Genomic DNA, 51,989 nt, shown 5'->3' with positions numbered 1-51,989 from the left:
CTGTGTCCAGACACCCGCAGTTGCAAAATTCACCTTGCTGGTATCTATTGCCCTAGCGTTGCTGGCCTGTCACTTGACAAAAGCAAGTTGCTCTTTCCCTCCCCTGGCCTGTTGACTTTAAAGAACTTGCTTTAACTACTCAGTGCCTTGCTTGTCTTAGAGGCCTCCAGAGGAAAAATAAAATTCACTTTTTGATGTTCAGAGCTAGAAACCTCTTTACTCTCTTAGTCTGTGTGAGGTAAAAATAAGAAAGAATGAAAAATAAGTAAAGAGTGAAAATCTGTCTCGTGGCAGGTCGTTGCTGTCAGATCTTTGCATTGTTGGTGCAATACAATGGCAGGAGCACTGGATCATTACATGGGAGCTCTGTGGCTTTTCACTAGACATTTATACAGTTAAGTGAGGCTGTAGGGCCCAGAATAATTTTTACCCTTTGTGCAACATAATTTGAGGGAAAATTTTCCTTCTCCTGGTTATGAGTAGTATTTCCTTCTTGGTGCTGTGTACAGAAGGGCATCTATTGCATTAATGCTTCTGTTCTGCAATGCAGTATTGTATTCAAGAGTTAGTGCTCAGGTGAGATGGAGGCAGTATCTGCTGCTCTCTTCTCCACTCTCTGCCTTAATGTCACTCTGAAATGGGACATGTCCTGCTGCTCTGGGAATGTCCTGTCTGGGATGTTGGTCAAAGCCAGGGTGAGAGGAAGTAACAAATCATGGTATTTGCTGGCTCTCTCATCTATTGATCAACTGTGACTTTTATCAGGGACCTGCATCTCTAATTTCTCTGATAGTGAATGCAGCCTGTGAGCCTGAGGCAGGCTGTCTGCATCTCCTGTCTTTAAGATGCTCTGCAAGTGCCTCTGTACAGAGCTAAGTGAGCCCATGTCCTGTGGTGTGACCTGGCCTACAGCACATCCCAGGTTTCTGGTCGGGGGTGGGGAAGGACCATGTGTCTGCACTGTGTTTCTTCTGAACAACTGCATTGGGAAGGGCTGGCATCCAACAGTTACAGCATCAGAATCTATTCACATGGGATGGCACAGGTTAAATCAGGAGCTGATACCTCAGCATATATGGCATACATGCCATACAGCATGTACATGTCTGCATTTGTTATGGGATATCCCAAAACCACAGATGGTTTAGCAGCTGGGATTGTTCCCTGAATTCTAATCCTGGAGGGGAGGCAGGATGCAGTAAAGAACAATATGAGGATAAACTAATTTCCTGTGGGCATTGAAAAAGACAGGTTCTTTTGGAGAACTATGTATCTGTAGAGGGAGAAGGAGTTTCAAGGGAGAGACAAGGACATAGTACTCCCACAGCAACCTTTTTAATCAGGTTCCCTAAGCAGGAGATGAACACGGACCTGAGCTGTGTGACGTATTCCTATGTGTCTGTGTTGGGGCCAAAAAGGAGCTGGTACCTGAGAGGCAGGGCAGAGGCTGTTCTTGCCACCTCTCCAAGATGCAGCAAAGCATGAAGGCAGGCAGAATTGTATGCTCTAACTTTGATCAGCAGTGGCCCTTCAAGGCAGAGCAAGGCATGCAGTGTGGACACTGCCCAGTCCAAACCCAGCAGCCACGTGAACTCTCCCCAGGTGGGCAGTGCCAGGCTGGCACAGCAAGGCCTCCTCACCCTCCCCAATGACAGAGGGAGTCTGATTGAACTTGCTGGCTCCCACTCACTCTGCCCCAATTTTCCTCAGGACAAATGAGAAGAACCTGTCTCCAAGTGCAAGATTTTGGGAATATGTGTCAGAGATGCCTGTCAGTAAAACATCCGTCTTGCCCTAATTTCTGCATGGAGTGCTGCAATGTCGAGTGAAATAACCTTCCAAGCTGGCTCTGGTGCAGAGGTATTTTGGCTTATGTTATTGCTGAGAGCTTTCTTTCTGATGAGCTCTTTCTGCCTCTCTGTGTTTCTGATGTCTCACTCTCTTCACTCTTCTTTTTCCCTTGGGCTGGGATGTGTGCTGTTTGCAATGCATCAGGAAGTAATACGCAATGAGAAAACTCTCATCATCTGTGCATCAGGGAGAGAATTACTGACTGAGTGCTGAGCAGTCAAGTTATTGATTCAAACCAAAGCCCAGTCTCTCTGTCTGCTGGGCTGGTTACATCCTGCTGGTTCATTGCATTTAATCGGATTCCCTGAGCTGCCACGCAGAGGGGGTGAGTTAGAACCAGATCCATCTATAATGTTTGCTTCAAAATCCAGTTCTGTCTCCCCTTCTCCGTCCATGGAACAGGCAGACTCGGATGCTCTGGACATCAGCACCAAAGTGCAGCTGTACGGTGTGCTCTGGAAGAGACCCTTTGGGAGGCAGTCAGCCAAATGGTCCAGGAGGTAAGCCACAGTTGCTGAGGGATGCTTGGGTAAAACACAAAGCCTAAGGGTCTGGGATAAGTTTAGAGACTGAGTGCTTGACTCTTCAAGTGCAGCCAGCCAGGCAGAGGCTCGGGGTAAAACTTGGGGCATAGCTTCCCTGCTGCTCTGAGTCTGCTTCACACACGTGGCACCCCATTGTGCTCTCTTCTTTATCTGTCCAGACCCTGTGCTATGTGCACTTCAGGGTGGTAATAGAGACTAGCTGCCTCCTGTGAATAATTGTGATAGTTTCATGAAAGGGGAAGAGCCTGTTCATGTATTTTGCCCCTAAACTGCTTGACTTTTTTGTTTTGGCACTCAAAGCTCTTTGAGTCCTGCAGGTGTGAGATGGCAGGGCTGAGCTGACTGCGTGGGGGTCTGTAGTGAGTGTGTGTGGTCTGCAGGGGTCTGTGCACAGCTCCAGTGCTGCTGTGCTGCCTGACAGCGACTGCGTGCTGGGAACAGCACATGCAGACTCTTCCCCGGGGAGAAGGTGGCTCTGAGTTCTCTCCCATCTGGTGTTAGGGGTTTACAAGCTGCTGCGTGTTGTCTGTCAGCAGCCAGAAAGTTTGGAGCTGGAAAGCATTTGCTATAACCTTTAACCAAGGACAGAAGTATGTTCTAGAATACTGAAGTGGTGGATTGGTTTTAAGTTTAGAGTTGCTGTAGTTTCTTTATGCAAATCTCTGGCACTTACCTTTCTTGGGTAAGTACCTTTGCTGCAGTCTGCAGTGTAGATACAAACAATCCATTTCTAAAGCCAGCTTTCCCAGCTTTGCTTTCTGTAGTAACCATAGTGCTGCCCAGTCTGCAAAGATGGCATAGCCTGAAAAAAAACATTACTTGGGAAGCATTTTGTGTTTGTAGCAGTTTTTGACCCGTGTGTGTGTTTTATTCCCTCCCATGCCAGCCTATTTTCACCCAGAAAAGAATTTATGCTGATGCTCCCTACTCAGCTCCCAAATATTGATAAATAAATGAATTATGCCTGGAAACTACTGTGATTGTGTTACAGAAAATAAATGGACAGAATAACAGAGGGGAAGGTAATTTGCCATGGATGAGGCATTCTTAAAAGGCTCTCCCTAATAAAAATATCTTGAAGGCAAATGGCCCATCTCTGTTCCCTCTGTCATTATTTATTTAGTGCTGTTCTATTCCTAGAAATCACCCCATCTTCAGCAAGTGGTGAATGTTTTAGTGATAGCAGCTGGGAACAGAAGGGGAGGTGATGTGGGGCAGGCGTGATGTGGAAGGTTAGTTGCAAGCACAGCAGCTGAGGGTCCTGGGGGACCAGACACAGGTCAGTTAGAGTTGAATACGGAATCTGTAGGGTTTGGAAGGAAGTGAGTACTGGGGTAAAAAGATTTGAACAGGAGGAGCAATGTGTTGTTGGTTTGTTTGTTTTATCATGGGAGAGACTTGCCTTAAAGTAAAACAAACTTGCATGGTATTATAACAAATCATTAGGGGGAGATAAGGAGCAATTCATTCATTTCCTCCTCTTTTTCCCCATGCCCACCAGCACATAGCTGGTCAAGTACATTTTTTTATGAAAAGGAGAAGAGATGTTTTCACTCCGGTTAAATAAAGAAAAAAGACTGACTATATCTGGATGTCACTGAGAACTTGGTCTCTGATAAATGTATGTTTTGTCCTGAAATCTGGGATAACTGTACTACTCTCACTCCCAAGGAAAGTCTTTCCAAGATATGGGAGATAGCCTGTCTTTAAGGGGAGGATTGATCTCATCAGGCCATCAGCCATGAAGAGGGTTTATGTGGGAGGTACATGATATTTACTGGCTTGATCCCATTCATTTGTCTGTAGCAGCAATACTTCTGGAGCAACTGAGAAGAAAAGCAACTGTTTCAGGGAAGGATGGAATCTGACTAGATAGCAGATGAAGGAAAAAGTGTCCAGGCATGGCGTCCAGTACTTTGGTGATGGAAATCCCAGGTTTTGGAATTTCACAGTAGTACAGGCTATGCAGGGAGGAGGAAGGGATAAACAGAGCCTTGTTTTAGTCAGGGCCAAATCTGATGGCACCTGTGGAGACAGCTGAACTTGACCTGGGGCAGCTGTGTGGAGCATTTTCAGTCCTTTCTTTTGCCCATGCAATGGTCTGCTCTGAAGCCCAAATATAATATTTGTGTGCTGCTTCAGGTACTGTCCAAGAGTGGGCTGGATGCTTCTGGACCAGTGTAGCTGTGTTTATCTGCCAGGGCTGACATCTGAGCATGCTGCCTTTCAGAGCTTGATTTTTGAAATGCCATTAGCATCATCCTAATGCCTGTCTCTTAAAGAAAGGGAGGTCTATTCCTAATGTGGATTTTCTTTTCTTGTAAAGTAATATCTATCCAACAGAGAAGCACCTGTCTTCTGAGTTTAGTGCTGCTTTTGAGCAGTCTAAGCTTGGGTCACTGCTGGAGTGGCTTTGGCAAATCATGTTCTCAGTCACTGACTAACAGTCCTCCTCTTCTGAACAACTTCTTCCTCCCAATGCCTAACAAGCAATTTAGCCTCTCCTGCTACAAAAGTTTTACTGATAATGGCACGAGCCTGGCACAGAGGCTGGAGTGAAATGCATCATGTGTGTACCCACCCTGGATATGGCATGAATAGGGCGCTGTAGCTTTCCAGGATGGAAGTGGCATACCCTTCTTTACCATGAATAATCTGAGTCCCATATAGAAATGTCAGGCTCTAAACTGTCACCATCCATGTCTGAGACTTTGGGGTTCAATGGGACAGTGCCAGGAAGGGCCATCTCTTTGGTGGACAACTGAACATCAGAAAAGCAAGGTGAAGCACAAGAAGAGAGAGAACAAAACACAAAATATGCCTGTATGTCTCCATAAATCTGTCAGAGATGACAGGTTGGAAGGAGGGAAACACAGCACAGTTAAGAGAGAATTTTTTGTCTTTTGCACCAGTCCTGTCAGTGGCATTGCAAAGCAGGCACATAACCTTGTTTTCCACAGTGGCTACTTACAGTCACTGTGTGTGGTCACAGGACAGATGGAAAGGATAATTGTTTATGGCTGCTTTCTGCTCAAGAACCCCCGGGAATCACACAGCTGCAGAGCAGCGTGCGTGTGCGGCACAGGGCAGCAGGAGCTGCCAGAGCCTGGGCTTCCCTCCGCTCCTTGTGATCCCCCCCTTGCTGCTTGCGGTCAGGGAGCCTCCTGAGCCTCTCCCCGCTCCTGCAGGCTGGGCGTGCTCCGGCTGCCGGGGCAGGGGAGCTGGAGCTGACAGGGGAGCGAGGGCGAGGGGCAGAGCAGCGAGCTCTGATCTTCATGCTGATAACGATCATTCGCCCATCAGTTTCCTGAGCTGTCCCTGGGGACGGGGTACTGGGCTGATCTAGTAAATGGGATTTGCCCCCTGTGCTCCTGGCCCAGAGAAACACCATCTGAATAAAGGACCAGGGAGACCGCTGCAGTTTTATAGTGTAACTACTTCATCTGGGCCATTGTCATGTCAAAAACTTGTACAAAGAGTAGCTAATTAATTTCATTAGCTCTCTGTAATACAAAAAGCACTTATTCCACAGAGATCAGGTGTCTCAATTTGTCCAGTACAGAGCTGTTGTTTCTGCCTTACATCAGAGTCACTCAAATTGTTACCATTCCTCTGCTATTCTGGTTTAATTATACTGTGGTTTCAGTGGTTCCTCAGAGCAGGATCCAGCAGCAGGGATGGGTGACCAGAGCAGCTGACCACATGAATGGCCCTTGCATTACCTGTGCTGCCTGTAGAGTGTGGCTGTGCCAGCCTGCCTCATCTAGCACACCTTTGCTGGTGTTCTCCCAGGTTTTGAGCTCTGCTCTGTTTTTAAATTGCTTCTTTTTTGGGTTCTTGTTTGTATTCAAAATCTTGCCCTGCCTTTACAGCACTTCCTTTTCTCCTGCTGCCGCATCTGTGCCTAATTCAGACACATGTTCAGTGTCTCCAGTCCTCCAATCACAGTCCTAACTGGGTGTCTCTCCCCATTCTCCCTTGACCATCTTTTCCCTTTCTGCTCTTACTAAACTGGCTGCTGCTTTAGTCTTCAACCTGCTCTTGAGTCTTGTAATTGTCTCCTCTGTTATTTTTCTTCATCCCTCTTTTCACCATGCTGCATCAACTGCCCCTGGATTGCTGCACGGAGACTTTGGCCTGAAGGTCATTTAAAGTAATGGTCTTAGTTGCTCTGGTGTTGCTTTCCAGGTAAAGGTAGATGAGGGAATATGATCTGAGCATAAATACATTATGTGCACAAGCTAACCAGATTTTCAATGTTTTTCCTTCATTGCTTATAGTGAGATTTTGTTCTTATTTTTTAAACTCTTATTTTGTATATTTTCATTCCAAATCCCCATATTTTCTCTCCACATCTGTGAAATCAGGGATCTAAAAGTTTATTTATCTGTGAGAGGCATATTGTTTTTCAGAGGTTTGTGCTACGTTTTGTTCTTATTTTTGCTTTGATTTTGGATTCCATAGAAGCATAATCTATAATATGAGGATTATCAGCACTGAGCAATAAAAAGTATGCAACAAACTAAACTCTCACTTTAACTGGGGGATAACATTTAGATTAAAAAATCACACAGTTCAAGATCAATATCTTTACTTGTTTGGCAAATGTTTTTTTATATTAGTCAGACTGAAAAGAGTGTTGAAAGTGATGATTTAACTTTCTCTGTTTCATGTGGTGTGTTGACTTTTGGCATCTCTAGATTCATATTTGTGCCCACAGTATCTGGTTCCCTGTGACTCACTGGACCAAGCACAGGCCATTGGGCAGGCAGGTTTGTTCTTTTAAGAGGTTATTTCTGTATTTATTGTGCAGATAAGGCAACATTTCTCTCTAAAAAATGAAGTCCTCCTTGAACTAAGCATAGAGTTGGAGAAAACAGAAAGATGCAGCTACTCAAAGGAAAACTTTCTTATAGAGTTAAAGGCCAGAGATGTGAGGAAAAATTAATCCAGAAGGCACAAGGCTGCTGTTCACAGAAGTGATGTGGACAGGAGAAACCAGGAACAAGCTTTGTCTGCTCTCTGGAGGTCTCTGATGTCAGCCTTGGCAAAGTCCCTGCTTCTCCCCACCTCTGATGCCAACATGAACAGGTATAGATGAGAGGGAAGGAGAAGAAAAAAATTGGGGAACAATAACTGCTGCTGGTGTTTGTATGGATGTAAATATGCACCTGCTCAATGACTGTCACTTTCTAACACTTTGGAGAAGGTACAAAGTGATCCAGAGCTTGAGTTTGCTGCCGACATTGAAAAGTTTAGCTCTGTTCTTTTATTGCCCCAAGAGCCTGTGGTCTCTGTTCCCATGGCATTTGGCAATTTCATCTGTGTTCCCAGAGCCATAGCAGAAGAGAAAGAGAAAGAAGCTGATGGAAGCAGTAAAGTTTTCACCTGAGTAAAATAATGATATTAATAATAATAATAATAATAATAACAATAATAATTATTATTATTATTATTATTATTATTATTATTATTATTATTATTATTATTATTATTATTATTATTATTATTATTATTATTATTATTATTATTATTATTCTCTGTCAGCTTCAACGTCTTCCTTTAGCTTTTGGAACTAAACTGGTACCAGATTGCTGTACTGAAGGCAGAACTTGGCTCCACCTGGCAGCCCATCCACTTCAGGAGAGGCCTGGGGGGGGATGGGGGCGCATGAAGGCATTAGCATTGTCCTTGTGGATCAGCCCCCTTGTCCTCTAGCCCATTACTAAACTAAATGTGGCTCCAAGGAAAGGTGCAGCAATGCCCAGGCTGCACAAGTGGCCAGCGCTGCCTGTAGAGGTCTTCTCTTATTCCCTCCCAGAAACAGGAGGGTTTCTTGGGAATGTTCTTATTATTCACAGAAATGTCTTATCCTTTCCAGTTTTCTCATGATCTCTTGTCTTCAGCACCATATGAAAGTGATTTACACAGCTGTGTTTTGTGGAGTGTAAAAAGGCATTTTTGAATAATTTTCACCTTCTTGCCTTTCACTTTCTTTCCAAATCCCTCTTTCTCGTGTCAGAAAATATGTACAGAACAGAACAATACATTTTCTTTGTCATTTGCTCTTTTGAAACCTCCCTATTACACTTGTCCCCATTTTTTTTCAGCTGCTCTTCGTAATTCTTGAGTGCTGCAGAGATTTAGACCAAATTGAAACTAAGTCAGGTATTTCTCCCCTGTACCACTGCCTGCAGAATACGTGCAACCTCAATTTTTGAAGGGAGGAGGAACCCTCCCAGGGGCATTTAAAAATCCAAATAAGTTAAAGGTGGCACTCCTTTAATCATAATTTTGAGGACACACTCCAGTAAGTTAGAGGCTTGGCTTGCAGAAGCTGTGATATTTTGTGGTTACTACACAATGATCACCAGAGCATACCTAAGGCTAAGTGAGCAGAACAAGGCCTATTTTAATATTACACGTATGAGAAAAAAAATATTCAATTTCCTTTGGAGTTGTGAAGGTCAGTGACAGGAGAGTTTGCCAGGTGCTCTGCTTAAAAATATCTCTCAAATTTATTTCTGCTCCTGAGTGCTTTGGTGGCCAATTTTTGCCTCAAGAGTCACTTGGGGATGCTAGGCTGTGATTCTCTTAGACTGGAAACATTTCCCTCTGGCTGTGCTGGGATGGAAGGGAAGAGGGTCACAGGCAGCATGTTGCACAATAAGCATTTAGTTGGGCTTAGCCCATGCAAGAAACCCTTGAATAAAAGAGCAGCTCTCTCCAGTAGGTTGAATTCAACCTGTGAGCGAGAGAGAGCACACACGTAGAGGTGCCAAAAGTCTGTGGTCCTGCCTGGGGCACAGAGTGCTGTCCCAGTGCCCTGAGAGCCTGTGGCTTGCCCTCAGCTCTGGTGGTGCCTGTTGGGTGTCTGCAAGCACAAAGTACCTCAGCTTGGCACTTGCTGTTAAGCACCAGCTCCTGGCTGTGAGCAAAGTGAGGCACCTCACCTTAGTCTTAGGTGGGAGTGGTGAACTCTCGTGATCAGAAAGCAGCTTTAGTTAGGTGGGGATTTTCTAGTGCTGTGAACCACAACCTCCATTTCACCAGAATGTATTTCCCTTCTCTGTCTTAAAGGTTCTTCATCATTAAGGAAAGCTTCCTGCTGTACTATGCTGAGAGTGAGAAGAAGAGTTTTGAAAGCAATAAATACTTCAATATCCATCCGAAGGTGAGCAGTGTTTGCACAAGGAGGGAGTTATTTTCTTTCTAGCATTCCCTCCCCCTTCCTCCATGGGCCCAGCAGATGATGAAGAGGTAAGTTCCAGTAAGCCCAAGACATCTCACAGGTTCAGGAAAGCCTCAAAAGAGAGGCTTTTCAGGATATTTCATGATTCAGTGGGCATATGACTTCTATTTTTTTTTTTTACCTGATAGTAGATATATTCCTTTATTTTCATGATCTAATCAACTAATCATCTGGCTATAAAAATAATGTTGGCAAAGCCAGTGGTAGGGCTAAGAGCTCCATATGGCTCTTGTTTCTAACCTGTTCTTGCACTTGGCAGCAGCTGATGGCCCACCTGCCCTCAGCACCTGAGAGCCCTCTGTAGTTCTGCTGCCTGGAGCTCCAGGGGACCCTGTGCTCTGAGCTGCTTTTGTCCTCTGTAGTCACTGCAGGTTGATGTAGCCCATGAGCTCCTGAAGGTGCTGATTCCACCCATCCTGGTTGTCACAGCCAGCTGCCTGCCTGCCCTGCACAGCACTGTGGGGTTTGACTGCTGTCAGTGACTGCAATGGATGCACAGCCTCTCTCATGATACCACACTGAATCTGCAACATTTGCCCCTCTTGGGAGATCACTTCCTCCTTGATGAAACAGTTTCTGCTTCCATGTTCTAACAGCTTCCCTCCATGCTGAAGGCAGGACTGCCATCCTTACCCCTTCCAGATACTGGCTGGGGGTTTCCTGGTGGTGATGAGAGTTCCTCTGCTTTGCAGGAATTGTGTGTCTCCCAAGGTAGACAAGGCAGGGCAGGGGCCAACAAAGTGACTGAAAGTTCAGCTCCTGGTTAGTTGATAGTTATACTTGATTTTTCTGACTGATGAGAGTGCTCTGGTTTATCTCCAGGGTGTCATACCCCTGGGAGGCTGCATTGTGGAGCCCAAAGAAGAGGCCAACATGCCTTATGCCATAAAGATCTCTCATGAAGACTTCCATGTAAGTAGATTCCTTTTCTTCTAAAAACCTCCAAACACCACAGAACAGGTTAATGCTGATGAGCAGAGCTGGACTGGCAGACTTTTCCCTCCCCACCAAGGTATGCCTACCTTCTCTGGACAGACTATCCTGAAGGCAAAGGTGACTTAGGATCCCAAGTCCCCTCAACACAACCAGTAAGGAAACTTGCACTTTCTGACACCAGGTTTTGGGCTACTAGCAGAGCAGTGGACAGATTCTCAGGAGCCCTAGAGCCCATGTTGCCCTATCAGTGTTATTCCTGCTGTTGCTGTTTGCTGTGTGCACACTTCCCAATGTGTGGTAGGCCTAGGTCGTATTTGCTCCCGTGTGATGCTTCCTGGGGAGGTGGAGGGCTATGGTGGGCTCTCCTCCCACCACAGCTGTGTCCAGTTCATGCCAGGGGTGCACAGAGGTGCATAAGGCACCAGCCTCTCTAATCTGGGTTTTTTTCCCCCCTCCCCTCCCCTCTTCCAGGGTAACATTGTTCTAGCAGCCGAATCAGAGTTTGAGCAGGCTCAGTGGCTGGAGATGCTACAGGAGTCTGGAAAAGTGTAAGCTTCTTTCTATTCCTTATTTGCTTTGATCTGCTCTGTAGATGTATAAAGGATAAAGAGGAAGAAGCCTGACTAGAAGGGCTATGGGGAGTCAGACAAGCTCATTAAAACCAGTGATAGCTTTATTTGCCTCCTGGACCCATCCTTACTCTAAAGGGGAGTGCTCTAAAGCTGATGCAAAGCTTCCCACCTTGTAGTGCAGTGTGTCTCTCTGCTCACCACCCCAGGCTGTCATCTGCCAAATGCTGATACGCTGAGTTCCATCTGCTACCCCTCTCTCGTGCCTCAGTGATGTGGGAACCCTCCTGGTCCATTTTGTGTGGGAAGCAAGGTTTGCAAGTTTGATGGAAGTGGAGGTCAGACAACCCCTCCATATGAATTTGGGGTAAAGTAAGAGCAGAACAGGCAAGACATGAAGCTAGTGAGCAGCTGCCATGTGCCTCTATGTCCTGCCATGAGCAGGGACCTCAGCAGCACAGTTCTGATCAATAACAGTAATTGTGATGCACTTCTGTGTCCGTGGGGTGTGATTCCTTCTGCCCAGATCTGCAGGTGCTCAGGCCATGCAGCAGCAGGATTTGGCCTCTCAAAACAGTTTAATTGTGAAATGTGGAGGCAGCCTAAATCCCAGGAGAGGCAGTGTTAGCAAAGCATTTCCAGCCCACCTGCAGGGGTGAGAGAGTTTGATTGCTGTCTGCATTCAGTACTGGTTCACACTCTGCGGAGAATGCTGGACAGAGATTTGCAGTTTGTTGGCCTCCAGCTCTGCAGTCCCCCAGCACCCAGGAGCCTGACAGTGCAATGAGCAGCTGTCCTGCAAAGCCAGAGCAGGCTCCTTCTAAATCTCAGCAGATGCAGGAAGAGATAACACTAAAACAGGGATTTGACTTTCCCAAATGAGATATAGAATCTTCCTGGATTTTAGGGCAGAGCCTACCATTCAGCTCTGAGGCTTAAAGCAATGAGCGTTTTGCTCTGCCCTTCCTGGCTGCATAACATGTGTGGTCTCTTACCACTGCAGGGACAGAAGCTGTTCAACTTGTAATCCCAGTGTGTGCATGTACATGTACATGCTAAGGCAATATCTCAGTTAATTTCAATGTTGTGAGGCCCAAAATGTAGATTTATAATAATGGGAACCTAATGTTATGGTGGATCAGTGCAAGCCAAGCTCTGTGCTTGGCTGTGGTGCTGGGGCGAGCTGTTCCCTCTGTGGCAGTGTATGAACTGCCACACGAAGCTGGCCATGAAGATCCTTGGGAGCAGGAGTCCTGTGGGACACAAGACCCAAGGCAGAGATCTGCCATCCCCTGGGCACGAGCAGCCTTGGCCACTGCAGAGGAGAAGTGACAGACACAGAGCAGTTTGGAGATTTTTATTGACTAGCCTAGGTCCACACTTGCCTTTGCCAATGTTTAGATCAACTATTGCCAAGGGCAATAATTTGGGACCAAGTTCATCTTTCAGGTGTGTATGGGAGGGAAGGAGGAGGGCAGAACAACTCAGGATGGGTGTGCACAAGTAAGCCCTGCACTGCTGCATTTGTCACAGAGCCAGCCTTTTCTCTAGCCCACGCTTTAATATTCCAGCAGTAGCATTTAAAACAGAAGCTACAAGTGGCTGCTATCATACAGCAGACTGCCTGCCCCTAGTTGATAATCCACCTGAGACACCTTTCCTCCCCTCTGTGCTTCTGTTCCTGCATCAGAGAGTGGTGCAGCTTCAGTGCCAGTCTCATCAGGGCTGATGGTAACCTACATGTGAAGAAAAGCATGGATTATGTGATTTAACAGGGTCAGGTTGGGAGCTAAACAGCAGTCAGAAAGGCCAGCATGGACCAATAAATTGATCTGCAGTGAATAGAAAAGCTAAAATAATACAGTTGAATTATTCTAGGCAATTATAATGTTCTTTTGTTCCTAGATGGAGATTGCACTGCCAGTGGCACCTGCTGTTTTCATAATTGTTTAAAGTTGGCAAAAAAAACCCCAACAAAAACCCCAAAACTCACAAACAAACAACTTTAAAAAAAAAAAAGGCCAAAAAAGAAAAAGCCCATCCCCAAAACAAACTCCATAGACTGAGATATGGACATAGGCGAAGGGGGAAAATCAAATCCAGGCTGGGAAGTATCATCAGTTCTTTGTTTCAATTTTGTCCTCTGCCTCTTTCCATCTGGGGTGGGTCATGTGTATGGGCCTGCAGAACTGGTTATTGCCTCTACCATCAGTATGCCTGGTGATCCCTTCAGTTCTTCACTCCCTTCCAAGCCTCCTGTCCTGATGGGGAAATGGCTTATTCAACGCAGAGGTGAACTGATGGTATCCCCACACTTCCAAAATGTTGTGGCTTAGACTTACCACACTTGCCAGATTGTGAAAGCTTTTTGCAAATGCACAAAGGCCTCCCAGACTGCCAGACTCTCTTCCCACCCAGAGAGGCTTTGCTGCTGAAAGTGGGAGAGAGGGGCACACATAACCTCTCTCTGTTCACTGCAACATTCCCTGAACTAGTAGAAAGTGAACTTGGTGGGCAATGCAGGAGAAAATAAGTAACATAGAACTTACATCCTGTGGACTATAAAGTGCTGACTGTCTCCAAAAATTGGCTGTGGGTGCTACCAAGAAAGCTTTCACTGCATTTTACCTAAACAGGTATTCCCAGTGCTGCTGAACTGGAACAGACAGTGATTGAGGTGTAGATGTGATGGAGATTCTCTACAGCTTTGGGTTTGTTTTTTCAGGCAGGGGCTTTCTACTTGTCCCATGAGCCTTCCTGGCCCTGTGCTTTCCAATACTTTAAGCAATGTAGCTATTTCTGATGAAAACTCACTTGGCAAGAAATACCAAATAGAAGAAGCTCTTGCTTGCCCCTCAGCTGAGGGTATAGCCTGGTATCTCCCTGTAGCTGTGGTTACACCAGCACTGGTTCCAGCAGATGTAGGAATAAAAGCTTAAATGCTACATGGTGATCCAAGTGCATTTTCAAAGTCACACAGCAGTGGGTGACTTTGCAGCAACCTTTGAGTAATTGACAGGGAAATGTCTTGTTAGTCTGGGAAAGGGAGGGAGCACTGAAAAGGTGACTCTGTAAACAGACACCTTAAAGGCTGCAGATGTTTTGAAACCCTCCATGTAATCATATGATAAACTCTGTCATCCCCCCCCCACACCCATCTTGACCTGTTTGCTTCTCTGGGATCAGATTCATCCTGTAACAGGGAATGTTAGTGAGAAAACACATTCACACCTACATATTCTCACTCAAGATGAAGATGTCTACCTGTGGGCAAAACAGCACCTTTTAAATTAGTGTTCTAATTTTCTCTCTACTTTAGAAATAGCCTCATTAGCTGACAAGAAACACATATATCTCTAAAGAGCCTGGGCTGCTGGAGCTGTGAGCTGCCTGGTCCCTGGGGTGGTGTGTGTTTAATTTATTCATCTGGCTTTTATAAGAGACAAAGTACAGCTTGCCTTGAAATCGGAGATTGCCAAATTAACGGTTTCCAAAAAGCTACAATTTCAAGTTGTTCACAAAGAGGCCTGATACAGGAAGCTTTACAGATATTTAATATTTAGAAGATCCCTTAGGATTTAACAAAGATGGCAGAATTTCTGGGCAACAATTGCTGTTCCTGTATGCACATCTATATAAACATATTGGAATCAATTTTAGGTATGTTTTAATGTTATGCATTTTATATGTGTAGATTTTTTTTCTAATGAAACATGAATGGAGCAGCAAACTCCATTTCTGGTTCTATTTTTGGGTTTTGTGTGTGCTTGTTCTTGATGTTTAATATCTGTACTAAAGCCTAGCCTGTCTGTGAACTCAATCAGTAATGGGTATTTGCTCCACAGGCCCTTTTTTTTAGCTTTGCTTCATGAAGTGTGTAAGAGACCTTGAGATCCTCTGGCCAGTGGCCCTACAATAACACTAGGTGCTCTTTGAATATGCCTGCTGCCTGTAACATTCCCTACTTGCCAGCATCTTGTCTGGCTTTTATCTCTCGCTCTTCATTGTCAGGAAAAAGCACTTGACTCACAGTGCAGGGCCAGACACCAAGTCCTAGTGGCTTACAACTTTAGCAGAGGAGGGTTTGATTACTTCCAGGATGGATGATGGATACCAGAAAGACCGAAGGTAAAAGGCCATAGGAAGGATCCAATAAGTGGTCAAAGGCTCAAGGGGAAGAGTGACTCTAACAACAAAATATTGGAAGGGCTGCAGAAGACAATGTTGCTGGCAGTGGGAAGTTACTAGAGTTAAACCTAAAATCTGGTTCTAAAGTCTGTCATTTAAAGGGTTCCAGGTACATCCTGTTGCAGTTGAAGGCTGTGAATGTGCTGGATTGATCTGGAGAGCCCTCAAAATTAGGTTCAGAATAAAAATCTCCAAAACACTGGGAAAAACATTTGAATAGCTGTGAGGTGTTGACATACAGCCCATGTATTGAAAAAAAAAATACTGAATGCCAGGGAAATTTCTCCAATTCATTTGTGGAGTAAACTTTTAGAGACTCATGATCCCAGCTGATGAGAGTCTGCATGTCTGAATTCCTTGGCAGTTTGCTAGGCTGAGTCCCCTGTCCTAGACCCTTAGCTCTCTCACATTGCCTGCTTTGTGTCTGCTCTCCCTAGGACCTGGAAGAATGCCCAGCTAGGGGAAGCCATGATTGAGAGCCTGGAAGCTCAAGGACTACAGCTGGCCAAGGAGAAACAGGAATATTTAGGTAGGAAACTCTTACTTTGAAAAGCAATAGAGGCCAAAATAGTAACTTTGCTTCTCCTGGAGTTATCACTGTGGTCAAGCCAAGCAGCTATAGGTTTTCTCTGGATGAAGCTTTTGAGCAGTCAGCTGAAATTCAGGTCTGAAGGGAGTCAAAACATGCAAAAGTTAAGGTGGGATCTGGACATCTGTGTGGAGTGTAAAGAAGAAACCTGCTTTGCCCACCATGCTGCAGTCCTCCATGGCTCATCTGTACAAACATTTGCCACCCCTGAGAGGTTTGGATGTGCTGGTTTCAGCTGCTCACAGGCAAACAGACAATACCTTTATCTCCCTCAATTGGACAGGACTGATACTTCTGAGTTTGGTCACAGCTTTTCATACATGAGTTTTATTCACCTAGCTGGTGCTTTTTTTTGTCTTACTCAGCTTGATCTTTGTGTTTGCTGACATTGTTCAGTTTGGAAGTGAGAGCATTTACATGGGCTTGTTTGAGGTATCTAATGACAGTGGCTAATTTGCCGGTGCTCTCTCTGTAGACAGTAGAGAAAGAACAGATGAACCTGAAATAATCTAGATATGAAGAAAGGGGATTATGTAATCCAAATCCCCTATTTAGGAACCAGCCTCTGCATGGCCTGATACCTTGGATGCTCTGACTGCCTTGGCAGGTCCAGTTATCTCTTCCCCTTACTGCCTATAGGAACAGCCAAGGGAGAGCAGCTCTTTTAACCCAGATTCCCTCTAAGTTACGGCATTCCTCAGGTCTCAGAGACCTTGTGACCTGGGGGCTGTGGGTCACAAGTGTGGGCCCAGTGACTTGTCTGGAGAGTTATCTGCTTTAAATAAGACAGCAGAAATTTGGGTGCTTCAGGCTGGTGATGCTGTGAGCAGGGGCTCATGCTATTGACTCCTAATTGTCAAGCCACTGGAGGAATCTTACAGAGCTTTTTGCATTTCTGCAACCACACTGATCAGGGCTGATCTCAGCACATGTAGCAGTGATCATAGCTCAAGTACCAAGGTGTGTTTACTCTGTCCATCTGAACACCATTCACCCATGTGAGGTGATGGATGGGCTCATACATGAGGCAAGCAGGGAGAACTGGTTCCAAACTTGACAAAGGAATAACGGGATGCTGAGAGGAGGACCTGAAGGGAGAAATGGGAGGAAAATTAAAAACAGGAAAGTTCCATCAAAATACTATTTTGCTACCATCAGAGCAAATGAAAGGGCTTTAAAGACTAAAGAACTCTTTAGTATGATAAAAGAAAAGGTAGTGGAGAAATAGAGGAATACACATTCTGTGGCAAACAGGAGATATTTGAAATATAAAATATGTATCTCACCATGTTCTTTGGTCCATGACAAGAACATTCAGAGCTGATCAATTGTCACAGTTGGCTACTTTCTTATGACATGAACTATTTCTATATAAGTGCTAAGGCTTGTGCTTCATTAGCCTTACCTTCAATGATCTGTGTCCATCCTGTAGTCAAGCATTGAGGTCAGGCACTGTTCTGGAGGAACACTTAGAGGAATTTCTCAAATCCACACTGAGTTATCTTCCACCCAGCTGGGATCCAAGTTTCACTATCAGACATGGACATTACAGAAACCCATCAGGTCCAGGGCTTGGGCCCTCCAGGAGGGGCAGCAGAGGGAAGGTGGGAGAGCCTCTGTAATTGCAGTACATCTGTGCTGGGCTCTGGCCAGGAGGAAGAGGGAGAGAGTGGGAAAGCAAGGCAACAGTGGTGCTCAGCAAAGCTTTGGTAATGTAACACTATTTCTCTGGTACCGGGAGCCCTGCTCTGGGCAGGAGGTAGAGGTCTGCATTCCTCCTAGAAGTAGTCATGCTGCCAGCAGCAGCAACCTTGTCAGGTCCTCAGTACCAGGGAAACCAATAGCACCTCACTCACCTCTCAAGAGGAAGACAGAAGTGCTCCAGTCAATCTGCCCCTGCTCCCGTGGCAGCCAGGTGGCAGAGCTGAGAGCTGAACCCGAGGCTTGGCCACGAGAAGTGTTTCTGTCTGGGATCCTGTAAGCTCAGAGCTGCCTGAGGCACAGCCTCTGAGCTTGGAGCTGGCTCAGCAGAGGTGCTGCAGGCTGAGGACCAGAGCACAGCCTCTGCTGGGCGGCTGTGTCTTCAGGGGACAAGAGCAAATGACATTGAGGGGAACTGCTCCCTACAGCACAAGTTTTGTGGCAAAGTTAGGGATTGATTTCTGGACTTGGCTGGGACATCCCAAGGTGCCAATAGGGAGTTGGCAGTGCTGCCCAGAGAGCTAAGGACAGGATGATGGGCTAGGAAAGTGAGGATGGGGCACTGAGGTGCAGGAAAACTGACTGCTGCTACATGTTGTGTGACTCTCTGCACTCACTTGGCCTTTCTGTGCCTTGTTCCTTATCTGTGAAGCAGAGATAAGAATATTTTCCTGCCTCAGCTGGAGGATAGTGAAGGATGGTTCATCAAGGCTCTTTAAGAACATCGAGAGGAAATCTTAGAATGAGTACAAAGCAAGATGTTTGTTTAGTTTATTAAGTTATTTGGCAGGAGGGAAGTTATAGAAAATCCCATTAGTGCCATCTCAGCCTTTGGACCCTCCCAGACAGATACACACAAAGGAATAGGGAATGATGCATTTTCAAGCTTCAAAAAGTCAGTGATTCTTGTTTCTAAATATCCCGAGGATATAAAATGCTTTTCTCTGTGCTTGGACTTTTTTTGTGTGCTTGCAGATAAACTAATGGAAGAAACAGAGGAGCTATGTCTGCAGAGGGAGCAAAAAGAGGTGAGTTCATCACAAGCCAGTTTCCTTCAGCTGCCATGTGGCAGGGCTGGGAGTTTGGGACTTGTTGAAGGCGTGTCAGTGTTCAGGGAGAGAGGCTTGTGGAGGCACAAGAGTCACCAGCCAGTCTCTGGGTCCTGTGGAAGAAGAGAGGAATAAGACCTGTGCCATGAGATGGGTCATGGAGGTGTATCCCTGCTCCCTTTCCCTGTTACTTTCCATGCAGCAGGTTTATCTTTATGACTCCAGGGAGGAAGATCAAATGAAATTCATACTCACTGGATTGAATTACACAAGTGTTATTTGGAAGATTGTGGCAATAAAGTCCATCCAGCATTCCCAGGGAGTTTTGGACCTTCTGTATATGTGTGGCAGAGTTGACCTCTGCAGGGAGCATGTCTGAGATTTCCAGGTGCTTGGTAACCTGGCTGGGACTTCTGGATGTCTGAAAATCCTCAGGCAACCTCAAATCCTTCTAATTGCCCCAGGACGAAAGTGTGGTGAAGTCAGACACCCTGTAGCTCTACGCAGCTTGGGTAAAACACCATGTTAAAAGCCCCAGGTGCTGTTAGCAGTACTCCTAACTGTGTTGGCGGAGTACACTGTCCTCTCTTTTGGAGCAGGAACTGGAGCGTCTGAACCAGATCCTGGAAGCAGAGAAGCAGCGCTTTGAGGAGGTGGTGCGGGAGCTGCGGCTGGAGCAGGAGGAGATCCGGCGGTACGGCTGCGGGGCAGGGAAGGACACAACTCCCACACTGGGCAAAAGTACTGCTCTGGTGGTGAATCCAAACAGGCTGGAAACCCACCTGGTTTGTGCATTGACCAAAACAGGAGTGGCTGTGGGCTCTTTACCTGCATTTGCTATTGCTTGTGACCAATAGAGCACAGCTTAGCTTCATTTTGCACTCGGGCCTCCAGCAATTTAATTTCAAAGTGCTGGGATACAAGCCACCCCCAGTTTAGTTGGAGTAGCATGGGACAGGTGCAAGAGAAGATTTCAGAGAGGCAATTAGTTCAGCTGACTGAGCAGCTATGTGGGGTCCAGACACTGGATTTGGTTTGCCACCATCAGCTGAATGACGATGGATGTATGATGATGTTGCCTCACCAAGATTAGTTTTGTCATTTTTGAAGTTAACTATGAAAAATATTAGCAGCAAATGTACTTAGAAATAGAAGGATCCGAATGCTTTTCCCCAAGTGTTGAAAGGACATTTTTTACTATCACTCTTTTTTTTTTTCTTTTTTTCTCCCTAAGCAATATCTCAGAAAAGCCAGTGTGATTTTGCAAACGATTTTTGTTCTCACAGGCTCTGCTTAGATGTGATTGCCATGTCTGAGCTCTTTCAGTTGTAACCATGGCTCTGCCCTTGCTGGAGAAGCACAGTAACTCTTGGGTTGGGTTTGATGATCAGGAGGCACAGTGAAGTTCCTGGACACCTGTAGTGTGTCCAAGGCAGGATGTGATGCTTCCTGGCAAACTCCTGGCTCTCCAGGACTGGCTATACCAGCCAATGGTTGCAGGTCCTGCACCAGGAGAGGCACAGCCTGGGCGCAGCCTGTGGGGCTGTTATTGCAATAGCTGTCACCCTTTTTGCTTCTTTAGGGAGCTGGAGCTCACAGCCCGCTCCCTCAAAGGAGTGGAGGAAGAGAAGAAAGAGTTGAGAAGCCTGACAGAGTCCTTACAGAACACCCTGGAGGTGAGTGACTGCTCCTGCCCTGAGTGACAGCATCTGGGCCTGAAAGCACTGCTGCCACACGGCATGAATCCAACATCTGCTAGTGCCAGTGTTGAAGTGCTGTGCAGATGAACAGATTCATTTGGTAGCTGATATGAACACCAAAATCCCCTGCAGAAAAGGATGAGAAATGGCACAGAGCACAACTGGACCAAGACTTTCTCAGCAGTACCAGGTGATATGGTGATGGGACAATGACCAGAATAAGTTGTAGTTTAGGAGGCTTAGGTGGAACAGTAGGGAGAGAATTTTCCCCAGATAGGCAGGCAGGCAGAGAGGCTGAGGAACCTTCGTCCTGGACTGTTGTCAGACTATAAACAGCCACAGCTGACCATATCCTGCTGTGCTGCCAGACTGCCTCTGAACAGCAAGCTGGGCAGGAGCCTGCTGGAAGGTACCTTCCAGCCAGCATGACTGTAAGTCTGATGAGCTTTTTCTTTTTAACTGCATCTCTCTACCTTCTGGTGGAATTTGAAGCAGCATTCTTTGTTCACAGAAGGGAGCATGATTCCCAAGGAAATAGTGTACCTGGGAATGTACATGGGAATCTAGGAAACAGAGTCTTGATGTATTAAAATCTTTCCTTATTGGTGGATTTATGGAAAGTATCTTTTCTAAACGTATATTTTTTGTGAAATTTCCACACAATTGGCATTCTGAAGCTGCAAGGTCTTCTTTAATGTTTGTGTCAGATCCTGCAAGTTTGGCCAAAAATCTGTTCCTTTGAGCTCTTCTCCTTGCCTGCAGTTATGACAGAAAGAACTGGAAAGCTACGGAAGTACCATTCTTGCCCTAATTGCACATTGAACACTTCCAAGGCAAACCGTGTGATGTGTCCCATTGCCCACATTTAGAAGTACCACAGAGGGGGTGCCTCCAGTTCCCACTAAGGAGCAAGCAGAGCAGGGAAGGCAAGGAAGCTGCCTGCATCTGTGATGCACTAGAGAAGCACAAGGTTCCAGTCCCTGAGCTGTGTCCCCACTAGCATATCACATCAAAGGGGCCTGCTGGTTCACCCCTTCGTAGCAAAGGCTGTGTTGGAGGCTTGCTCCCCATGAAGCAGGTATGAAATGAAACCCAAATTTTGTTATTCCTGTGTTTACCTGAATGAGGCATGTGGATGCAAGGATGGAGGCACTCAGTAAGGAAGAACCAGGCAGGAACAGGAGCAGAAACATCAGACTTGGCTGATACTCACAATCTCTTGTCCTTCTTCAAGGAGCTCTCCCTGGAAAAACAACAAATGCTGGAGATGCTGGAAGAAAATGAGAGCCAGGTCCCACCTCCCACCAGCCCCAGCAAGGAGCAAAGCCCCATCTGGGGACTGCACTGCAGCCTGCGACAGATTGAAGAGAAGATGCAGCAACTTCTGCAGGAGAAACTCCTGGCAGAGAAAAGGTGAAGTGGGGAAAGAGGGCGCTTCTACTCAGGCTTAGTGGTGCTGAAAGATGTGACTGTCTGCTGACTTGCTTTTTGGTTGCCAACACCAGACAAGTCTAGAAGCTTGTCTGGTTCCAATGGCAGGAGTCCAGGTTACAAATCCTTCAAAGGAGACAGAGTGAGGCAGGGCAGCTGAACTTGCACCCAGTTGGGCCTGCTCCTTTCAAACCAGGACTTGTGCATGTACAGGTGTTCATGGCCTGTCCATAAGGAGTGTTTGGTAGTCCTGGGCCTCATCTGGGAGTTAAGAATGTTCCATTCAAGAGCTGTCCAGCTGGCTTTCTCCAGCAATGCCTGTACTATTGGAATGGAGCACACAGTGCTCCTGTTAGCATCTCTTTGATCTGGGCAGTCAGGTAGCTGAGCATGCCCCATCATGACACTGAGCTCCTTTCCTTCCTGTGAGTTGTGTTGGGGTGGGAATGGTCATCTTTGTTTGCTGTGCCATGCACCAGGATGAAGGAGAATGAGGAGCGGTCTCGAGCACTGGAGGAGGAGCGCGAGTTTTACTCTTCCCAGTCGCAAGCGCTGCAGAACTCGCTCTTGGAGCTGACTGCAGAGAAACAGCAGGCAGAGAGAGACCTCAAGGTATCCCCTGCATACGTCACATATTGCTGTCCCTGGGCTCAGAGTGCTTCCATTTCCTCTTTCAACTCATTCTCTATCAAGCCAAACTCTTGGTTTTATTTAGTTGTCACATTTTGGTCATAAATCTTCATTAGCTGTGCTTCATATTGCCAGCTGTATCCTGGCCTGCATCCAAAGCAGAGTAGCAGGCAGGGTGAGGGAGATGATTCTGTCCCTCTGCTCCACTCTGCTGAGACCCCACATGCAGTGCTGCATCCAGCTCTGGAAGGACATTGACCTGTTGGAGTGAGCCCAGAGGAGCACCACCAAGGTGCTTGGAGGGCTGGAGCACCTCTCCTGTGAAGACAGGCTGAGAGAGCTGGGGCTGTTTGGCCTAAGGAAGAGAAGGCTCTGAGACAGAAACCTTATAGGAGTTTTTACAATGTAGTGATAGGACAGGTGAGATTGGCTTCAAACTGAAAGAGGAGAGGTTTAGATTAGGTATTAGAAATAAATTATTTACTGTGAGGGTGGTGAAGAATTGAAACAAGTTGCTCAGAGAAGTTGTGGATATTCCATCCTGGAAATGTTCAGGACTGGGTTGGTTGGAGCTCTGAGAAACCTGGTCTAGTGAAAATTATCCCTCCCCATGGCCAAGGGGTTGGAATGAGATGATCTTTAAGGTCTCTTCCTACCCAAAGCACTATGATATCATGGTAACACATGAAATTGTCTTATATCTATGTAGTACAACTGTTTCTTTTTGTATCCTGAAGCCTGATTAATCCATTCAGTACAAGTCTTTTAATCTGTTACTGTGAAAGCATAACCTTTAGATGGAGGGAAGGAAAAAAAGTAGAAGAGGAAAGTAGACACAATCAAGAATAAAGATGATTTCAAATAAATGCTAATATGGTTGTTGCAGAACCGAGCAGACATTTTGTCTCCTCACCTGTGCTCAGAAAAACAAACCTTAAGACTTTTAAATCTTCAGTAACCTCTGCAAGAACTTGGATTCAAAAGCAGAGGAATTCAGCTGAGGGACTAGCCCTACTTTGTAACTGACAGTACATTAATCTATGCAAAGGTAACTGGACAAATATGGTATTTTATTTAAATCTAAATAATGTAAAGGTTATGTTAATAATTGGCTGTTTGACACTCAAACTCCTTATACAATATTTTGTCCACCCCCTGAGTTATTTTTTCCTGAACCTCCAATATTTTCTTATCTTGTCACCTTCTATCTACTTGTCCAGACTAAAGCTAAATTGACTTAAGCTATGTAGTCTCTCATTTGCTAAACTAGTACAGTATTTCTAACTCCTCTTGTGTTTTGTTTCTGAAACTGAGCACTGTACATCCCTTTGTGGGAATTGGCTGCCTTTATCTCAAGTCTGTCTCAGCTGGATTGATGTCCTTCTGTTCCTGCTAAGCTGCAAGTATTTGCATTAGCACAAATTCATGTGTTGAAATACCATCTCTGGTTCCATATGGTTTATGCAAGGGGAGGAAAACTGAAAAATGAAGTCAGAGTAAAGTAATATTACTGTAATAATCTGGACTTCAGATTCTGTCTGAAGACATGAGAAATGCCTTTATATTGCCTTTCAATACTTCTAAGGATTTCCATCACTGTTGTCTTTTCATTTTTATCCATAGCAAGTTCCTCACAGACCTTGTGAGTTACCCAGATGTTTACTGAGAAACAAGCTGTTTTCCAGAAATTCTTATTTTCTTCCTCAGGCTGAAGTGAAGGTACGCATGGATCTGGAGAAGAGGCTGAGAGAGGCTGAGGAAGCCTTGCAGAGCTTGGAGCAAGGCTTAAATTCCCTGAATTGCAACAAGGAGAAAGAGAAGAAGATGAAAGCAGATGTCAGTAACTTGAGAAGTAAGTTAGTTATCCATGTTCTCTACTGATGAGAAAACTCACTAGAGGAAATATTTCTACCTATCTTCCCAGCCACACAAAGAAGATTCCAAATTAGCAAAGCTGCAGATAAATGTGGTCTCCCAACTTCTTGTACCTCCACCACATCTCCCTTTTGAGGAGCCATAATGTGCTATGCAGGTAGTTGGTGTTTTGCCCTCAGAGAAGGTTGAAATTATTCCAGCCTCTCAAAGGAGCATTAAATTATTCCAGCCATCTCTGCTGGGTGGAAGACAAACCTAGAGATGAGCAAATCATCTTGACTTTCCAAAATGTCAAACAGGGAAGCTGTGGCAGAGCTATAAAAACTGACTGCTAACTAGGTCTGAGTTACAAGGAGTCCTCTGATTCCCCTCAAGGCTTTATTTCTCAGCCTTGGCTAAAAGAATATCACCAGTTCAAGGAGGCCTGTAGTTGCTGTAGCAACGTGCTGGTGGGTGACCCAGCAGGTGAAGTTTGGATCTTTACTCAGAGCTGAATCACAGCATCAGCTCAGCACTACAGATCATGGGTCAGGTGCAGACTGATGCTTCTCACAAGTTATCCCTGTTTCTTTGCCTTTTTCTGATTTGTTTGGGCTGGGTCTTTTTGGGTTCTCTTGGGGGACATTACCCTGGCATTTGGCTTGAGTCAGGCTTAGGAACTGACATAAGCAGCTTCAATTGAGTAAAATCTTGCTTGTTTTTCATGCCCTGCAAGTTATAGTGCAGGTAGAAGGGTCTATTAAGGTGCTAGGTCTGTACAGTTAAGGCTTCATTTCAGTGAAGGGTGGATGTACTGGACCAATATAGAAAAGTCAAAAAGTCCTGTGGTATTCTGAGCACTGTTAGGTAAATAGGGAAAAATAAATGTATAGATAGTTTTGTATCTATTCACATACTTATAATTTATATATATTTAAATTTTAAAAGTATTATTCAGTAATTTCTACATAAGATTTCTAAATGGATAAAAACAGTCATGATTCTGAACTTCATGCCACTGGCTCAGGGCCATGGTAAGAAAACAGAGCGAAAGCGGATGTGTTGAGCTCAGCATTCAAGTGGAGCTTCACAGGGCATACATGAGTAACTGGTACTGAATGTCTCCTGATATTTCCAACCTTAGATTTTGGGAGATGTTTTTTTCAAAAGAGTAAAAGTGTACTGATGAGCAGAGCACTAGAGAAAACAAGGGACCAGCAATGTTTCCCATAACGTTAGTCCCAGCACAGATTGCCTCAGTCCTTCCAAGTGGTTCCTGCAGCTCTGCATGCCCTTTATAGAAGAGTTTGGGGCACATTAGCACATGATGCTTTTGAACAGCAATGGACCAGCAACAGACAGGAGGACAGCAAGACTGGAATGGCGGAATAGACACTGCTCAGACCATAAGAGGGGAAATGGGGCAGGAAAAGCAGTTTGTGTGGCAGATCAGGGCAGAATAACATCAGAGTTTGGGCATAGGGCTTTCCTTGGAGCCCATAATATATGTAACTATGCGCTAGTATTTGCTATGCTACTAAGAAATCCCTTACCATGTGTGCCCGTGCTGGTGTTGCCAACACTTGCCAACACCTTCCTTTTCCAGTTAGTCCTGACTGGTTTTAGAAGTCCTTCAAAGAAAGTATAAAGAGCAAGGCTTCAGAGTTGAGAACTTCTATCACAGTATAAAAGGCTTTTGGCAGTTGAGTCATGAGCAGTTGTGAGAATTACTGATGTGGAATGGATGACTGGAGTTCTTTCTAAATTTGAGTATGCATTTGTTAGGAACTGGAGGGTTTTGTCACTTTGAAAATGAACATTTGCAAATGTTCTTCCTGATGATATTCTGGAGCTCTATGGATTGTTCTTCATGAAGGTCATCATTACCTGGCTCAGCCTATCAATGAGTGCAGTCCCTTGTGACTGGTTCATTGCTTGGGGTGTCTGCCCCATCACTGTAACAGTGGTGTTCTCTTCCCAGAGTTCTTTGAAGAGTGCATCCGCAATGCTGAGCTGGAGGCCAAGATGCCCGTGATCATGAAGAACTCCGTGTACATCCACAAGGCTGCCACTCGCCGCATAAAGAGCTGCCGCTTCCGCTGCCGGAGAACCAGCGCCTCCTGGAATGACAGTGGGTGTCGGGCAGCCTTCCCCTTCATCTCCTGCAGGAGCAGATATGTGCCTAGGGGGCTGGCAGAGCAGTCAAGTCTGCAAATGTTGTTTCTATTTTATGTTCCTTAGCAGCAGAATGGAGCCATGGTGCTACTTGGAGCTTCCTTTCCCAGAGAGCAGGCACTGAGCCTGTGTACTTGTTGCCCCTTTCTTTATATATGTTGAAAGCTAAACTTCTGTGATTGTCTTGGGCCCCTAAAAAAAACATACTTAAATATGACTTCATCAGAATGCCTAATCACAGACTGAGTTAGGCTCAGTCATGCTGGTCACATGGCTCGTGAGCTCTAGTGAAGCTTTATCTTCAGTTTGTGTCCCTAGTGGAGAGTGCTTACCTTTCTGTCCTGTTCTTGTTTCAGTGAAACAGTCACAGTCCTTCATCTTCTCACCTGCAGAAGCTGAAAATATTGAAGAGCTGAAAGAAGCAGCCAAAAGACTGAGCCGGGACCAGCGCTTTAGGAAAACTATATATCAAATCATGAGGTCACAAAAGGATTCTGCTTCAGGGGACAAAAAGTGACTCTTTTTGGGAGGGGGCTTCTGAGATTAACCTGCCATTCAGCTCTGCAAAAGTACAGCCTTGGGCACTAGGCTCAGAAGGGAGATCTGGCATTTGGTGGGCAAGGTGGGGGAGAGTTGTGTGTAGGGAATCCCTTGAGTTACTGGCTTTGCTTTAGTTTGAGTGCTCCCTGCAGCCTGGCAGACCTTCTCTGCTGATGTCTCCAAACCCGTTTGCTTCAGCTGCTTACGCTAAACCATGTTTGGCCAAGATGCCACAGTCAGTGTTCAAGTGAACCAGAGACCATAGCTTAGGAAGTGCCTCTCCTTTCCTTTCCTTCCCTGTCTGGTCTGTCTGCCAAACACAAGTGCTTCTGAGGAAACCTTTAGCAGCCTATGTTCCAGCTATATAATCTCCTCAGCTGAGCACAGCTCACCCTGTTCTGCCTGATCCCCTCTAGGAGCTGCACACCCTCAGTAAATCAGCACTTCGGTGGGGCACATGTCCTGAAGACTGCAGCAGTCCCAGCCTCCCAAGCACAGGCAAAAGTATCAAACACAGGGCCAAACTTTTTGTCTTGATGCTACATAATTTCAAGCAAACAGCAACAACACAAGGTGAAGACAACAGGAGATGCTGTGGATTTGGGTCCAAGGAGGATCATGTACAGAGAAGAGCTTATAGGTAACTCAATGGCATCCATGCAAGCTGGAGGGAGGGTTCTGTTGTGTTGATGGTGGGCAGAATATTTCAGGGCCACCTTTGCACATTTTTTTGCACTGGGACATCTAGCTGTGTCAGAACTAGGGAATGTATTAGCTCTTGGCCATCTATTCCTCAGTGTGAAGAAGCCTTTGACTCAGTTTTGACGGCTTCCTCAACACCTCTGTGAGGTGAGTTGGAGGACAGGAGGGTGAAGACTGTCCAGCAACAAAACCCACTGCCACTTCAGGCAAGCTGCAAGGGCTGTGGAAGAGGAGTCCAGGAGAGGAGTCACTTTGTTGTGGAACCCCTTGCAGCCTCCCCCACCTATTTTAAGCAAGCAGTTAGCTAATAATTACCCATGCTGTAGAAGCAGCACTGCCTGGTGCTTACAGACCACAGGATAAGCATGCTCAGAGGGACACCCTGTTTTCTCCTGCCTATTAATTGGGAAATTAAGAAATAGACAATACAAAGGTGAATAAAGTAAGCAGCAGAAGTACAGTTAGGGGTTAGGGGGTGATAAAGTACAGATTTACTGTACCTTTCCTGGCATCAGGACCCCTGGGTATTATGTATGTCCAGTGACATACAGGTGGTTGCTTGCTACTGTCCCATCCAGACTGTGACAGTGTCCACTTATAGCCTTTGGCTTCTGGCCACTTACATAATTCCCTACAAATTTAGTGTTGTTCCTAGGGAGAAGTCAAGGATGAGGCTGGGAAGCAAGCCTTGGCTTACCAGCCAGAGGAAAGTGGTTAAAGCTGGGTAGAGGAACATCCTGTGACAATGTGATGCTCCTGGATGGAATCACTCTAGTGTGACCAGAGGAAAAGCTTTGAAAACACAGCCTGTACTTCCCATTTCAGTCAGTTACTGACTAGTATCCTTCTGCCAGGCATTGGGAGGTTTCATCCAATCAGAAGATCCAGCTCTGAAGGAGGATGTTTTTGTGATAATAGGTGATACGGTAGGAGAAGATTGTTTCCATCCTTCCTTAGCGTACCTGATCCTTCTGTGGTTTATCTACTTGTGTTTATATGCTAGAAAGCCACAAATGAATTCTTGCTCCTACAAGGCTGAAGGGCTGTGATAAAGAAGCAATACAGAAATGGTTTTTTTTCCTTGATGCTGCTCCCAGATAATCTCTGGCTATTTTCCAGTTACAAGGTCTATATTAGGTGATGCTGGAAGGAACAGAATAAAGGATAGCTAGGGAATGCATCTGTAATTCAGGCAGGTAGAAAAATCACCCTGTGGCCTGTGAATACAGCATTTTTGTTCTATTACCATCAAAGCCACAATCTCTGATTCTTCAGAAGTATTGTATGCAGGAGGTAGTCACATCAGGTCTTCCTTTACTGTGCATATTGACAGCAATAAGTAAATAAAAGTTATGCTGACACTAGAATGAATTCCTTTGTGTTCTTGATACACTGTCACCAAAATGATGTTAAATTGTCTCTGCAGGAGTTCAAACAAATCATTGTGACACTCTCATTTACTGCCAGTGCAGTTCCTCTGCTTCACTGGGTTGCTGTGTTACGTGCTTAACATCACCTCTCAGAAGGATTGGCCGTATGTAAAAAGCTTTCACCCTTGCTACCCCCTTTTAAATTGTGTATAAAGTTAAAGCAGACTGTATCACATCTGAAGTAGAAAGCTCCCACTTGCTTACCTGAAGTCAGTGAACAACTCTGTATGTAACCAGCAAGATGTGTCCTGAGCCACCTGTGAGGAGGTGCTTTCCATCAGTCATTCCCTGCTGCACAGGAATCTACTCCCCTGTAATCTCCCTGGCAGAGCCAGCACGGAGCTACCTCTGTGCACCACAGCATCTAAATTAAGTGACTGTCTCCTTTCAAAGGACACAGAAATGACTGATTCCAATGTTCTCTGTGTATTTTTAACACAATGCAGTAACAGGAAGATGGCTTAGGAAGCTCCCCTCTGTTCAAACGACCTCCACCAGTAATCCTAGGCTGCTTTCTTCTGCTGGGAAAACTGGGAAAGGGGGTCATGACTTCCTCCAATGAGAAGAGTTCTCTAACTTGTTCTCTTGTGTCTGAGGATAGAAGAAAATACAGGATGGTTTGCACCTTTAAGATTTCACTTCAGGAATTGCAGAACACCTACACTGGCTCTGAAAAGCCTGTGGCCATTCTTCACCACCTCCACCTTCTGTGCAACACCTGGGAACTTTTCTCTCTGAAGATGCTCCGTGTTGTTCCTGTCAGAAACACTGCCAAGTGTGAAGCCTGCTGATTTCCTCTGCATTTTCCTGGCTACTTTTCACAGTGTGAAGGATGGATCCTGTTAAAAGTTCAATTAACTGATTTAAGAGTTAACTTCATCCTCCTTGTAAGATGCACAGGCTGTTTCAGTCCCTAGTGAAGAAGAGTGGTTTCTGCTAGAGTGCCCACCACCCCAAGGCTTTGCTCTTGCACAGAAGTTAATGTCAGAGAAAGAAAGGCAGCCCTAGCCCTGTTGCCCCCAGTCTGGGCTTCTTCTAAAGCAGAGAAAGTGGATAAGAAATGGAAATTGCCCTTGGGGTCAGAAGTGGATAATGAAGGATAAATGGTTGCTGGTGCATGTTACGCATTGCTGTGCGTGGCACACAAGTGACGTAAGCTGGTAGCAATTTTTAGTGACAAAGCACGGCTTTTTTTTAGCTCCAGATAGTAGGCAGGCTTTATGCTTAGGACTTCGTGTAATATTAGTGTATCTCTATGGAAATAAGGTGATAGATTTCCATAGGAATAGTCTATTTTGAATGTTTTCAATGCTGTCACTTTTTGTGGTTGTTAGAGGGACAGAAGCTGGCTCATGTTGTACCCAGTGAGGAGAGGTTTGCTCCCAGGAAAGTGGCCCATGTTCTGAAAGTCTTGCCCAAGGCAGGGGCTTGCCTGGACTCCCAGTGCTTCTTGGTGCTGGTGTGCCTGTGAAGGATGCATTAATTCTGGCATCTTCTTCCTTGTGCATAAGGACAACTCTGCAGTTTTTTGCCCAGTCTGTGTATGATTTTTTTACCTACCTAGTCCGAGCATGGATTTGAATGGGTGAAATGACCAAGCAAGAGGAATTGCTGTAATGAGTCACCTGAGAGCTGGGTCTGAGGTGGCCTGTTGAGGTGACAGTCACCACGAGTTCAGCCACTATGTGTGGTTTGTTGAACAAACCAGTGCAGTGTGTTTCTGTGTACTGAGATAACATCCCCTTTTCTGTATTAAGTAACACTTACTTCTTACTGCAGGCTTATCTCCCCAGCCAGAATGCAGAAAGATCCAACTGAGTACTCCGGTCTGTGAGTCCTTCCTGCTCTTTGCAGGATACAGTGTAGTGCCTGAACCAACATTCAGATTTTGGAATTTTTTCAGTATTGGCAGATATGGCACTTCAAAGGAAGAAAAATTATAAAGGGCATTTTGTGGGGGTAACAAAGGCATCTTTGCTAACTCAGAGCTGTTGCAATAAATAACTCAGCAGGGTCATGTGCTCTTCTTTTGCTGTATCCTGAAAAGTGCAAACCTTGCATTACTTAAATTACTAAGTGAACTCTGCTTATCCTTGAGTTCTTCTTGACTGCCCCCCTGCCTCAGACCTCTCTGTGGAAACCACCCAAGAGTGGCAGGATATGTACTCTTCTAGAGCTGCTCTTCTCGTTGGTTTTTTCATCATTAATTCTGGGGTGGGAGAGAGCTCCCTGTTCCTCCACACATCAGTGGCTGCCCACAGAAGGTACAGCCCCTGCCTCTCCAACATGAGGAAAACAGGTTCTGTTTTTTGTTGTGAGGTTTTATATCCAAGTTCTGCAAATAGGAATTAATATTTTTGAAATCACCATGTTAATAAGGGGGTTTGGAAACAAGCTCTTTGTGGTGGGTGTGAGCAAACTGACTCCCTGCAATGGAATTAGGCCCTGTTCAAAAGAGGTTCTGACTCTCAGCCTTGATGGAATAAGGCTGGAGGCTTGTGCCAGTCACTGCTGAAAGCACAGCCATGACCAGGGTGATAGCATGTTTGGCAGAACTCTGTCTTTGGGACAGCTCACAGGGCATTCAAGGTCCCTGGGTGGCAGAGATGGGCTGTGCTTTTAGGTGCTACCAGCAATAAAAATTACATAGCAAGAAGATGAGAATGCTGTGGCTTTTGTAGCAGAGTAGAGGAGCAGGCTTTTAATGCAAAGATTGCCAGAGATTGATTTGATTGTAACTCGCTTGGGAGTGGCCACTGTTTTAATTTCTCCTTTCCTTTCCTGATTGTGCCAAAGGCACACCACATGCTTATTGCAGGCAACAGGAGCTCTTTGGAGGCTCCAAGAGGAAGGAGATTGAGAGGTAGGAGTGCAGGAGGTGTGACAGGCTGGAGCACTGCTGACAGTTGGCAGTTGCTGTGCTTCAAAAACAAACTGTGTGCTTTGGCAAACACATTTCAATAACCTGAAGATGGCTGTTCAATTTCCCAGCAAGCAAAAAGCTTACTGAATCCAACCAAGGAGTCCAGCCCCAGGTGCTCAGAGAAAGGGAGTCTGCAGCTCAGGCCCTTCTCCCCTCTCCCCAGTTTACATGAGGCATGCCCTGCGATACAGGAATATGATCCCTGTGGTTCAGGGACACGCTTAGGGTTATGCTTTGTGGGTAGCTGTGTTTACACAGAGGCTGCTCAGGGCAGCTGAAAAGGTGCTGGAAAGCTTTTGGATATCTAAACATGTACTGGAAGATATTGGAAATTCCTGTAACTCTCGAGGGATTTGGATGTTCAGAAACTCCTCAGGCCTGGAGCAGCAGCCCTCTAAATTCCTCTCTGATCAAGTGTGTGGTACTTAAGAGAGATGCTGCAACCCACAAAGGGATGTGGGGAATGGCAGTGAAGGCTGCTTTTCCTTCTTCTCCTAAATTTCTCTTGCAGTGGTTTTCTCCCTCACACAAATACAGATCAAGTGTGGTTTAATGTGGAACTTATTTTAGATTAAGAGAAGAAATGTGCAGGCTGAGCTACATTTCCTGCCTGTGTAGGGGGAACGTGGGCTCCAAAATGAGGACAGAAAATTCTCAGCCATTCAAAGGTATCACAGATGGGTAAAATAATTGTGCTTATCACATATATCAAGCTTGGATAAGGGAGAGTGGTGGGATACACTGTATTTGAAGCTTGAAGTCTTGCAGTAAGGGAGAATGAATTTGTTTGGTGAAGGAAATGTTTTAGTCTCTTGCCCTGGCTGATACTGAAGGAACTAGAAGAGAACATGCACACTTAGTCCACTTCAGCATGTGGCTGGCTCCTGGTGCTGGCATGGAATTAGTTTTGATGGCTGCTAGCTGCACAGAAAATCCCTCCAGCTGTGACCATCTGCTGCTGAGTTGTAGCCTCGCTCAGAAACAGTGGTGGTGGTTGTGGATCCAGGGAGCACCCTCAGACCTGGATGCCCCAAAGGATGTTCATGATACCTCTCCTGACACACTCACAGCTCCTCCATGTCATGGGAGCCTTTGGCTTCCCCTTTGAAGTGGGCATGAGCTCAGCGTGCAGCTCTGCTGCCACCCAGGAGCAGAGAGCCCCATGCCCACAGCTTGAGCTGCTCCTGCCTGCTGGATCCCAGCACACTGAGGCACACCTTGCACCAAGATTTCAGCAGCACAATGGAAGGAAGCAGTTTAGTGAGCCAGCCTTAGGAGAGGCTACTGGGAGCAGGGGTGGGAGCTATTCTATTCCCTCCCGGAAGGGAGAAGAGCATCTCCTGATCCTGGCCCCCATAGTGCTCTGCTGTGAGCTCCTGGTTCAGCTCCTAAGTGCAGCCTGGCTGTCAGGGGAGGTGTGTGTGGGCTCTGCCTCATTCCCAGACCAGGGAACCAGAGAAGGGCAAGAAAGAACTGTTGCTTTCCGTGTGAATGGGAAAGAAAGATCTGTCCTACCAGGGAAGCAAAGAATAGCTGTTGTGGGTAGAACTCTGCAAAGGAGTGAAGTGTTCTGAAGACAGGAGGAAGCAGACCTGAAATACACTTCTGGGCCTTGGTTCTGGTGCACTGCCCATAGCTGGAGTTTCCATCCTGTCTGTGCTTGAAGAGGATCACAGATCTAGTAGCAAACAGATACTGCTTTACACAGTGAGTATACACCCTGCCCTGTCTATCCAGCTCTCCCGAGCTTTGAACAGGATTGCAAGCTGGCTGATCCTCATCTTCCCCTCCAGGCTGCTCCCTCAGCTTTCTGTTTACTCTTCTTTGCTTAACTGCAGCCATCTCCCCAAGGTGGAAATTAGCCTCACCCTGGTGGGGTTTGCAGCACCCAGGAACAGTGGGAGGACAGTTCTGCCATGGTGGGGATGGGGGGGCTGCTCTCTTTGGAGTGCAAAGGAGGTGAGACACGCCCTCATAGCTGCTCATGCTTTTTTCATAACACTGGCTTCCTGTCTAGAAATATTATTCATCCTGATCCAAAGTCCTTCTGACTTGAGCATTTCATGTAGAAAATGCACAGCGATGGGCAGTGAACACCCCAGGCTCTTAACCAGGCACCTTCCCTCCCTGCTTCGCGGGCCACATGTGGGCACAGAGCTGGGCAGGGTGGTGCTGGGTGTCCCCTCACCTGGGACATGCAGAGTGAGCCATTTTGGAGTCCTTGTGCCAGGTCCTGTCCCAGTGTGTTTCACAGGGGCAAGGGGCAGGCAGAGGAACCAGTCCCCTCCACTGGACTTTCACTCAGAGGAGTTTGTCATCTATTCAAAGAAATATTTCATAATCAGGTTTTTTAAAAATTTTTTATTATTTTCCCTGAAAATAATTTATTCAAAAGTAATTTCTGGTTTTTCCTCAGAGGCAGAGAGCAGACCAGAAAGTTTTACCTTCAGATGAAGCCTGGTGTGCTTTGTACCTGAAGGTGGCTGTGTCTCTGCTGTAGCTGCACTGCCAGACCCACAGAGAAGGCTGTGTGTGGGCAAGCAGCCCTGGCAAGGACAGCAGCCTGTTAATCCTGCATTAGAGACACGTCTGTGCCTCCACTCTGCAGCTGCCAGGTCAGCTGTGCCTTCAGCTTTTCCAAGTCTTTCAGCAGCCTGCTAAAGACAGGCAGGTGAGCACCTTCCCAGCTGCCCTGGGTGAGGGTCAGTGGGGGCAGCTCCCTGTGGTCAGGGCTGGGCAGACAGCTCCCATGCTGGGGAAGGGGGCAGGCAGCCTGTCCCTGGCAGGGGCTGGGCACGAGGCTTGGGGATAACGTGGTTTCTGAAGTAAGCACATAGAAAGCCTGATGTGCCCTTTTCCTTGCTGCTGCTTTTCTCTGGAAAAGCAGTCTCAAATCACAGGGGCTATAAAACTAGTGCATTTTCTAGCTCTAGCATTGTGTAAATAAGTCAGGTCAGACAGCTGGTGTGCCAGAAATTTCCTCAACATTTTCCTATCTGCATGATTTAACAGACTGCAGCTATATCCTATGAGCCATGGAAAGACATCCCTCTTACATTCACCAGGGATTTTTTAAGTGTCTCTGAATGTCACTGAAACTGTTTCCTTGGAAGAGATGGCATGTGTGTCCCAGATAATGGGCTTAAGGGGAAAATGGAGGGATGGAGCTGCTGACTTCTTGTAGCTGCAGTGCAGTAAGGGAGAGGTGGTGTTAGAAGGAAAGACTTTCTGGTTTAAGGCTCTGAATTAATTTGAATTGTTTTGCAGAATAATGGGCTTGCACTTACTACTGCTGTAATGGGATAGCCAGAGAATCAGCAGCTGTGGCTGCCTCTGCAGCAGGAGACATCAATTATGGAAGAAGGAGGCTGTGCTGTATAAGGTCAGAAGACAGTAGGACAGACAGGACTATATTCAGCTCTTTCTCTACCTGTCTGTGTGATGTTTGCCATGGCAGGGTGTGAGTTCCCAAGGTAACATGAAATGAATCCTGTCTCCTTTCTAAGGAGAAATGGGTGAATATTTGTCATCCCCACAGCCCTGATAGCACAGCCTGCCATGTTATGAATGCTAGTTACAGTAGTAAAGCCATGACTTCAGCTCATGTTCTGGAGGCGGTGTGTGGAGAAATGTGAATTGTACAGAAGTGGGATGTGGGTACTTATCTTTAGATAGACAGCTGTGCCAAGGACAAATCAGATTTTCCTTTATGGAATCTCCTTTCTCCCTAATCTTCAGAGATTTATTGAAAACAGCCTCTAATCTCTTCTGTTTGCCACAGACAAGTATGTTTTGCCTACTTACCATGGGGTAAATTTAGTGCCTTTCTTAATCTATGGCAAAAAAGGCTGGGAAGCAGGATGTGTGGCATGTCATCTCTGGCATACATTGGGGATTTCTCCAGCTGCATTTACTGCTGCCTGGAGCAGCACATTCCTACACACAGCCAGCACAGACCCTGCAGGAGGCATTGAGGAGCAGCAGCTCGCTGGGGAGCACATGGGCTGGCAGGCCTGGCTGTGCACTGAGAGCCAGAGGCAGAGGACTCCCAGGGGAAACCTGGCAAGCCCAGCTGGCAGTGCCTGAGCAGGGGGAAGGAGAGGAACCAGGGTCCTTGGTGGGAGGGGGCCCATCTCACACAGCAGGCAGGATCTGGTACCACTAATGGGGAGAAGGAGGAAAGCAGTTGCTTAAAAGTTGCTTCAGTTGGAAAGCCAGGCCCTTAGACTTACTACTGGAAAGGCTAAATTTAATTACATACATTTTCCAAGTATTATTTGTATCTAAACATATATGGACCATTTTTGGGGGAAGATTAATTGTTATCCAGGCTAGGTGCTGTAACCTTTGGAGGCTGAAGGTTGGTGAATCCTCTGGAAGAGATGGTCCTGTTTTTGGTGGCCATGCTATCATCTGGAGCACGGTAGAAAGGTAGAGAAGTCATGATTAAAGTCTGCTGGTAGGGAGGAGGTAAAACTTAATGAAATGGAGAAACTAGTAAGTAGAGGTGCCAGGCTGGAGCTCCATGGGAGGAGAAAGCAGCTCATGCCATTCCCCAGCTGGCCTGGTGAACCTCTGCAGCCACTTCCCTTTCTGGGGAGCACCTTGTAGCTTGGTCAGAACAAGCTCTGGGTTGCATACCCAGCTGCATTTCACAGCCACATCCCTGTGGAGAGAAGCACACACAGGACAGCCAGAGCAGTGCTTGATTTCCAGGTGGTTTCCCTTTCTCTCACATGTTTTAGAAGAGAAATGTGTTTTTTCTGAAGGGGTTGTGCAGCTTTCTGCTATGGACAAAGAGATATTGAGGCTTGGATTGTGCTTTCTGCAGATCCTGGGGCTGCAGGGACAGTGGCCATGGGAGAGACACTGAGGAGAGGGCCCTTGGCAGACTGTAATGTAGATGGCTCTCAGTGCATGTGCCCCTGTCTCTGCTCTTGAGAGTCACTTAATGGAAGGAGATTTTTTGTTTTCCTAATTAAGAACAATATAGAAGACACATGATGTCGATTTCCCCAAAGGCAAAGAGAAATGCAGGTGGGAAAGTGAGGGGAGCCAAGGAGCAGCAGTTGAGTGGAAAATCTAAAGCTTTATTAGTGATCTGTTTTCCACAGAGCGCTGTGGGATGCTCTCTCCTTTGCCTGAGATAAGAGATGGAGAAAAGGGACTTTTATTTGCAGCTAGCTCATCCAGTTCCCTTGCACAGCAGCAGGTTATTTACTCTGCCTGCCTGCCCTGCCTGTGTCTCTGCTGTGCCTCAGCTGTTAGGGTGGATGTGGGTGTATGGGAAGGGCTCTGATATCTGTGCCCTGTCCCAGGAGGATGAACAGCATGCACATAACCTCAGTGACCTCTTTGGAGGATCCACCAAGCTTAATAGAGACAGACATCTCAGAGACAACCAGGCCTTTCATGTTCTGAGCTAAAATAACAAAAACATTTTTATTTTTGATTTATAGCTGAAGAACAGTGAAATTTGCTGAGATGTGTTAACCTTGTGCTTTAAAGTGGGAACTGCTTCTCTCACATTCCACACCAGTGCTGCAGGAAGCATCTCCTGGTGGGAAGATGGAGAAGAGCAGTGCCCCTGGCTGCAGTGTGGCCCTTGCTGTTCACAGGTAAGGCACACAGACTTGGCAGGGTGTGGCTGTTTCACAGACAAATGGTAACAACCAGGGCTTTCAGGGAGCAGCTGGACTGCAAAAGGCAAGATGTACTGAGGGAGGTGAGAAAATGTCATTTGACTGCTTAGCTGTTTTTGAAAGGCACAACAAGGAAGATTGAGCACACGTGTAATTTCAACCAGAGTCTTCAGGACCTAGACTCTTGTAGAGATGAGGATTCCTCCTCTGGAGTAGTATGTGACTCATGTATGTGACCAGGAGGAAGTCACCTGGAGAGCTGCAAGCTATTTGTTTTACCCAGCTTTGGGTAGAGAGCCTCATCCTCCCAGCCTGTTTCTGTAATCTCAGTTTACAGCTCTCCCTTCTATGAAAAGACACCACTCTTGGCAGCGACCAGGGCAGAAGACCATGGCTTATCCTGCCTGGCTGTGTGCAGAGGGTCCTGAGGCACCCACAGCAATGCTGTGGGAGCTGGTGCCCTCTGCTAGTGCCTACTAAGAACCTCACTTTGTAGCTCTCTGTGTCAGGAGTTTTCCTCACTCTTACGGTGGCAGCAGACCTGGGCTCTCTATATTTAAGTGTCCAATGAAGAACTTTCCCCCCATAGGTGTGAGTTGCCCTCTCACAGTCCACAGTTGGCAGGCCCTGCAGCTCTGCCCTAACAGACCAGCTTACATGGGAAAAGGACTTCCCACCTTCTGCTGAAACTGATGTGTAGAATCTATGTCCTCTGAAACTGTATTTCTAGATATGTATGTTTGCCCCAAGGTCACTTCCCTTTTGGCCCAGCCTTAGTGCTCAGTTAGTTCTTCAGTCTCTTTAGTACACAGTGCCAAAAACATCTAACCATCAAAACCTCTTGCTCTCAGAGGGACAGGTTTGGAATAAGAGGTGTTTGAGAGAGGGGGATGTATGTACCCAAAAATGAATACCATTTTTGCTGTGTTTATCTTCCCCTGACACCAGAAGACATTTTGGGGCAGGTGAGAAGAGTCATGCTGCACTTCCACAGCATCTTAGCAGCACTATTCCCCAGAAACAGCAATAAAACTGTGGCCTGTGGGCTGGCAATGACAGTTCAGCTCCTCATTTTGTTCCAAGCCCTGGCTGCGTTATCTGTCAGGAAGATAATTCCTTGACCTTGTGGTCAGGGGATGAGTGCTTTGCTTAGTGATTAAGCCACTGCAGTAGATAACATGCTGTGTTTAATCCCTTTGGTAGCTGGTCCTGGAGGGGGGCAGGAGGGGCTGCAAAAATACAGTGGCTTGCAATAGGTCTGGAGACTTCAGAAACGGTGGCAACAATGCAGAAACTGTGGCTGTATGTGCCCATCCTCCTAAGTTAATTTGGTGGCAGGCTGGAAAACAACCAACCTATCTAGGGCACTATTTTGTCCAGTGATAGAGCCATATGGTGCAAAAAGCCCACAGTCATCTGAGGGCTTAGGCATGTCAGAAATCAGGGAGTCCCTCTGCGTACTGATCCTGTCTGCTAGCTGGCACATATAAAAAGAAGGTTTATAATTATTTTCCCCTGCTGATGGGGGAAGGGACTCCTGAATAAACAGCTAATCCTGCTGATTTGAACTGGAAAAGAATGAGATAAAACCTTTCCTGCTGCTTCAAAGCAGTGGCTGGGATATGGCTGTGAAGCATGCAGCGGGCATGCTGGAATGCCCCACAAGCCTGCCTTATTCCAAGCAAGTGCAGCAAATGCATCGGAGCATGGGTGCATGACCAGGTTTCAGGTTGTACAAACTGAGGGTTGGAGCCCACTCTTCCAGTGGTATTTAGGGTACTGTCTGCAAGTGAAATCAGGGAGAGCTTTGACTGACAGGGTCTCACCTAGGAGGTTTCATCCCCACAGCCAGACTTCTGTCCCCTGCTTTTTGCTGTAATTCTGTTTCTTACCCCTGCCAGAGAAGGAGGAGACACAAGCCCATATCCACCTTGCCAACAGTGAGGCACTATCATTCTTGAGGGAAGACCCTTGGCCTTTTTGAGCAAACCTCTCTTCCCAGGCTGTCACTGCATAGTTAAGGATTATGATTCCCCTTTAATCTGGCTTTTCCCTTTTACAAGGTCCCGGCTGTCTTTGGAAACAGCCCCAGCCTCAGATTACCTCTGGCTCTGGTGTCTCCTCTGTCAGGCACAGGAATGTGCTAGCTGTCACCATGTGCTTGCCCTTGGGCAATTGACCTCAGCAGGCAGGAGCCAATCCCGGGTCTGGTGGCTGAATCGAAATGGCTGATTACAAATAAAGGCGGGTATGGATTGGTCTCTGCAGAACACTGGCAGCCAGCAATCCAGTTCCCTAATGAGAACAGGACTATGACCATGCTCTACCAAACCCTGGCAGTTTGATATTAAATTTGGTCTTTGAGGAAGAAAAAAACCAAACAACTTAAAAAGAAAAATAAAAGAAAATTAAACAAAAACCCCGAAACCAAACAACGCCCCCAAAACAACAACAACCCCCCCCCCCAAATCCAAAAACTTAAACAAAAAAAAAAACCAAAACCAAAACAAAAATCCAAACAAAAAAACACCCCACACCTTCCCTCCACCACACCCCCACAAAAAAAAAAAAAAAAAAAAAAAAAAAAAAAGAGCAGAATTAAAACAGTCTTTAGTAGAAAGGTGTTTTTCTATCCTGTGGTCTTGAGATACATACCTGTTCTTAGCTCATCCTCCTGATCCTAGCACTGACACACAGTAAAATCTTTTTTCTGACAGCCCAGATTCAAATACTAAAAGAGGTGCTCCTCATCACCTTCTGCTTCACAGGAGAAACCTGGGCACTCTTGGCTGCTGCCCTAGAGCCCAGAGGGAGGTGGTTTAGCTCAGGCTCCTTCCTTACATTGTGGGGTGCTGCCTGACAGATGCCTGGAGCAGCACCCATGCAGGCCTGGGGTAGAGGAAGCCACTGGGCTGGGGTGCTCCAAAAGGCATTTCTCTGCTGCTGTAATGCAGGAGCCTTCACCAGGAAGGAGACCTCAAAAATTCACAATTCATCCTGACTTTCATGTAGGGCCTCCAGTCTTATTTCCATTATTTTATACATTTATTTAAGTCCTGTATATGTTTATCCCAGGCTTCTCTTTTCCATCCTTACTCCCACCTTTCATTCAGGATATGTTTCTTTGCTGTAGTGGTATGAAAGCCATCATAGTTGGAGATGTCTAGAACAGTTTCCCTACAATTTTCCACTCTGACCAGCCCTAACACTTGTTGGGAAACATGATTCCTTTCTCACCTGAGGTCCTAAGTACTTTATACCATTCTTCATCCCTGAGGGTACCTAAAATGTGTGAAGCTGCTTGGCCACGTACATCTGTTGCATTAGATATATAAACCATGTCTCCTACGATTTTAGGGATATTTAAATAACTCATTTTGTTATGTCTTTCTTCTTCAGACATTCTTTTACTTCCTCTGGGGAGTAGCTTTGTGCCTCCACTTTCCCATGGAAAAACTTATGCTAAAATTATTCTCCATACATCTGATGCATCGGTTCCCTGGCCACCCCTGCCTGTAGCTCAGGACACTGCAGTGCGTTGCCATGGAGAGGACTCAGACAGCGTTACTGGGTCAGCAGGTACTGTACAGGGAGTTTTTACAGCCCTGGTGTCAGGATGGATGGGAAGGGCCTGTGGGTTCCAGTAGATGCATAAATTCCCCTGGTAGCTTACAGCAAGTTTTCTGTGCATATGGGGACTGAATCACGTGGCAGCTGCGTTATGGTACAGTGGCTTTGCAGGGAAGGACCTGCAGCTTCCCAGAGACAGCAGGAGCTGCAAGAAATCTCTGGAGTAGCACACTGCAGTCTGATCAGAGAAACTTAGAGAGGACAGTAGGTCTGGGTGTGAACATCATTGCCTTCAGGAATCTCTACTTCTACAATTTTTTTTGATGGAACCATAAGTAAAATGCATTGAAATACTTGATTCTGCAAACAGATTGTGCAGGTTTTTAAAAAAAATGTAGGAATCACAGAAAACTTCTGTTACAAGCAGAGTGCCTTCTGCCTGGAAAATATTAGGACTCACAGCATCCAAGTGATGTAAATTGGAGTGATAGCTACCATGAAAAGGGATATGGAGTATATCTAAAGCTAACCTAAGATGTCAGGTGTTCTAGTGTTGCATAAAGCCCTGAAGCTCTCAGCTTGCCTACCTGCCTACCGTTTTCTGAGAGCAGGCAGGTCAGCTCTGGTTTACTGAAACAATCCTCCCTGGCTTTACTTCCTCCTGAGCAGCAGTAGGTGAAACTGATAACAGAAAAAGCAACATCATGACACATACCTGTTACAACATACCTAGAATCCCTGTCATGACAGGTCATGCAGACCTTTATGAGCTGGGTATGAGTTTACTGGTAGAGTCCAGGTCAGAAGGAGAAGCTGGATAGGATGGATGTATCTTAGGATGCCACCGTGTCCCAGAGCACCTGTGCATGATGCGATGCTGACTGCAGAAAGGAAAGCTTCCCTCTCAGGAAAGAAGGGACACCACTTCCCATGCCAAGCATTGGTCTAAGTGGGGAGGGCAACAGCTAAGCACTTCCACTGGGGCTGTTAATGCTTGCCCCATTCATGGTACTGTCTGGGAAAGCAATGCAGGGAAAGTAAATTAGCAGCAGTGTTTGATAATTAAAAATAAAACAGTAGTGTCCCTTTGCTGTGCCACAACACCTCAGTTCTTCTGTAGGTTTTCAGTCTACTGCACCCAAAGCCCAGACTCAGATTGCTCTTGTAATTGCTTGTGCACAGACATGCCCCAGTTTAAGAAAGAACAGGATAATTTAGTTTTCTTGAAGCCTTGAAGCCTCTGCAGACATGTAGAGACTTGGCTGCACCCTATGGTGAGCCCCCCAGCTACCTAGCTGCAGGCAATGGGAGCAGGAGCCTCGGGATCAAATTAGGATACAAGGACATCTTGACAACTTCAGGTGGAAGCTGAAAATGGTGCAGAGGCTCCTAGACTGTGTGGACGAGGGCTGCTGAAATTCCCTGGTGAGAACAAAGTATCACTCTTCCATCAGGGTTCATGTCAGATGTGGACCAAGTCCATCCAGGATGGCTGTGCAGTGGTCCCTCTATAGTGAAAATGGTGCCTGTTCATGGATCTCACATTCTCCTTGAAATCTGAAGAAATAGCTGTTGCTGGGAGGTAAGCATGAAGCCTGTCTTGTCAGCATGTACAGGAGACAGGTGTATAAGTAGCAAGCTCATGAACAGAGTGGTCCCTTCCTAGGGTCTAAAAAATTTGATGCAATGTGGTACTTAACAAAACCTTCACCTGCTGGGATAATATGTTTTTTTTTTTAGGAGGGAAAGAAAAATGGCTTTCAGCTTTGCCTACACATCTGTGTTTTGTGCTCCCTTCCTCATTTATTTTCCTACCTCTTATAAATCATTAAATAATTGTTAAAAATGGCACAGCTTACTTTGGAGGTGATTAAAAAGAGATTAAATTATCACATCATCCTCCTACAAACCAAAACATTCCCAGTAGTGTCCAACAGACAAAGAGCCAAATCTCTTACTCCCAACTGTTTAACTTACTATCTGACAAAGTACTTCTGTGCCAGCTGCTCTTCCCCTCATCAGCACTGAGCTGCTTAAGCAGAAACTGCTTTGTAAACACCCAGGAACACAGTGTCCAGCACCAGGGTATTGACAAATTTGTCACCCAGTCTAAAAATATCAGCTGATATGTGACCCTCCCATCCCATTGCATTGGGTACTGCTCAGGCAGGAGGAAATTTCCACCAAACTCTTGAAAGCATAAGCTCTGCCAAGCCACTCTGATTTACATAAATAATGAAAAGTTTAATATATCTAGACTGTATTCACTCCTGGAATAACTCTGCTGGCCCTAGAGAGGTATCTAATGGGATGAACTGGGCCCTGTAAGTTTAATGTGCTGAAAGAAAGTGTTATTGTATGCTGTCACATAGAGATCTAAGTGATTCTAGCTAGCCAGGATGCTATAAGGATACTCAGTCCATATTTACTCATTCATTTAACATTTCCATCTGTAGCTCCTGCTCATTTCTGCTAATGCACCTTCCTCTCACCCTGCTCCTGTCCTGGGCTCCAAGTGCAGCCTTATATAACCTTCAGACCCTCTTCCTCCACCCCCTATTTAAAAGTGTTTCAGAGTCTGGAGACAATGCCCAGAAGTGGTGGCTGGTGGTCTAAAACCTTTGTCCTCCAAGAAGCACCAGCTGCAGCTCAGGAGTCAGGGGAGCTGCCACAGCAGGGGCACAGGGATTTCCCTCCACTGCAACCAGATGAGGTCAATTAGAGGACTGCACAGGGATTAGGGAGGACATGAGTGAGAGCTCCAGCTAGGTCAGGGAGGCCAACATGGCCCAGGGCAAATCACATCAGTTCTTTCTGCTTCAGTTTGCTTGTACTTAGGCTGGGGGCAATAACTGTTTTACCTCACAGCCAGGTCCTGAGATTAGATGCAGGGAGCTGTGTAAAGCACATAAGAACAAAACAGCACTGGCAGTTTGGTTTTGAAATACAGGATGATTCTTACTGCCAGAGTGGTTTTGCAATGCAGAGGATTTCTGAATGGCAGGGATGCAGGAGATGAGTGCAAAGTTACCAGAGAAAGACTTGGGTCCTTTCCCACTAGAATCTTACAGTAACAAGGTAATGTTTCACAGTAAAGATGCATGCTCAAAGAATGGGCTAAGGACAAAGAAGTCAGGCCTCTAGAAACAAATTTTTTTCAGGTCCTAGTGTTAAAGAGGCGTGTGGGATATGGGGCATATTCCATTATGAAGGCTCTGAAGACTGGCCTCCCTATAGTGCTGGATGGTCTCCATGAATGGAGAATCTCTTTCCAGGTTTTCTTGTTTCTTTTCTTGGTTTAGAAGAGTTTTGCATTTTTTTTTCTTGTTCCCAGTGTTTTCTCTTCAAACAATCACCTAGTAATATCTCACCAAAAGGAGGGCAGAGCTGCTGCCTGCCTAGAAGCCAGAAGCATTACGATTTTCTTACCCTGCCTCTGTACTGGCTCTTCAGAGTGGGTGCTATTTGCTTGCCAAGGACTTGTGGGGCTGCACTCCCCCAAGCAGCTGTATTAGAGCTCCATCAGCTCCCTGTACTGCACTGCAAAGCAGGTGTCTCGGGGTTGACTTCCAGAAGGACTGGGCTAAGCCAGTGTTTTGCCTATGACAGCCTTCTTTTACAACTATGCAGGCTAAGTCCAATCCTAACAAACTATACTCCCTTGGAGCAGCAAAGCATTAGAGCTTACACTGGATTGCTTTGAAGGGAGCCTGTGTGATCTGAGAACACATCACAGAGCACCTCCCAGAGCACCTCTGCTCTCCTGGATGTAGTGCCTGCTCCACTAAGCAGCACAGTCTCAGGTCCACAGAGCAGAACTACCTGTGAAGACACCAGTTACCATCTATAATGTGCTGCATCTAACTAGCTTTGTATCTCATCCTTACATCTCCCTGCATCTTCTTTAAAACAAAACCCCAACAAGACCAAAAAAAGCCCAAACCAAAAAAACCTCATGTTTGAAATGGCATTTTAACTACTACATTTTTGTCTTTACCTGCAGAAGAATGCCCACAGCTGAAAGCAAGTCTTTGATGCAACAACTGCGGCAATGAGAAGCCATCCTCAGGTAAAATATAACAAGTCAGGCTATGTATTGCAAATTCTGTTTCCCACACCTCCCTGTCCAGCCTTGGCTTAATAAAGACATGTAGATGTCTTTAACTAAGTCCCCTATCAAACCTGTGAGCACTGCATATTCAGCATTTTCTTAGCAAACAGAATTCCCCTGGCACTAGGAGAAATTTTAGCAAAGAATGAGTCTGCAGCTCCACGGGATCCTAAGAGGAAAACAGATAACCAAGGTGAGAAATCTAATCCTCGCATGCCTCTTATGCATGTGGAGAAAGAACTTAGTATAAACTGGCTTAAAATTTACCTTGCAAAATATTAACCAGTGGTGGTGCAGCTGCTCCTCCTAAAAGCTTTTAGACATATCTGCCAAATTCAATCTTGACAGAGAGAATGCCTTTTAGTGATGAATTTTGTGTGAAGAGGAAGCACACAGGTAAGATTGTTGGCACTCTCTCTGGCACTGAAGGGCTCCAGTTTCAGCCCAGATGCCATTAAAGCCTAGACAATCCACATAAACAAGAATTTCTGAATGTGCAAAATGTGTTCCATTGTGTTCCAAAATTCCTTCAGAGGTCAGCCAAAAGAAACTGCTCTTTAGTCAGTGCTTCTCCTCCATGTTGATTCCTTTTTTAGTTCTCCCTAACCTGCAGCTCAATTGCAAAAACACCAAATAAGCCCCATCTAAAAGGGCCATACTTTTTACATGTGACCATTGGTTTAACTTCTGTTCCTACAGAAATCCAGCAGTAGAACTCCTTCTCAAATAAACAAAAGCATAAGCAGACCCAAGAAATACCTCATGCCTCCATCCAAACTGCTGACTTAAATTTTCCATGCTTCAATTTTAAACTCATAAAATTCACTGAATTTCATGGACTTAGGACTTAAACCACTACAGAAATAAAAAATATCCATACACAGATCAGTGTCTTTTGAAAAAAAAATATTTTTCTCAGATTGCACATTCAAAACTTGAGCTGTACACTGCACAGTAGAGGAACACTAGTTTGCCAATCCAATTACCTTCATGTAGGTTTGTGTTGATTAGTTCAGCTGTAGCCCCAAGGTGTCAAACTCAGTCAGGAGCAAGAAATGGACCCCACGTGTAATTACAGTCAGTGGCCATGTCTCCTGGGCTGCAGAATGTTCTCCGTCTGGAAATGCCCTTGTCAGAGGGAGGTTTAGACAGTCTTCAGGTAGATTGCAGTAGAGCTTTAGGGAAAACATGCTCCTCCAGTTAGAGGCTGCCTGCTCATTCACCCATCGCCATTTACCTTCTTTCCACTGTTTCCCGTCTCTCCCCCTTGTCCCTCTGCTAAGTTGACCAAGCAGTGAATTTCAACCCCAGTGCAACGACACAGGAAGCAAAACCTTTCATATATGTGCTGGCAGGCTTTCTCTCCAGCCCCAAAGGCTACAAATCAGATGAAACACTGGCTATGCTGGAGTCACTGCAGGTTTTATCCCAACTCTAGTGCTGTCAGGGAGCAAGGGCAGTTTTGCAGTGGCTGGATTTGAGCCACTGACCATCTCTTTTCTAGGTCTTTGCAGGTACGAGGGCACACACAAATCACTGAGGCACGGACATCATGTGAAGTCTGTGTTTTCTCAAGGACCTTGTCCAGTGTTAGAACAGGATTTGTTTCACTGTTCTGATTGCTGCTTTGAGGCTGAGGATAAGGGGATAGCCTCCCTGCTGGAAACACTAATGCAGCTGTCCTTTCCACAATTACCAGATTTGGGTGTTAATGCTTTTCACTGAGGGGTGTTTTACTTTAATAACCACTCAAATAAATAAATAAATACATACATACATAAATACATAAATAAATATTACTTTGTATTTTTTAAGCAACATTTGTCCAAAGTCTTTGAAGTGCTTTGCCAATCAGAGTCTTACTATTTCCTGTGAGTCCCAGGAGCCCAACTCTGCTTCCGTTTATATCAATAGGAGCAGGTCCAGCCTCTGAGGACTTGCCTGGCATTACACAGTGAGCCAATGACTGACAGAGCAAACACTGCTCAGGTGCCCTAATTCCTACTTTCATGCTGCCTGCCCTTAACACCACCAATCATACTTTGATTCAAAGATCAAATCTTATAAAAATAAAAAAAAAAATACCTATGTCTTAATTTTCAACACTGTGTAATGTCTCTAACCTTGCAGGGCACCAGTATATTTGGTCTATTGTTAGTGTTCATTTAACAACTTCTTTAAAGCCTTCTAGGAGGGCTCTGACCCGCTGTTGCCTCCTGGGAAATTCTGGTAAGCAATCTATGCATGCTAGACTGCATGTCTGTGCCATATGTCAACCCTCTCCTGGTTGTCTCTTCTACTATGTTCTATGTCAGAGACATCCGCAAAGAAATGAGATCCTGTCTCTTCTTGGTGCTTCTCCTCCATGCTCCAGGTCTGACTGCTATCATCAGAGCAACCCAATCCGGCGTCACAGATGGTGGAACAGAGAGCTGATGCTGCCCGGAGCCAGAAAAAAACCAAACCAAAGTGCCTGCTTCAGATGTGTGCTTACAAATCCAACTCTGTTACAAAGAGTCCATGTGGAAACCTGGAGCAGAATGCTGTTGTACTTCAATGCTGTACACAGGGCACAGGTAGGTTTTTCACATTTCTGGTGCATTTAATTGCAGAAGAACTCAGTTCCCCCTAAATAGTATTGAGTCAGCTCTTATAAAAAAGACATGATCCTCATCTAAGAGAATCTGTAATGTACCTTATTTTGTGCATCTCTCTTTCTTGTGCTCTATACAAGAATACAACTCTTAGCACCAGTGGCAGAGAAATGCTGCCCTGCTCAGTAGACACTGATAAGAGCTGGGCGAACATGTCATTGTACACAGCTCATGAGAACTATAAGCTTGGAACTCTGGAGAACATCTGGTCCAACCTCCTGCTCAAGACAGGCAAAATGGATAAGGTTTTGAGAATTCCAGAGGGTGGTGATTTCCATTTACAAGTGACCTCTGTGTTTCTCCAAAAGTCCAGATTCCACAGGCTCATTCATTTTCTTATCTTAATGAACAGGTGACTTGTGTGGGTGCTTGTCAGTTTGTGGACTGTCCACAAATTTCTCTCCTTTACTCCCTCCTCCGAAAAAAAAGAAGGAATTCTACAGAAGTTTGTAAGAGAACCTTGGAAAGGAGGAGAAGAGGTGAGGATACCTTAGGAGGGTAACAGCAAAAAATAAATTGTGTTTGCGTGCACTTTCAGACAGCTTCTGCCCAGCTCTGATCATGATGTCTACTTACATGGACTTGATCTGTGCTTTCCCTAGCTTGGTACTGGCCCCAGCCAAGGGGCACCCAGAGTACATGGCATTCTGTACTCCAGCCTTCCTCCCTTCAGCATGGGATTGCAGCAGCTTTGAAAATGCAGTCCCGTAACTTAAACCAAACTGCCCATCACTGCAGGCAGAATGAGCTGGGGTGGTTTTGGTTCTTATTCAGCAGGCTCTAGTAGTCAGCAACCTCTGTTTGCATTTCCTGCTGGAGAGTGCAGCTGTAGTCATCTCTGGTGTAAACAATCAATCAATAACTCAGAGGCTTCAAGCAGATTTTGCAGCCCTCCCTGAAAAAAAATGCATGTGCTTGTGGGGTAGAGGACAGAAAAACTTGCTTCCTCTCTGTAAAGATGACTGAGGTCAGTCTCTAAAACACACCCAGAATGAAAAATGTTTTTAAAACAGTATGTGAAATAGCTGCCACATTTTTGTGCGGTACCCTGCTACCCCAAAACACAAAATTAGGGTGGATGTTGGTTTTCGTTGTTTTTTAAATGCTCATGCTGAGGAGCTTTCTGTCACATTGATGGACAACCAGTGGTGCATCCTCACTCAGCCATGACAAGATCTTTCACTTCTTACTAAGTTGAGCATGCAGTTCTGCTTCGAAGGCCATCTTGTCAAAGGTGCGCATGTTCGTCTCCTCCCGCACCTTCTCCCGGACATGGAAGGATGCTCGAGCAACAGACCTGGCATTTTCTAAGACTGTCTTCTTCTCCTTGAAGATCTGCTCACTTCTCTCCAGCTTCCTCTCTATTGAGAGGAGAATTTCCCTGCGCCGTAAGTCCTCATACTGTTCCACCTTTTGCTTGTTCATCTTCTGCACTTTTTCCTTTTCCAGACGGCTCAAGACCACTTTGCGGGCTTTTTCTTGGACAGCCTCTTCAGCCACCTGGGCAGCATGCTGGAGCTTTCTCTCTGTCTCTCTAGCCAGTGCTTCCAAGTGCTCCTTCTGCTCTCTTTCCTTCTTCTCTGCTGCCAGTTTAGCTCTCTGGATCTGCATGTCCTCACGCCTGGCCTTCTCCCTCAGCTCCTGGTTCCTCTTCTCCACAAGCTGCTCGTAGTTCTCCTGAGCCTTTGTCAAACTCATCTTCAGGGATGCCTTCAGCATTTCTTTCTCTTCTGCCTCCTGCTTGGCCAGTTCCTTGAGCAAGGCCTCATGCTTCAGCTTCTCTGCTTGGTTGAACAGTCTCTTTTCCTTCTGCAGCTGCACCTCCTTTTTCAGCCTCTTCTGTGCAGCTGTGGACAGCTTCTCTTGCAGGAGCTGCTCCTCTCGCTCCTGGTGCTCCTTCTTGACCTCTTCCTTTGCCTTCAGGTTGAGCTCTTGATGGAGTTTTTTCTGCTTGTCCTCCTTGATGGCCCTCTCCAGCCTCTCCCTCCGCAGCCGCTCCTGCTTCTCCGCTTGCTCCCGCCACCTCTCCTCGCATACCAGGAGCTGCTTCTGCTTCATCAGGGCAGCTTCCTCCTGCTCCTGGTTCAGTCTCCCTCGCCGCTTCTCCACCTGGCTCTCCCACATCCGCTGACCCTGCAGGAGGGCCCTTTGCTTCTCCTTCTCCTCCTGCTCCTTCCGCTGCTCAGCCAGGCGCCGCTGGCTGTCCCACTGCAGGTGAGCCGCCTGCCGCTGCTCCCGCAGGAGGTTGGCCTCCTGGTGCTTGGCGATCATCAGTGCCGCGATCTTCTTGTCCCTCTCTGGCACCTCTGAGAGACCCTTCTTCCTCTTCACCTCCCTGACGATCCTCTCGACTCTTTGGGCAGTCTGTGGTGAGTGGCTGAGGTCGCCCAGGCTGAAGCTGCGCCCCAGCAGAGTCCCATTGGCGGCGGCTACCCCCCGACCCCGGCCGCACACCTTGCCCCCGCGCTCCCGCAGGCTCTCCCCGCTGTAGGACGACGAAGCGCCCGACTCAGAGGAGGTCTTGCCCCAGCTACCCTCGCGGCGCTTCTGCAAGGAGTCCAGGGAGTGGCTCTTGCCCTTGGCACCCCTCGATGACCTGGCCTTCCCCCCGCCATGGGTCCGGGGCCCGCCGGCAGCTGCGGCCGCAGCCCGGGAGGAGACGCGGGCGGCGGGCGAAGGCGGCAGGCTGCCGAGGGGCCCGAGGATCCGCCTCTTCTCCTCCCGGATAATCCTCTCCCGCTCCTCCCGGCACTGCTGCAGCTTGCGGCGGCGCTCCCGCTCGTAGGCCTCGTAGAGGCCGGCGGCCACCCGCATGGAGCGCCCGGGCGCCTCTCTTAGCAGGTCCCCCAGCGCCCGCGGCAGCAGCTCCACGGGCCGCACGGCGCAGCGGGCGCAGGCCTCCAGCGACCGCGGGCTGGTCAGCACGTACCGGCTGCCCTCCGCCGCCGCGCAGTCGAAGTTGTACAGGTCCAGGTGCAGCAGCGGCGACTGCTCTCCAGGACGGGCCGGCTCTCCCCCCGCCGCCCCCCCGGGCGCCGGGCAGGGCTGCGGGGGAGGCTCGGCCGGCGGCTCCACCATGGCTCGGCCTGCGGGGCAGAGAGCGGCGGCGGGTGAGCGGGCGGGCAGCGGGCGCACGGACCCCTTTGTGTCCCCGGGGCAGGGGCGAGGGGCGCACCGGAGGTGCCTGGGCTGGGCTGCGTTCGTGCAGGACAGGGGCAGGTCGCGGCAGGTGTTGGGCACGGAGGGGCAGTGTCCGGGGGCGGGGGTGCCCGGGGCGGGGAGCCGTGTTTGGGCGGTCGGGCACAGGGGCGTGGTGCGGGAGTCTTCGGGACGCGCGGGTTGTGAGCGCGGGGGCGTTTGGGGTGACGGGGGTCGTTCAGGGTCCTCCGGCAGGTTCGGGCAGTGGGCGCAGAATCGTTCGGCAAGGAACGGGGATGCTGGGGGTGCACGGGGTGTGTCTGGGCCGGGAGGGCAGTCTGGGCTGAGGGTAGTCAGGCTGTGAGGATGCTGTAGGTGCGCTGGGCTTGGCGGACTGGCGGACGAAAGTGTCCGCGCTTGAATGAGTGAACGGAGAGAGGGGTGCCCGGGGGTGTCAGGCAGGGCTGGCAGCGGGACCGAGACCTACTCCCGGGCCGCGGCGCAAGACGGAGCCCCCCGCCCGCCCCGGTCCCCCGCGGCACTCACCGGGCGGGCGCGGCCGCAGCCCCGCTCTTTGTCTCGGTGCCGGCGGCCTCGGGGATCAGGCGGGCGGCGGCGGCGGCGGCTCGTCCATGGCACCCCGGGTCCCGCGCGGCGCCCCCACCTGCGGGGCGGGCACGGCGGCCGCCCGCAGGCTGCGGCGCCCCGCGCTGCCCGCTGCAGCCCCGCGCGGGGGGCGGGCGGGCGGAGGCGGGAGCGGGGGGAGCCCGCCCCGCAGCCCCGTGCGCCGCCGGGCCGGGGGCAGCGCT

The 51,989-nt window shown here is 47.0% G+C and overlaps 2 protein-coding genes across 2 annotated transcripts; one reads left to right on the top strand and one right to left on the bottom strand.

The window, feature by feature from the left end:
* Positions 1-2,202: 2,202 nt before the first annotated feature.
* PLEKHD1 (pleckstrin homology and coiled-coil domain containing D1) lies at positions 2,203-28,169 on the top strand. The gene is made up of 14 exons (XM_059474845.1): positions 2,203-2,351; positions 9,477-9,570; positions 10,471-10,560; positions 11,056-11,132; positions 15,779-15,870; positions 18,607-18,659; positions 19,280-19,374; positions 20,263-20,356; positions 21,615-21,793; positions 22,291-22,423; positions 24,149-24,293; positions 26,277-26,426; positions 26,827-26,950; positions 27,427-28,169. The coding sequence occupies exons 1-14, from the start codon at positions 2,203-2,205 to the stop codon at positions 27,545-27,547; spliced, it is 1,596 nt and encodes a 531-aa protein (XP_059330828.1). The 3' UTR covers positions 27,548-28,169.
* An 18,108-nt stretch (positions 28,170-46,277) lies between these two features.
* On the bottom strand, positions 46,278-51,151 carry CCDC177 (coiled-coil domain containing 177). The gene has a single exon (XM_059475422.1). The coding sequence runs from the start codon at positions 51,118-51,120 to the stop codon at positions 49,222-49,224; it is 1,899 nt and encodes a 632-aa protein (XP_059331405.1). The 5' UTR covers positions 51,121-51,151; the 3' UTR covers positions 46,278-49,221.
* Positions 51,152-51,989: the final 838 nt, after the last annotated feature.

The sequence above is a fragment of the Ammospiza nelsoni genome, chromosome 6 (genome assembly GCF_027579445.1).
Source record: "Ammospiza nelsoni isolate bAmmNel1 chromosome 6, bAmmNel1.pri, whole genome shotgun sequence".
NCBI classification, from domain to species: Eukaryota; Metazoa; Chordata; class Aves; order Passeriformes; family Passerellidae; genus Ammospiza; species Ammospiza nelsoni.
This window is presented reverse-complemented; position numbering and strand designations above follow the sequence as displayed.

Bases quoted from the DNA above. Each gene is read 5' to 3' on its own strand.
- PLEKHD1 (XM_059474845.1), top strand. From the start codon at position 2,203: ATGTTTGCTTCAAAATCCAGTTCTGTCTCCCCTTCTCCGTCCATGGAA. The intron at 18,660-19,279 runs GTGAGTTCATCA...CTTTTGGAGCAG, and splicing joins TGCAGAGGGAGCAAAAAGAG to GAACTGGAGCGTCTGAACCA. The intron at 26,427-26,826 runs GTGGGTGTCGGG...TTCTTGTTTCAG, and splicing joins CAGCGCCTCCTGGAATGACA to TGAAACAGTCACAGTCCTTC.
- CCDC177 (XM_059475422.1), bottom strand. From the start codon at position 51,120: ATGGTGGAGCCGCCGGCCGAGCCTCCCCCGCAGCCCTGCCCGGCGCCC.